Source organism: Amphibalanus amphitrite, unplaced genomic scaffold, assembly GCF_019059575.1.
Source record: "Amphibalanus amphitrite isolate SeventyFive unplaced genomic scaffold, NRLGWU_Aamphi_draft 000227F_arrow, whole genome shotgun sequence".
Taxonomy (NCBI): domain Eukaryota; kingdom Metazoa; phylum Arthropoda; class Thecostraca; order Balanomorpha; family Balanidae; genus Amphibalanus; species Amphibalanus amphitrite.
In genome coordinates this window covers 64,853-136,671 of record NW_024881722.1, presented here as the reverse complement: position 1 = coordinate 136,671, position 71,819 = coordinate 64,853, and the positions used below count along the sequence as shown (strand labels likewise).

Below are 71,819 nucleotides of genomic sequence, written 5' to 3'. Positions count from 1 at the left end.
ACAGCGATGTGACTTCGGGACCGGTTGATGAACGGGCCATCCTAGCCCCATACTACAGGAGCCCAGCTGGTCTTGGCGAGCGGCGGCGACTGGACGAGGCTGGACCCCTACTACAGGAGCCCAGCTGGTGCTGACGAGCGGCGGTTACTGGACGAACGGGTCAGCCTGGACCCCTATTGCAGGAGTCCGGCTGGTCTTGGCGAGCGGGGACGACTGGACGAGGCTGGACTCCTACTGCAGGAGTCGAGCTGGTCCTGTCGAGGAAATAGTTCACCTTTAACATGGGATTTTAAACTGAGATAGCAGTCTGATAGAGCAGATTTGCATATGCCTTATATTTGAACCGTTTGAGATATTCACCTTTTATCAGTGAATATTGGTGCTTAAATTCATGTTCTACCTAGTGCTCATTTACAGCTAGCAGAAACCTCTTCAACACACAGTGGCCAATCAGCGATGAGAGCACTTACAGGAGCAGAATCCCTTGCAGCTGATAGGTTGTTCATCTGTTCGTGTTCATAACTTTAATCATTAAAATAATGAAATCCTTTTAGAAGAAGTATGTAATTCCAAGTCAGAATGCATTTAAATTTTATTCATCACATTTTTAACACATCTTTTTAAATTTTATTCATCAATATGAAATATTTGTCAATATAAATATTATCAATATGAATATTTTGTAACAAAACAAAATATTCATCAAATTATTCACAGAAGGTGAACAATTTCTTTAAACACTTACCTTGCTTCAATGGTGACATGTAGTTCTTGCAGCAGAGAAGGCACAGCATTTGGCTGCAACTTCAAATATTTACTTGCTGCTATCAATTATTCAGTCTTGAAATGCATACAGGTACAGCGAATCTTGGGTTCTCCTGTAAGAATGCCGACGTCACCGCAGAAGTTCATCCAGAGCTTGCGCCTGAAAAAAGGGGCCAGGTTTAATATTTGAGTGAAATGAAGACTTTTGAATCATTTTATCATTATACCATCATCACATTTTTGCCTAATTTGTAAGAAATAGGTTTAGGTTAGCAGAAATAGGTAAGGTTTTGACTAGACCCCCTGGGTCACAACAGGAGATGACACCAGTGATTGGTGGGACCACCAGGCACCAGCACTGGCACAATCCGTTCTGACCACCGCACACCTATCAGCCCGAGAGCACACTAAATTGCATGTTAAAGCTCCATTAATACTTTTTTTTTCAATTTTGGCCATCAATTTTGTTGGGTCCATCATGTCCATCACCAAGCCACATTTGATATGCACTACACTACATACCCCACCACCTGACCACACCAGGCCAAATCCGCACCGCGCTACACAAAATCCGCACTGCACCAAGCTAAATCCATGCCACACCAAAGCCTCACCAGCCGGACAAGCCAGCACAGACGAGATCTTGTCGAAATTGCCATGCTTTGCAGAGTGCATACTGGCCTACCTGAACCTGACCTTACCCAACATATGAGCCTGACTGTCCTAAGCACTGGGAGCTCATTGAGACCAAGCCCCACAGGCCTAGTGGCCTCCTAAAACCTGATTTCCATATGGTAAGGTGAGCTATTTAAGAATGGTGATCGGATATCGAACGCGAGACAAGACAGCAATGGGCAGTGGGCGGTTCATGCAACAATAATCATGTTTCCTTACCACAAGTATCAAAGCCAAAGCAAAAATGGCTACCTATCGAATTCAAATTTCACTGGAACCTCACCTGCATGGATCTTAAGTGAAAGGTATCTACATCTTGATACATCTTGATCTGCACGAAAGATACATCTTGATCCACTCATCTCAATCTTGTTTTTCTGCATCCACACTGAAAGCAAATCTGACCGGCTTTTGTTAGTAACAGTAAAGTGGGCCTAGAATGACTACCCTTTTACCAACCATTTACCATCACGGTACTATGCTCTTACTATCCCAGTACCATGTTTACTATCCCAGTACCACGTTCATACTATCCCAATACTATCCCAGTGCAAGGTTTTTACTATCCTAGTACCACGTCTTTACTATCCCAGTGCCACGGTATCACGTCTTTACTATCCCAGTACTACGCTCATACCACCCCAGTACCAGGTTCGTACTATCCCAGTACCACGTCTTTACAATCCTAGTACTGCGCCAATACTACCCCAGTACCAGGTTCATACTATCCCAGTACCACTTTCGTACTATCCCAGTACCAAGTTTATACTATCCCAGTACCACGTTTATACTATCCCATTACCACGTTTATACTATCCCATTACCACGTTTATACTATCCCTATACCACGTTGGTTCTATCCCAGTACCTCGTCTTTACTATCCCAGTACCTTTTTTTTTTGAATTTTGCTCCCAACAGGCCGAGGCCCTGGTCGGGGTAGGGGGAAGTTACTAGCTGGCAATTAGCCAGATCTTCCGTTTTACTTTACTTTAATGCCGGCTATGTTATTCCGGCCCAAGGCAATATCAAGAGCAAAGTTTACGTTAGACCGGCTCATGTGACGTCCGGTGGGAGCAAGTGCAAGGGAAAGCCAGAAAGGGTGCCAGAGTGGCAGTGCCGAGAGGGATTTTGAGTCTTACATTTCTTGCTGCTGAATCTTGATGCTGAAATGTGGTAGTGTTGTAATGTGTGCTGTTGTTGTGTTGTGAGTTCCACCAGGAAAGTCCTAACTAGAAAAACCTGGTGCCTATCTTAGAGGGCAAAACCTGTGCGCTTTTGCCAAATTGCACAGGAAAAATCCCTTTGCTTTGATATTACGTTACGTTATATCGCTAATGTGTAAGTGTGTTTGTGGAGCTATCGCCTTCATCCACTCCCGGGGGCCATGGATGCAAGCCACCTAGGCCACGCCCGGGGTGTCCGGCCAGATAGCTTCGGTGTCTCGAGTGGGCCTCAACCTTTAAGAGGGATCCCTGTCGAGAACCGCGAGAGGGATGGGCAGGTGCCGATTGCCGCCGCCGCCGCCGGAGGGACGCAAACGCGCGCGCTCGCAAACATAGACGAAATCACGGCGCAACAAGAACAATGGAAACAAAAACAATTACGATGAAACCACGAGAAACCAAGAAAAACCAAGAGAAAATCATGTGTCCAAGGAGTTGGGGGAGGAGCCCACCGCCGCGTGCCAATGGTCCCCGCGGCGGCGGCTGGTGCCCGTAAGCTCGGGGCTCCTACAAAGCCCCCACCAAGTGCTGACGGGTATGATTAGAGAACTGACGTTTCAGTGCGGACTCCAGTGACGTAGCAATCCATTAAACGGGTCGTTGCGGACGGCATAGTGCCGACACCTCTTTCTCCAAGCAGATGGGGGGCAGAGGAGCCCGCCGCCGCGTGTCAATGGTCCCCGCGGCGGCGGCTGGTGCCCGTAAGCTCGGGGCTCCTTAATTGACATGGCCAGTATCCAGGAAATCAAAAAGATTGAGTCCCGCGCCCAGAACCGCTATCGACGGCTTGCCGACCACGGAACTGAGCGCGAGACTGTGCTATATGGATCGGTCTAGCCTGGAATTCTTCAGGAAAGAGAAAAGCAAGTCGAGTAGATCCGGGTGAGAATCGCCGAGGAGAGTAGGAATTGAAAGTGCAAGTTGGTTGTGGGTGGTATATTGGATTATAGGTTGCCTCTCTGCTTGATATTGGGGACAGTGGATCAAGAAGTGTTCAATTGTGTATCTTATGTTACAACGTTGGCAGATTGGAGGGGGGCCTTGATCAAAGATATATTCATGTGTCAATTTAGTATGTCCGATTCTAAGTCTGGCTATAATTACTTCTTTAAGCCGGGTATTTTGATAAGCAGTCGACCAGTGTCCGATAATTGGTTTGATTGGGTGAAAGTAGTAATGTGGATTTACGTCCCATTCAAACTGGACATACTTTTTGTAGGACGCGTAAATGACATTAAGATAATCTGATACCGGGCATGGGAGGGAGTTATTGGGGGGATCACGGAGGCTGGCTTTGGCCGCTTTGTCCGCGCGCTCATTCCCCACAATATTCGCGTGACCGGGTATCCAGATTATCTTAACTTCTCTGTTTTGGTCGGTGATTTGATTAATTTGTCTTTTAATGTCTCGCGTGATTGGGTGCGAATCATTATGGGCCGCTGCGATTGATTGCACTGCTGCCTTGGAATCAGTACAAATCATTAGTTGTCTATCAGGTTTGTTGATTACGTGTCGAAGCGCTGCACTGATCGCGTAGAGTTCGGCCGAAAAGATGGAGTGGTTATCGGAGAGGCGGGTGGATTGTGCGAATCCTTTTATATAGAAGGCGGCTCCGGTCTTGTTGTCCGCCCGAGAGCCGTCTGTGTATATAAAAGTATGGTCTTTATGGTCGTTTTGGAATTCGAGGAAAAGTTGTTTCATTTCATCAGTGTTCATGTCTTTTTTGTTGTCATCGAAGAGGATGAGGGTTTGGATGGGGTGCCTAGTCCAGTACGGGCTCAGTGGAGGGTTATCTAGAACCTTTGGAGTTTCTATTTTATAGTCCCTAAGTATGTTTTTAAGGTGTCTTCTTATTGTTTGGTACTTGTATTCTCTATGTGTTATTATGTTATTTTCTGGTAGGTTACTGAGTATAGCGTATGGTATTGTATCTTTTCTTGCCATTACTTTCGTGTAATACCTTATAAGCTGGTATTCTCTTCTTCTTTCCAAAGGAGGAATGTTTGAATCAACACGGAGATTCGATGAAGGCGAAGTGCGGAGTGCGCCAGAAATAATGCGAAGAGCGGAATTCTGGATACTCTCGACCTTGTTACTGAGAGTAGTGGATATATTTGTTAGTAAAAAGGCATTATAATCCAAGATGGATCGAATCAGAGATGTATATAGAAGTGTCAGTGTTTTTCTGTCGGCGCCCCAGTGTGTACCAGAGATACATTTCATGATGTTGAGGCGCCGGGTGCACCTTCCTGTGATGTCTGCTATGTGTTGTGTGAAAGTGAGTCCCCTGTCCAGTGTGATGCCTAGATATTTAAAGGTATTTGTTTGCGGAATCTCAACCCGGCCCAAACGGAGCGGGCGTGGAGGTGTGGGGTGTCTGCGTTGTTTGGAAAAGGTTAGTGTGGCTGACTTGTGGGGAGCAATTTGCATTCCCCACTTGTCACACCATTTGTTTACGTGGTTTAGTACCGTTTGAAGTTTTTGGTATGCCGCATTCACATTGTGGTGCGACGTCCAGACCGCCAAATCGTCCGCGTACATGGAATAGTGTACGTTATGTGTTACATTGTGTATGTTGTCAAAGATGTCATTTATATATATAAGGAAGAGCGTCGGGGAGAGAGGACTTCCCTGAGGGACTCCGTGATCGAGGTTATGTAGGGTTGAGTAGGTGTTGCATACTCTGACCTTGAAAGTGCGGTTATTAAGAAAATTACTTATGAAATTGGCCATTCGGCCGCGTATTCCCATGTTATGTGTTTTTATAAGTATAGCTTTGTGATGTACTTTGTCGAAGGCTGCTTTCAGATCGAGGAAGAGTGCAGCTGTAACTTTATTATGGAAAAACCCCTGTTGTATCGTGTCAATAATGTGTATCAAGTTGTCAGCTGTGGAGCGTGCTGGTCGAAATCCGTTTTGGTGTTGTGAAAGCTTGTGTTGTGATTCTAGGTACACTCTGATTCGATTGTTGACCATTCTCTCGACGATTTTAGAGGCACAGCTCGACCATGAAATTGGTCTGTAACTAGCTGGATCGGTGCTATGTTTGTCTTTTTTGAGAATGGGGATGATTATACTTTCTCTCCAGGAGTCCGGAAAGTGGCCTTCAACCCATAGCTGGTTAATGACCTTGAGAAAGTGTTCAAGGCCAAAGGGGGTTAGTTTTCTGAAGAACATGTAGGGCAGTTTGTCCGGGCCTACCGAAGTATTCCCACACTTTACGATTGCATGTTGTAGTTCATATAGGGTGAATAGGTGATTGTAATGTTCTGTGTTGTCGGATTGGAACGTGAGTGTTGATAGGGTGGTGCTGAGGTTGTTGTGTAGAGTGTCTGAGTAGTTGTTGTTTGAGGATATGTTTGCATAATGGGCTGCAAATTGTGTGGCAACTGCTTGTGGGTCTGTTGTGAGTGTGTTCTGTATAATCAGTGACGGAACTTTATATATCTTTGGTTTATTAATGCGGAAACATCTAAGATGTTCCCAAACTTTAGTAATGGGTGTGAAACGGTTGAATTTGTTCGAAAAGCTTTCCCAAGACTCTTTTTTGGCTGCGTTGATGACGTCTTTTGCGTTCCTGATTTCGTTCCTGAGCTGAATTTCATGAGCAACACAGGGGCAGGCCCTACATTTTCGTAGGGCTCTGCGGCGCCTCGCGACTGCTTTTTGACAGTTTTCCGTCCACCACGGGGCGTGTTTGTAACCCTGTCTTTGCTTTGTCAATGGGACAGAACGTTCAGCTGCTTCGCCTATTATCTGAAGGAAACTTTCTATGTTTACTGTATCGTTGTCATTTACGTTATTGTTTGTATTGTCGTTAAAGTTAAGAATGTCAAGTTGTTCATCTATGTCGTCCTGGAATGTCGTCCAGTCCGCTTTGTTAAAGTTCCATTTCGGGAGGTATGTATTTATGGTTGACCTTGAAGAGGATTCAACTGTTATATGCATAGGATAATGATCACTAAAGTATTGGTCGATTTGCACTTTTGGGGTAAAAAGCAAACTGATTCGTCCATACTATCCCAGTACCACGTTACACACGCGTTTCAGAAAGGTCGACTGATTTTTATTGGATGACGTTTCACGAAGAGCAATGGTTTTCCGCGGCGACTGCTGACTCGACGCTGCACAGTGCAGCGAGAACACCTACATACGCGCACGTACACACGCCGCACTAATCGATGTACATCCCACCGTCGCTTGGAAAAAAAACATCAGAAACATACGAACTACAATCGAGGAACGAGGCACTTCTGAACCCCTGACGCTTAAATCGCCTGCGTGCGCGCGCATGGCTCAGGGAGGGGAGAGAGGGAGGGAGGGGAGGGGAGGGAGGGGAGCGCGCAGGGAGGGGAGAGAGAGGGAGATGGGGGAGGGAGATAGGGGACAGAAAGAGAGAGAGGGAGAGAGAGAGGGAGAGAGGGAGAGAGGGAATGAGGGAGAGGGAGAGGGAGAGGGAGAAGGAGAGAGGGAGAGGGAGAGGGAGAGAGAGAGAGTCTCTCTCCACCCTCTCTTCCAACTTAGGGTAAGAGGTTTAGCAGCGAGCCAAAGTAGAAAGGTCGTTTTATTCAAAACGTGCCGTCATTGTTAAGGATATGTGGAAGCCGTCGTTGAAGCCACGAACATGTCTGGATGTCAGTTGGTAACACCTATCCATATGCATATCACCAGCAAAACAAAGATGGAACTTTGCAAGTTACAGGCGTCGACATGCTACGGAAGGTCATTCGCGAAAAAAAAAAACTTTTTTAGAATGACAAGTCATTCGTTCGCGAGTTATTAGCGCAAAACCGGGGGGGGGGTGCAACCCCCTACACTGGCGGGGGTTTAGTTAGCAAATGTACACATACCGCGTCTGCATTCCGTTTGGGCCATGATGCCCGCTAGTCACGTTTTCAGACCTTCGCTGAACTTCTCCCTCAGGCCAACTTGTCCTGACAGCAGCAGCTCCATCTCCTTCCAGAGCTGTGGAGAACACATTCGTCATGTTGAGAGGGATACATAAAGCATGATTAGACCAGTTAAAAATAACAGACTTTTAGCAGGTTTTCCCCCGGTACCTTCCCATTGGTTTGAAGAACACTGGCCGCAGTAGATAACTAGTAAATAACGCCGTACCGAGCCAAGCTGAACCGAGCCTCGAGCCAGCCTGAGTGAAGCCGAGCTTCGAGCCAATTAGTAACAGGATCTCTTCTATTCTATTATCTATTAACCAGGATATAGACAGATCTATTCAGGCTTTTGACGCTTCAGTAAAAGCTCGGCACTTTTTTGGTGCCTGACTCGGATTTTCTACACTGCACTGTAGGCCCAAACTTTCTCATCATGGAGCATGACTCTGCTCCTCGATAGTATGCAGTTACATTTACTACTACACAAGCAATTCAGTGTTGGTTAGCAGATGAATTTACATACCTCCTCTGCACCAAACATGAACGGGAACCTTTTCTTGAGGCTTGTGATATTCTGGGGATTCTTTCCGGGTCCTCCCAGAATTTCGGAACGCCTCGCCGGCAGCGTCTCCTTCACGAGGGCGGCGCGCTGATCCCTGTCGACGTCGCCATGTCGGGGCATGTTGAGTTTTCTCTCCGATAGTAACCAGATCATCGACGACCACTGGATAGTAGTTGGGCAGTCCTGGAAACGGTTTGAGATCTCTGAGACTACTTCGAGTAGATGGATGGAGAATACGCCTCCAAATGGATGTAGAATGTGCTTACGATGGCATTGATGTTTTAACTCGTTCCGTTAGGTCTTCAATAACATAGTTAAGTGTATTTATTTTATGTTAGAGCTCATTTTGACGTAATGGCTAAAGTCAATCTTCAAAATAATTTATTTTATTGGACCAAAACGCGTTTCGTTTATTGCTTCATCAGTTGGTCCAACAGGTCAAAATATTGTAATTTGTAATTTGTTTGCAATTTTGCAATTTTGTAATTTGTATTTTGACCTGTTGGACCAACTGATGAAGCAATAAACGAAACGCGTTTTGGTCCAATAAAATAAATTATTTTGAATGATTGACTTTACCCGTATTTATTTTAGTTAACTTAGTTTCAAACAATGGGCCAGAGAGACCTTGCGACTGATAGTCCTAATATCAAACACATTCAACCATAGATGGAGGATCATGTCCTGAAGTTGGTATGGCCATGCCTAATCTGTCTTGTTGTTGGTGTGACCATCAATGATGGTAGCACACAATATTGGTGTGGCAGTTGGCACTGACAAAGTTTGTGTGGCAACTGCCACACTGGCCATATGGCGTTCTCCACCCATGCATTCAACCCTTGGCGTAGGGAGTTAGGGACTGGGGTGGTCAGGATTAGAGTTGCAAAATTTCTCTACCGCACTACCGGCATGCCGGTAATTTTTCACTACCGCAGGTTTTTTCGTGGTATCTGGCATCTCTTGCCTGTAGCATGCCGGTATTTTTTATTTTGCACACAAAAAAATTATCAGCATATGATTCAAACTTTGGACACTAAGAGGCTATTGAATTGTAATAACAGCAATCTTAGCCACTGCAAAATACATTTTGTGGTAGAAGTTCCATTGCTAAGGGCAGGGGTAACACATGAACCTCAGCATTTCACAGGTTTGGCTCTAATTAGAATTGTCAAGAATCTACTGTGGTCTATCAAAGGGAGACAAAGAATACTCATTCATGTTGCAAAAGCACAACCAATTAGTAAGTCTACTGGTAGGTAATAGGCATAATACAATAACTAAAATAAATAAATGTTCATGGCAACATTCCCTAGGCAAAAGGCAGAATAAAAAAAACTCAAAACACATTGTTTGGAAACTGGCCTTGAGTCCTGAGATGTGGTCTGAGATACTCTACAAAGAATTTGACACTGAAAATCCAGCTGAAAAGGCAGGTGTTAGGTAGCCCTGAGCCTAATATTGGTCCCAAAATGAAATGAAAATGAATTAAACTGGCATTTCGTCTTATCTTTACAAGAAAACACAACATGCAGACGAAATCAATACAAAAGTGGCGCAATGTGGCGCTAAGGCAACCAAGGATTGACTTTTAAGATCCTCTGTCCCCTAAAGAAAGGATTTAAGCTGATGACGTAATATGTATTCATATGCCCTTTTGGTTGAATCACTAAGGAAAAATCAATTTTCTTGTAGTGAATAACACTCACAGTGCTGATTTCATTGGAATTCAATATCGTGTTGGATGATTTTTATCAATAAAATCATTCACGAGGCAGAAGTTTGCAGTCCTAAAACCTTTTTTTGCAGTGTTTTAATCAGCTGGTTAGAAACTGTGTTATGGCGCATCTGTTTCGAAATCTGATAACCTTGTGTTTGTTGCCGCGTTTGAGATGGGGGAGGATATTTTATCGCTTTTATACATATTATTTGGTGACTTCTCAGGACAAGTGAGTTATTGACGCATATTTTTACATGATTCGTATCTTACTCATGAGCCAGCAAGCCATGGCGGATAGGATGGCCTTGGCGGATAGGAAAAAGCTGATGTTGATCTCGCTTCCTCAGTTAGGAACATGGCCGAATCTGTAGTTTTTTTATATTGTGTTTTGTGACTATCTATAGTTCAATATTTGGTTGGTACCTGCAACATTTTAGGAGAATGTGGAAAATAACAACGCTTGTGGTAAATGTGATTGCTGCTCACTGTGCAATCTTCAGAAACACATTTCAGTAATTCAAGTTCTTTTTGTCCTTGCTTTTTTGATGAATGTGTTAATGCTTTTTGTAGGCAATATCTTTTTGATTACAGGTGATATTTTAACATCTGTAGACTGGAATTGAGATTCAAAATTGTGGTATTTGTGGGGCGAACTCAGCCAACATCAGGCTGCTGTTAGTTTTGGTTGGACAATGGGTGGCTGCTGGGTGGGGCGGCTACTGAAATTGCCAAAATGTGGCATCTCATGTAGGGGTAAGCCAGAATCAAGAATGCAGGTTTTTTGGTATGCCGGTAATTTGGCGGTTTTTTTGCTTGGGGCGTGGTAGCATTAGCGTCGCCACGGGGGGGCAAGCGGGGCAGCTTGCCCCCCCAACCTCGGACCGGGCACCCCCTGAGATCGATACAGATCCGATGAGATTTTGGAGTCGGCGAAAAATGGGGGTACCTTTCTGAGAATGTCTGTGAGGTCAGACTCTGTTGGAGCGTGCAGTTCAAACCAAAGTCAGAGTCGCAGTCGCCAAAATCTTCAAGACTCCGACTCCAGACTCGGAAATGTCAATGCCATGATTCATGTCATGTTCCTAGTTGGTTCTGTATTACATTTTGTAGCTGATTTTCATAAATTTTGGAGTGCTGACACATAATTTTCGTTCAAAGCGTGACACGAAATCTTCGGGGCCTTTCTCAACTCTCGTCAAATGTCTGCGACAGGCACAAGTACCGTTCAAGTGCCGCAGGGCTCATGAGCCTGCTTTTTCACACAGGCTCCTAAGGAGCTCCACTGAGCTCTAAGAAACTTTCGGAGGGCCCAAACCGGCCTCTGAGAGTCTCACTGGTGTCCATGTTCTCTAGAGGGCCCATACAGGGATCTTTGAGGACATTATACATACATACGTAGACCTCTGAAGGGCCACACGAATCTTTGAGGATGCCTTCGAAAATTTCTGAAAACCTCAACTGGCCTATGATAGTTCAGCCGAACTTTTGAGGCGACAGACTTTACTAACCCCAACCCGGCATCTGAGGGGTCACAACTCACGTGTCCCTCTGAGGGCTGCAACACATGTTTCTTATGTCCCTACCAACGTAGGGTCCTTAAAGATTCGACACAGACCCCGACGGTTCACACTGTTATTCGAGGGCTCCAGGCTCACCCTGGGCCTAGTCTCTAAGCGCCCGCCGCCCACACTGGCTTCTGAAAGCTCGTGTGCCCTAAAGGGCTTTCCGGGCTCACCTTAGGCTCGGAAAGCCCTAAAGCACCACATACACGTAAATATTTGGGGTGACCCACGCCGATCTCCGGGGTCCTAAGCAGGCTTCTGAGAGTCCACACTGACCCTGAGTGGCCTGAAATGGCCTAGAAGTCGCAATCCTATCTCTAAGGGATCCCTTGCCGCTATGCCGTGCGTAACTTTTGGTTCCGTTAAATATTTTTGGTCGCGTTTGCAGCGCTTCCCTTCACTCGAAAAACCAGAAACTTTTTGTTCACACTCGAGTGAACAAACCACTTCTTCTCACTGCATCAAGGATGAATGATGTACTTCCGATTCACACTTCCGACATTCTCTCTCAGTCTCCGCCGAATGCCCAATTCTTAGCTACAATCGGCGGCTGGGATAAGCCCTATGCATTTCACGTAAAACCTCGGCATGCATGCGTGAATGGAGGTTTTAGCGAGGTGATCCGATTCAAATGGAGCGTTTTTCACCTTCATCTGGGTAATGATCATGAGCGACGAGAGTCTGCACAGGGGCCCTCTGCAGTGCGTCGGCAATCGCAGCCACTGTAATTCTAACGGTCGTTTTTGCCCAGAAATTTAAAAATTTTGATTTTTTTTTGTAAAAAAATACATGCTATAGCTAGAAGGAAAACTTTGTCACCATCGGATTCCTCGCACCATTGCGCGTCGAATGATATGTAAAACGAGTGAGTAATGGCTGGGGAAAGGCAAGGTTTAACACAAAACTTGATTTTGCCCCCCCCCCCCAACCGAAAATGTCTGGCGACGCCTATGCGTGGTAGCATGCCGGTATCCCAGAAAATTTTTGTGGGGCGGGGCGGTGCCGGTAGCAGCCCATTGGGAAAACTTTGCAACTCTAGTCAGGATGCCATGGCCACCACACTTTTCTGCCAACTTTGAAGTTTTTTTTTTTTTTGTTTGCTTCAAAGGTAAAACTAAGATCACCAAATGGTTCAGCAATGTGAAGAAAGTAAAAAAAAAAAAACGTTTATTTTTTTTCTGAGGGTGATGGGTCCAACAGTCATGTTAGTTTCTCAGGCTCCCTCACATTACCTACATTTTGTGGTGTTCCTACGCTTATGCATCCAACATAATATTTTGCTGAAATAAAACCATGACAGCATGCTGTACCAAATTAGTTCTGAAAAAATTGCACCACTTTAATTTCTCACCAAATTGGAATCCGACAGATTTCATTTGGGCACACTGTGGTGATTCTGTTCATGTGATTTTTTGTAACGGTGTTCCATAAATAGAAATGCTGAGGCAATTGTTCCAAATAGGGATACACTGTATTTCTATATTTAGAAACAAAAGGTGCATGCTCAACTGTTTGATGAATTTTGCAAGCTCTGGCTAAATTTTGCACATATATCTAGTTTCCAGCAGTAAAAAGCCAACATTTGAGTCTATATTCCATGGTTGGGTTCATGACAGATGATTTGATCTTGGGTTCGTGCAAAATGTGGAAGAAACCACAGCACGTTACACCATTTCCATTTATAAACATGCGTTCCCAAATACCTATACAAAGGTGATGGCGTTGAATTTTAAATGGTATTTACAATACAAAAATTTACAAAGCAGGTGAAAATTTGAGTTGAGTCCCAACCATATGTTGATGCCAGTTGTGGGCCGCCATCCTGACAGTTGCATTGTGCATGTACAATTAAGCTTGAAAATAGATACCTACCTATCCTGAAAGGTCAGTGACTCTATTTATGGAACAAGCATTACCATTTATGGAACAAAACATTTCATGTTCAGAAATGTTTCCAAAGAAAGAAACGCTTCTATATGTGGAACAGAATTACCAGTCACAGTGCGTCCAACTGATTTGCAACTCCAGCTTACACAGTACACACGACATACCTAACCTGGTATTGGTAGTGCAACAGTCTGCAAAACGTGGCAGGTTTCAGTTTCGACGAGATCTCGTCGGGGCAGATATCATGGATCGGGGCAGAAATTGGGGCAGGTTTGAGGAATGTTGGGGCAGAAACTGGAAAACCTGGGGCAGAAGTTGAAAAATTGGGACAGAAATGCTCAGCTTCACACCACCTCCCACATCAATATAACGTTAGATCATTCTCTCATTATGAGGGGCAGCAGTTGAGCTGCCCCGGGTCTCAGCATTCTGATTTGATTTGGGGCAGGACTTTGTCTGCTCCGAAAATCTCGTCGAGCTCCCTGCCACATTTTGCAGACTGGGTAGTGCAGGCGTCACCAAATTTTAACAATTCAATAACTCTTTAATTAATAAAAATAAATCAAAATATCACTAAAATAAAATTTAGAGAATCACAAATCCTACTTATTAATGTGGAGAAATAAAAAAATGGTCCACAAACACAGCAGATATGCCTTTTGGACAAATTTCATCACGCATACAAATGTTTTCGGATAAAACATTTTCCTAATTTTTCAATGATTTTTAGCTCGGAAAAGTCCTATAATATGTAGGTAACTTGTGGCTCTGAATAACTTAGAGCAAAATTTTCACTGTGCCTAGGTTTGGTTAGGTCAGGTCAGGCTTTAATTTAGTTTGGTGACACCCGCCCCACCCATACTACTCACCAGAGCTGGAGCTGCGTGATGAACCTTCAGAACAAAGATGCTCATACACAGTGCACAGCAAATTTTAAGTCCAACAACTTCTAAAATATCATATACAGCTTTCAACTCACCGCAAATGACGACTCTTCCCTCTCCCACTGCAACACACAACAACCGACGCAGCCCCGTAGCCCGCCGCGGGCGCCGCGGCTCGCGCGCGCTCGCTCTGCAACGGTTCGCACAGGTGGTTGTGTGGTGGTAACAAGTTGGCAGCATTGTCACCGCATGGTAGGAACTACCACGCTTGTACGATATTTCTACCACAATTTGTAATAGTTTTTGACATGGTATTTGGATGGTACTTGAACTTTATCATACTGTTACTATTTTTTTCAACAACCAATCGTAAAGCACTCGTAGCAGAATGGTGCGCCCTACTAAAACAATGGTAAAAGCGCATTTAGTACTAGGCTTTTACCAATGTTTGAAGCAAATAACGCTGGTAAGCAATTGATATTTATTCAATAATGGTATCGATGTAGTACATTTTGTTTTCAGTGCAGGGCATGCAACACTTCTGGTATTTTTGGCACAACTTACTCGACTGCTGAGCTCAAATGCAAATTGCAATCACGGTCTTAAAATACCTACTGAATATTGAATCGCAATGTATATTCAGTCGATGTACCGGTTTATATAGCCTTGGATGTACCCCTCGTTCGATGTCTCTCGGACGACGAAGATTGTTCGTCGTCCGGCGAATCCCGTTCTAGGTCAACGGGCTCGGCTGCGATTATGGAATGTGATTGGCCAAACGGTGTAGAATCTTTGTCGTCCGAGAGACATCGAACAAAAGTAATGTCGCTACTGCGCCATTTGTTGCATCGAATTCGCCCCATAGAAGCACGTGTTAATTCTCTCCCATAGGGCCCTGGGTAAACTCATGTAAACAACCTCCATAGGGTCCTGGGTAAACTCTCCCCTTGTCTATTTTCTTTAAACGGGAATGGTTTGGACAGAAAAATATTTCCCACCTCATAAAAAATAAAACTTAATTTTTGATGTACCTCATTGATGCAAAACATCAGAAAAACATAAGAAACTAAGTCAAAGAAACCGATTGTTTATAAAATGACAGCTGACAGCATGCCTCCCGTGTCCCCTGGCTTGAAGCTTCGGCTCCGTGTTACCTTAGTATTCTATGACCGTGGCTTAGACCAAATGTTTCAATCTCCCCCGCGTGAGCTTCTAACTTTTCTTTGGCTGCTTGAATGGCCTCCTCTACAGGTATGCTCCCATACAGATTTACTACATCTATACTGAAGAAGATGGACCCTGTCGGAAGTGACTGACTTTGACAGTGATCATTCATTCTTTTCAAAAAATCATTAGTGTCACAGAGATGAGTTGAAAAGCTGCTTTAATATTCTCTCGAGAAGGCAAGCTGTCTTTTCGGTAGACCCACCCGAGCCTGAAACTACTGGGCGCAATGGAACTTCGGGCTTATGGTCTTTAGGAAGGCCGTAAAAAACTGGAGTTCTGCTATGCATGGTAGAGTGTATCGATAACCGAAATTGGCAAGGAAACTGGCATATTATTTGGCGCAAGGACATAAAAATAATATCTGGGCGCAACATTTTCCTCAAAACTTAAAATTGACTGACCCGGAACGGTTTTTGTAAACCCCATTCCAACTGCTGCGGACGTAGGATGAAGCTTTAGTTCTCCCCTTTTGACGCTAGATGGCAGTGATTCCAGACTGTCTCTAACTTAATTTCAGACATCTGTAAACGTAAAAAAGCCATTCGGATTAAATTATGCACATTTTTTACATCATTGGTGTTGGTATATTGCCGTTTTTTTTTCCATTGCAAGTGTTTTTCCATTGCAAACGCATAGCTTTCCACACATTATCACACATAACACAATACACATTACCTATGCATTAGCGCCCTGAGCTCTTAAACACGAACAAGTAAGTAGCAGATTAGGCAACTATTAGCAACTGAGCTCCTGCCGCATCGTACTTTAAGGACTACATATAGCCGGTACAATTGTGTTACCAGCGACCAAATGTCAAAGTGGACACTGGTCAGGTGCTCGGTAACTGGTGACAGGTGAGCCAGTTTGCTTTCTGTCCTATCTTACGACTAATTCACCATCATCCTTGCTTGCACTTCTCCGTGTTCCGGATTAACGGTCCGCCTAGCAGACAACCGATGGAAGTCAGCTTCGGAGTGACCATTTCAACAAATGTATGCTCTAGTCTGTCCCGTTGTGACTTGCCGTCAAAACAGTATGTCCCGGCGCTGAAATGCCGTCCCAGCGGTACAGCGGACTGGTCGTCAGTGGTTGATTGAACCGATTGAGCCTTGGTTGATTGAACCTTACATTGCCCTCTCCCTCTCGTGTTTTATCATCCCAGCATAGCCTGACTCAGAGCATTGCAGCCATTATGGTGTCTTTTGACTGAGACGCTGCGGCACACAGCCGGTGCCCGATGGTCGACTTTATTCTGATATTGCTCTCTCCCCGCTAATTCATTTATTCATCATACCACGGCCCTAAAATGTTCTCGAATAGACTAACCCATAAGCTCTAACCAAGCATAACGAACAACTACCCACTTAGCAGTCTCCGAACGTCTGCTGTTAAAATTAGTAGCCAGTAGGTGAAACCGAAACCGACTAGTGGCCACGTCAAGCGGTCCCTCAGTGCCCCAAAGGTGGTCACTTTCGGGGTAGAACTTGTCACAACTCAGCCTATCCTACCGGACTGCCGTGGGCTCCTCTCTTACCGCGCGGCGAAGACGGTGAATATCGTGCGCTGGTAGTATTACATACAGCTCGCATCCCAAATAAACAGTTACTGCCGGCGAAGGCCCAACCATTCACCGCACTATGGTGCAGGTCCGGTGACTTTCCTGCCGCCCGTGTCACCGCGACCAACGGCGGCGACAGTGCCGTCACCGTCCCTCGAGACCCGGCGCGCGGCCAGCGAGTGATGCCGTCTGTATTTGTTTGTTTGTTTGTTTTGTTGGGTTAGGCTCTTTCGGTCCGACAAGACCATTTCAGAGCCGGAAGGATGATAGGAATTAGGGGGTGACATTGGTCTGGGCAGGCACCCTAGTGAGTCACCGGGGCTGATCCCGTCCAGAGAACAGGCCACCCATCCCCAAAGTACTCACTGCACCCGGCTACGGTGTGAGCTCCCTCGGGAGCCGCGGTGCCGCTCCAAGGGAGCAGCCCGCATGAGATAAAGTTGCCTGTCCAGCCCGGAGGGGGTTTCGGCGTGGAGGAGAAGAATTTCAGTATCCTGAGGATGGAAGCACGGAACGGGTGCCGTCTGTACCGGAACAGCGCACTATCTGTACCCGAACAGGTGCGTCTATGTAGGTGGAATAGGCATACTACCAAACTGAACTGCCGCATGCGAGAGATGGCTAGTCAACCAGGACTCGTGAGTCTGCGGTGTTTTAATACAGGATCACATGCAAGAGCCCGGTCACCGGCACAGATTGACTGTCAACCAGTCCGTGATATGACCCCTGCTGTAGCTAGCTCACGTTCGGGCCCTGCTCGGCGCACTTGCCGAGGCCAATGACGAGACCGACTTTTACGTCGGTCCTTCTCCGCCGCGCCAACCGAGTTAATAAAATACCTTTCACCATTGTTTTCATACATAATCCTATTATTTGACTCATGTGCCGTACACACTTTGCCTCTGTTGCCGCTCAGCCGTTTCAAGCGTCACAGGCACTAAATGAAGAGCTCTTTGCTAATTGACGGTGAACTGGGCTGGTGCGCGATAGGCACTGGTGCACACAATGCACTTTAGTTTTTAGGGTATTTCTATTACTTTGCTCAAAAGCAATGGCCATTTGTGACCCAGACAAACATACAGTGATCATAGAACAGGAGACATGAGAACAGCACGAAAACATAGCGTAGGAGAAAAGTGCATAGATGCGGTTTGATACTGTTAATGATAATGATACAGATATGGGCATTCAAAGTCCATTCAAGCCTTCCAACGCATGTAACACTCTCCTATACACACCAAGGTATAAGATAGGTTTCGATCTGCCCCAGACAGAACAGGACCTAGGCCGAGAGCCGAGAGGAAAACTAGGGCAAAATAGGCACATGTGTAGCTAAAACTCCACACTCCCTGTATGTTTTGTTATTTTATACTATGAAGTATGTCAAAGGAACCTCTAACTGTCATTTGAAGTTGTTAAACTAGACGTCTGAAACAAATTATTATGGGCAATTAAGAAAAACAAACGCTATTGAGTGAGTAAGATCAGCATCAGACACCACAAACTGTGTTAAAACGCCATGCCGACGCTAGCGCCACCTACAGTTCTAGATGTCGCTAGTAGGTTATCCCATAGGAGCCCGTGTTACGGCGAAATGGTCTCAAAGAAGTGGGCGCGGACCAGAGAATACTGACCGCAGGACACCGATTTTGTGTTTTTCTTACTTACAAGAATATAGCGCCACTTTATCTGACAGTTTCCTCTCAATCTGGAATAAAAACCCTCAAATCGATACACTCGAGCGCCCATGCATTGCATGGGCGCTAGAATAAGTGACAAGTTATCCATTAATTGGCCCTGGATTTGGATAAATAACATGTTGATGATCATTGATCATATTAGCACACATTTACATTATTATCTATCTCAAGGTTGCCCTTCAGGCGGCTCTAAACTATGGCAATTTCCCTATCTTCAACATGTAAATGCCCTCGAGCGTCCTCGTGGTGACGTAGGCATGGGAGTGCCAGGTTGGTAGGAACTAGACTTCGACGCCCCCTGGTAAACCCTATGGGCTGGTAGGAAATGTAGGTACGCCGTGGAGCAGTAGTGCTACCTACTACCTTCGTCGGGGGCTGGTCCATACAGGGTATATTGAGTGAAGTCCATATACGAAGGCTGGAAGGCATGCATGCATCTTATCAGTCTTGCTGTGCACCTAATTATCTAACTGCTAACTGCTTCCTCAGGAAGGTATGGGTTCGGGCGGACCGTCCCATGTATCGAAGCGTCTGCACAACAACCTGCTAGACCACGGGATCTCCACAAGCTAGACGGGCGCGCTGACGCGCGAGTTGGTCGCGGTGGACGGGACGACCGTGTACCGTGTCTTCCATCACATCTGTCTGCAGACCCCTGTCGAGGTAAGTCCGCGCTAGACTTCACTTCCTGACCAGTACTAAAGGCGCAGTTACACTAACGTGAAACAGTCAGGTGCCTCAATCCTCACCGGTATAAATCAATTAGGAAAATATGGAAACTGTCACTTTGGAGCCGAAAGCATACTCACATTTAGGTCGAAAGGTGTCTAAATGTATCACATTTGATAAAGTTCCTTGAAACTTCTTGTTAGAAAATTGTTATGTAACAGTGAAGGCTAGTTTTTGGAGCTGAATTCGAATTTAGCAATCATTTGAACATTTACGAAGTAGTTTTGGTGCCTTCGTAACATGTTACGAAGCTGTCAGAGGCGGTTGACACGTATTACGAATACCCGTCACAACCCCTACCGGTTGACCTGACCTGACCTGACCCGACGTGGTCTAAATGCTTAAAGACATCATCTCTGATCAAAACTAACACGATATTCGTGATCAGCACCCCGGAAAACCACAGAGCAGCCACACTACGACCTTCTAACAGGTCCCGATTTTCCCGGTTTTTGGGTCATTGACCTGACCTGGAAGGTCACCCGATGATCTAGGACCTTAAAATTGGGTATCATCGGTAGGATTAACTTTGGTAGAAGTTTCTAGTATAACTGCTAGAAACCCTACTTTATGTAGTCGGGACTAGCAAAAACCCAGTTCAAACTAGAATATGTTAGCACTGATGGTAGACAGCAGGGCACTAAAGAGTCGGGTACTCCAAAGTTTTTCCTAGTATATACTAGAATTATACTATATCAATTAGAAAAGCAACTAGAATCGGGAGCTTACAACTATATACCGAAAATTATCCCAGGATATGGCTGCACTCAAGCGCGGCGCAGCTGGCGCTTGTGTTTCAATACATTGCGCTTCATATTTATACACAGGGCGGCCTGTAGTTTCACGCGGTTCCATGGTGTTCTCTCTTCAGAGTTCAGAGATTGTAAATTGTGCTGGCTAATTATTTAATAACTATATTATACACAAAAAAATCCGCTCTTTAATATGCAATGAATTTGCATTTCTGGGCAGTTGTGTGCAAATCTGCAAATTGCTGAACTTGAATTTGAGTGGGGGGCTGCAGCCTCGCTCTCTCATTCTTAAAAAGAAGTTTCAATGTTCTTAATCAAATGTGAGACATGAAGACACCTTTGGACTTAACCCGCGCCCCGTAGGGGGGGGCCGAAACGGCCCCTCCCTGTCCTTTTCGGTCGATATCTCCTAAACGGCTGGAGATATCGCCACCAAACTTTCAGGACCCCTCCGGGCATCAATTTTACACATTGTGACCAAAAAGTTTTCCAGAGGCTATGATAGGTTGGCCACAAATGACGTCAGAGTGATGTCATGTTCTGTCATTTTCGACCGAAAAAAGACCTTCGCGAGAAGACCTGTCAGGACTACAGCTTTGAAGATACAGAAAAATGATCAAGACAAAAAAGGTGTAGAATTGACAGGGCTACAAAACTGCTATCTCGAATTTTTGAAATTTTTGAGTTTTGACCCCCAAAAATCAAAAAAGCATTTTTTTGGATATATTCGCCAAAAAATCCAAAAAGTTTTTTGAGTTTCGAAAAAAACCGGAATATATGTGATAGTGCCTACCGTCTTCTATCTACATACCAAATTTCAGATCGATACCTCGTTTTTTTGCCAAGTTATAGCGAAAAACTGTTCAAAAATGATGACGTCAAATTTTCAAACTCAATTTTTGGCAATTCTAGAACTCGTAGAGCAAAACGAAGACCACCATTAGACTCCCCGTGACGAGCTGCATCGAATCGATACTCATTTTATGCAAAAATATCAACTTTGAAATTTGACCTAATTTGACCTGACCTTGACCTGACCTTCACAAAAACGTGACCTAGGCTGGCCCCAATGGCTGCCTAACCCACATAATCGCATTTGTCATGTAAAATGGACCATAAAACATGTATCACACGACACATTCATATTGTGACCCCCGGTGACCTGACCTCGCTGTGACCTGACCTGGTATCAGTGACCTCAGATAGCAAAGTATGTGTTTGACGAACAATGTACCATCGATGGTTTTCAATAAATTACCAATTTACTCGCTTTCACAGCACATTTCTTGAATTGCCTGTGAACGGTGAAAATCTGACCTTTGACCTGACCTGTGACGTCATCGATTTGACCTAGGTCAATGAAATTTGGTCACAAGGTAGTTCCCGGGTGGGGCTATCGAACGCCGTTTGATTTTTGAAAATCGGCCGGTAACTTTCCGAGATCTTAGGGGGGGGGCCGAAACGGCCCCCCCCCCCTACGGGTGGTAGGGTCCGCCGGTAGCCCTACGGGGCGCGGGTTAACTGTGAGCATGTTTTGCATATAAGTTGTGTTGCAAAGATTGCTTGCACCAGCTTTATCTGTTTGCAAGGGTAGCTCTCGTACGACATTTGTGTATTGTCTATTCTAAGTTGGTCGTTTGTATATATTTTTATAGCTCTGACAGGCTGACGAAGGAAGACTGAAGTCTTCTGAAAGCTATCATTACTAAGAAATAAAGCTGGTGTTTTGAACAGTGTCCCAAAATTTTATTTGGGCTTGGGTGTTGGAGGGAGATACTCCGCACCACAAAGAGGGCTGAGAGTGGATAATCGCCAGTAAGAAAGACACAAAAAATTTGAAACAGGGATCATCAGTTTTTTTGTGAATGTTGGAGAATGTGGGAGCCGCATTATAAAATGATTCAATGTAATATGGATAATGGAGGTACCTAGGTTAAAGCCAGCCAGCGAATGTACGTGCAAGTGCTCTTTATTGGTAAAATTAGGGGTGCAAAATTGTTCTGGAAAATTGGATATAAAAGGGGAAAATTGATTTCATTTGGATGTCACTTCCCACCCAAAACTGGCAAGTTTTGGGTCACTGGTTTTGGACAAATTTAACAATAGAATATCACTGTCCCAGCTGAATAACATCAACAAATAATTCATCATACTCTGTGTAAGCATCTCGTACAACTGTGTTGGTGTGATAATGAAATCAAAACACATGCATCCTGTATCCATGAGAGTGGATAGTAAGTAAAAAGTGGCATTTGTTGTGATAATTATGCATCATCCTGGTAATTTTCATTTAAATGAAATAATGTGAGATTAGTTGATTGAAACTAAACATGGAAAATAATTTCTAGGTCAATTTTTACTTTTCCTTTGTTCTTGTTGTTGCTGTTCTTGATATTCCACTTCACTCACACATCAAATTGACTTCCTTAGCCATATATCTGATCCTTTTTAAGGACAAGACGTGCACTACTACATGTATGTTGTGCAGCTGGCTCAAGATTCCTATATATGGCCAGGCTGCCCTACCGACACTGGCAAAATGAATGCTTTCTCGAACAAAGCTAACCAAAGGTGCCATCAACTGTCTAAATCTCAACAGGAAGGAAGCCTAGCTTTCAGCATAGGCACCAGCTTGTGTGAAGCTGTGACTTTCAGGGTGTGCACCACCCAGTGTTCATTTCTGTTAACATCAAAAATGTGTGACCATGAAGGGAAACCCTTGTGAAGGTAATATCTCTCGACCATATAGATTATAAATCCCCTTTACAACCAACTACCCTAAGATTAACAGGGCACTTAAATAACCATGCATCATCCCTCTGATAATGCTTTTTATGTTTTCAGATAGGTACATGTTCTTTCATCCTGATTTTTCAAAGATACTTATCACTTGAGTTTGTTTTTATTGCAAGTGTGATGCATGTAATTTCATCTTGATGTGTTCTTAGATCGAAGATCCTGCTCGCAGCTATGCCTCATTGCCTACCATGGCCAAAGCTTCTTTGAGAGGGTTACTGTAGTGTTCTCCGTCTCATATGTGTTGAGGATGAGCTGAATGTCACTGATATTGATACGTGATATCTTGTGGTCAATGATAAGTGTAGCACCGTGTCCGTGACATCTTTCAATGCCAAAGTTTATTTGCAACAAGCCAAAGCATTGCAACGAGCAGTAATGCGATGTGTGGAACATGTAATATGCACGATTGGGAACCACTTACTCTGAAACCCAAAGTGGCATGTTTGCATATATGAGAATGTTCAATATTCATCGTCTATAGATAATAAAAGCATTAGCATACGAGTATGTGGATTGGTCGGTGGATGCCCAAAATAGTATTAGAGCTGCGATTTTGACACCATCGTGTTCGTCATGCTCAGCCACGTCGAATGATATGCTTTTTGTATGGGTGAGGTCAATTTAGGATGTTGACCTCCGTTCAAGGTCAGGTCAGGTCATGACCTCATGATGAGGTCAAGTTGCACATTATTCAATTGGGAAGATCTTTGAGTCCATTGTGTCTTTTCCATCTAAGATCACTGTCAGCGCGAAAATAACTGTCTCTATATTCCCCCATTGGCTTATAATGGCCAGATCACCTGACCGACCTGACGCTAGGTGACCCTTAGGAGAAATCCGACTTTTGAGAATTAGGGAGTTTGATAAGTTCTGTAAGTTTCATCTGCCTGTGATAGCTCTCCTTGCATTGATGGAGCTGCGATGTTACGACGTTTTCGTGACCGTGCAGAGGTTCACTTATGACGTCATAGGTCAGTGACCTGACCTGACCTGAAAATGAGGTTGGTGCCACAAAATCCGGCTTGAATCAAAGGTCAGGTATGCCAAGTTACAACTCTCCATCACCAGCGCGCTCACCCCTACTTTACTTTGCAGCCATGGTTTGCCGCACATTAACGATAAAAGTTTTGGTCCGGCCGAGATTCGAACACAGGACCTTCCGATGTATGAAAAACATGGGGTCATTTATGGACGAATATCTCGAAAACGGTTGGATGGGCTTGAACTTTTCATTCCAAAAATGGAAATAAAAATGTTGTAGCTATCTTATAACATACTTTGTATGTGGATGCCCACACTATAAGACCTTGAAAACCGAGTGCGAAAAGTCGCATTTTAACATGCAACCCTATGGGCTAGTAGGAAAAGTCACGCCCATGCTGCCATATGACTTTGGAGGGGGCTGGTAGACAGTTGTGCGGGCAAAAATTCCCGCAAAAACAAAAATCTTCAGCTCACAACCGACGAATCCGTAGTGCGAGACGCTACATGTGACCGGGCACCGTCGTCTCCGGAGAGGAGCGACGCGGGCGCGGCCGTGCGGATAAAGCTTACCATGTCTGCCGTAGATCGGCTGGGTTTCGTGAAAAATGGTGGAGGAGTTGTCGGAGGAACATTCGTCGATCTACCATATGAGACTCAGGGGGGCGACACGGCTATTCGCGCAATGTATTCATTTATGGGCCGCGCGAGGCCTCGCGATGACGCGGCTGGAGGCAACTGCTCAGCGCGCTAGGATACTTCTGGCGGGGCCGGGCGCTGAACGGTGTGCAATGAATGGGTTATGGTCGGGCAGACAGAGATGAGGCATTGAATTTGAATTGACATCAGCAATCGGGTGGGGAAGGAGAACGTTTCTAATCGAGCTTGGGATGGGGAAAGCCGAAAATATCACGATCGGCTCATAGCTCCGACAGGGCCGGGTGCTGTACCATGTGTAGTATATTTAGGCGGGCAGACAGAGATGAGTTATTGGATTTCAATTCACCTTACCATCGGTTTCTGGTGAGGTTTGAAGACGTCTTTAGTCAAGCTCGGAGTGGGGCAACGGCCACTGGCGGATCCAGGGGAAGGCATTTGGGGCAAATGTCTTCCCCAACAACCAGGGCAGCGCCCGAAATCGATTTTCGAGAATAAATGAAAACTTCACAACTTTTCTGAGGAAATGTTGGTTAATCACACCACACAGCAGTGCGCAAGGAATCGAAATCCGAGTTTTTTTAAATTAATTCCGAGAAACCTTTTTAGGGTAAGCCCCCGCAGTGTCCAATACCGCTTCCTGGATCCGCCAGTTTTGAATAAGTCACGGTCGATATCGAGCTTCGGCGGGACCAGGCGCTGTACACGTTGTTCTTTGAATGAAGAGGTGGACAGACACCTAGCCCCACATCCTACTGCTATGCCCGTGCTTCTGTGGGTGAAGCACTAAAGTATCACGGAATCCCAGAGGACCTGCTAGTCGACGAGGTGGCCGCTTTGGCCGCCGGGTACTGCAGCTCCCGAGAGTTGCCTGGGACCGATGGCAAAACAACAGCTCCGGCGGTGCCCCTATGGGCCGTAGTAATTAGTGAATTCCCGTAATGAAGAGATCATATCCTTAATGATCTCCATTACCATTTTATATTCTTAAACAATATGACAGACCAATTATGCTTGCCTACGTTCAGGCATTACCTCTGATGGTCATACGCCCAGTACAACATGTGTTGTCTGTCAAACAACAATCGACGACGGGATCCCTTCTCATCATCTCTTAAGCCATCGGTTGTCAATTCACCCACCCCGTTTCCCTAAAAATAGACGGTCAGATTCGGCCTGGGTCCTTACGACCCCTCTAAATTCGCCAGAGACGGGATCGGATCGCCGTTATTGCACCCGTCTTAGTGTCTTTAATACTATGACAGCTTCGACCACGGACGTCGGACGGGGTGATCGTTCCACGAATGTACGCACCATCCAGGCCTAGGATGCATCGAGGTTTAAAAGGATGCAGTCTGTAGATCAATCAACAAACAATGGTGGTATGCAACCACTTTAGAATATCTCCCTGGCTCCCGCAACGTTCCAACGCCCCTCCGTTATGCATTCGCCCTGTGTGTCCGCCGAGCCGGCTTGCCTCCAATGACGTCATCGGCCGGCCGGCGGCGTTCAAGGTCAAACGGCTGGTGTCCTTACCTGGAGTTCTATAGCCTTGATGAGACTAAGAGCCGTGAAAGTTTTCAAATGTTGGCTAGGAATTAGGATATGGCTTGCCGAAAGCAGACCACATGTAAACCCCAAGGCCCTAAAACATTAGGTTGGACGAAGTTTTCTACCAAAAATGTACTAGAACAGCGCACGATTCAAAGCTATTTCCGTTGTTTCATTACAAATATGTCGCAAACAAGCTTTTTCTGTAATAAATCATTATTTTGAAGTTAAGCAGCCAGTTGCTATAAATTCAATAAATAAATACTTATTTTTTATACAAAAGCCTAGCTTATATAGTCCAACTCAAGTTAAATAATCAAGTAGCTACTAAATTTTCCAAATGTGACACATATTGCGCACTTCAGACAAATGCTTTGCTAGGGCGTTGCTAAGGGCTCTTTCGCATGTTTTGCTGCCTGGTTTTTGTTATGAAGTGAGGAAAGTGAGATATGGACAAGCTTTTTGATTTTTTCTGGTTTTCTAGGACCGTCTCAATTATTTAACTTGACATACTTTTCTTCCTTTTTTATCCGAGGCTTTTTCAATAATTGGTAGATTCTAGCGTGGAAATAAAAGGGCGAGCAGGCCACAGGGGTAAATGCAAGTCGACTGATAGCGAAATAGAAGGTAGAAGTGTCTGTTCCATTAGAAATTTAATGTGATGTGAATGTGATGGAACATGAAACAACAGGATCAGACGCAAAAACCATCAATTAAGAACCCAGAACCAGCAAGCGCCATGCAATCAAGAGCAGCCATGGTAACGTTTGATTAGCTTTCAGAAAACCTTGGAAGACGCCAGACGGTGAGCAAGCAAGAGATCTTACAAGACCATTAGTTACTTGAAAACGAGAGCCGCCAGGAAAATCAGTAGATTCTTCAATGGCAACACATTTCAACATCTATCTAGCAATGATTTGCACCAGCGAGGTGCTATCATTGTGTTTTGTGTCTGTATCCCTATAAACCGCAAAAAAATATTTGTCAATATAAATAAACAAACAAACAATAAACAAACAAATAATGCGTCTTTTTCTACTGAAAGTAAGTCCTCCAAGTGGCAGGGGATGAATAATAGGAGGTACCAACCTAATTAAAGGGACCCTCCCACCTTCAAAAAAGTTTATGAATTGGCATGAAAGTGATGTTCGGTTCAGAAAGAGCGAAAACGAATATCTACCAAATTTCACCGAAAAATATTCACCGGTTTTCAAGATATTAGACTTTTACTTTTGTTTACTTTTTGGAATCTCCGCTGTTCCTAGCGACTTGATTTGGAAGCAATAGTTTGGCAGCTGAAAGTGCGGCACTTATAGCGCGCAAAGCAGCATATACCACCGCGTGCTAAAAAAGTTTTAGTCAACCATTTAAAAATCGTTAGATATCTGCGTTGACGTCACACATTCAGAGGGGTATTCCTATGCATTAGCCCCTCTGAATCAAAATGCTGCAATTTTGAAATTCAATATTTCCGATTTAAGGCATTTCTCGATGTTGTGAATGCCGAAACCGGTAATTGTGAGCCAGGGACCCCATTTTGGCTATCTCAACTCAAACCTAATGTAAAGGCGGGAGGGTCCCTTTAATTGTCATCTATTCATTCAATTCATAGGCAATTCAGGGCATCGATCGGCAGTGCCCTTACTGCATGGTATTGCGGATCGTCAATGGGTTTCTTGATGACTCCGACTCTGACTCACGCTTTCAAAAATCAACTCTGACTTAGATTTCAAATGTCGGCTCTGACCGACACAGACTCCACAGCCCTAGCAGGTCTGCGGAGGCAATGGATTTTTGGTGACTCCGACTCCGACACTGGCTTTCAAAACCGACTCTGACTCTGACTCTGGTCAGAACTGTCGACTCCGACCGACTACAACTCCGACTACGGAACCCTAAAAGGTCTGCGGAGAGGATCGAATTTCGGTGACTGACTCAGACCCTGGTAAACCCTATGGGCTGGTAGGAAATGTAGGTACGCCGTGGAGCAGCAGTGCTACCTACTAGCTTCGTCGGGGGCTGGTCCATACAGGGTATATTGAGTGAAGTCCATATACGAAGGCTGGAAGGCATGCATGCATCTTATCAGTCTTGCTGTGCACCTAATTATATAACTGCTTCCTCAGGAAGGTATGGGTTCGGGCGGACCGTCCCATGTATCGAAGCGTCTGCACAACAACCTGCTAGACCACGGGATCTCCACAAGCTAGACCAGGCCCATGTCGTCCCCTATCTCCCTGTGTGTCCAAGTGCACAGATGACGTCACACGAAGGGGCGGAGTCGGGGGCGGAGCCTGGCGCAACGGCCGCCATATTTGAATTTGTCTTATTAGAATGTATTCTATATTTTGGGCTTCAGTCAATTGTTATCGATAGTTTTATGAACGGTTAGCTGTAACATAAGTGATTTATCAAGAAAAAAAAACACATATTCTGCTTGCAATTTCGATTTAAGTACGACCCGCGCCTAGATTCGAACGCACGATCTTTGGATTACGGCGCGAGCATCCTAACCACTACACTACCGCGGCGGCGTGGCGGCCGGCGGAAGGGAGGCTGCGGAGGCATGGGGGCTTTCTTACGCATTTTTGGAAAAACTAATGGGTTTAGTGAAAAACGCTTCTTAGATAATTCGAGGAAAAATGTCTCGGCTTTCCGATGATGCACTTAGTTTTGTGCTAGCTTTAGCAGATTTTGTTCTACAGCGCTTCAAAAATCGCCCATTTGCACAGGACTTAAACGGGACTTCAAGACTTGCCCCCAGATGACGTCACGAGCTGACGTCACGATCAGGTAGAATCGCCGGACGATCCTACCTGGTATATAGGGCCTTGAGCTAGACGGGCGCGCTGACGCGCGAGTTGGTCGCGGTGGACGGGACGACCGTGTACCGTGTCTTCCATCACATCTGTCTGCAGACCCCTGTCGAGGTAAGTCCGCGCTAAACTTCACTTCCTGACCAGTACTAAAGGCGCAGTTACACTAACGTGAAACAGTCAGGTGCCTCAATCCTCACCGGTATACATAAATCAATTAGGGAAATATGGAAACTGTCACTTTGGAGCCGAAAGCATACTCACATTTAGGTCGAAATGTGTCTAAATGTATCACATTTGATGAAGTTCATTGAAACTTCTTTTTAGAAAATTGTTATGTAACAGTGAAAGAATGAGAAAGCACGAGGCTGGCTCACCACCCAAATTCAAGTGAAGCAGTTTGCACATTTGCACACAACTGCCCAGAAAGGCCTTTGTTCACATGATTCAATGCATGATGAAGAGCGGATTTTTCTCTGCGTACGATAGTTATTAAATACTTATTCAAGCACAATTTGCAGTCATTACATGAAGGGAGAACGCCATATAACCGCGTGAAACCACAGGCCGCCTTGAGTATAAATATGAAGCGCAATGTATTGAAATACGAGCGCCAGCTGCGCCGCGCTTGAGCGCAGCCATATCCTGGGATAATTTTCGGTATATAGTTGAAAGCTCTCAATTCTAGTTGTTTTTCTAGTTGATATAGTATAATTCTAGTGTATACCAGGAAAAAACTGGAGTAGCCGACTCTGTAGTGCCCCGGTACGTACACTGTTTCTCTTGTGCTTTTCAGTTTTGGAATGATCTAGATCATTTTCCTGGAGACAATCACCACATTACAATAGCGGCACTTGGCTGACCTAGCCCGAAATTCCGTGTCGGCTACCGGCTGAAGCCAGCCTCCAGGGGCGCGGGAACTACTTTCCGACGGGGGGGGGGGGGCACACCATAATAGAGATTAACCTAGGGTACCCCCAAATCTAGTTTTCTCACCGGTTTTAGGCCACTTATTTTTCATCCCTCGGCTTTTTCAACAAAAAAAGAAAACATTTGCAAAAAAAGTGGTATTCCGTCTCAAAGCTGTGGGGGCACCGCCCCCACGGCCCCAGAGTTGGGGGCAAGCTGCCCCCACTGCCCCCCCCCCCCCGGCTCCCGCGCCTATGCGAGCCTCTAAAGTTCAGAGAAAGGCAAATTTCGGCAAAAAATGAGAGTTGCCCCCGATGCAGAAATTATTGGAGAACATTTTGATATGTGTTTCCACGCGTACCACCGCGTATCAAACGTTGTAGGGTAACAGTTAGTGATTCAACTCCCGGAATCAAAAGCATTTTAACATTTTTAGCATTTCCTTCGAAAATGATACCTTTGGTTGTTTTTTGGAAATTTTCGTGTATACCATCATCTTCCTCATTAAGCACAGACAATAAAAACATATCGCAACTTTAAGCTGCTGTTCAGGGAAACGAGTGAGCGGGCGTTTCATTGTCATGTGCTTTTTCGCTATATCCGTGAAGCAGGATGCTGGTTAGCGCAATGCTACACTTTGAGAGGTGTTTTGAGGTGTAAGCAATCGTTTTGGAAAGGATTTAAGGTCGGGTATGGATGCACTGGGCAATTCTACGTGAAATGGATTACAAAAAAGTGGATATCGAAATACTGGTATTTGCCACTTATGTCGTGCTAGGATGGCATAAGTCCCCACGGTGCACCGGCCCACCGGAAGCCAGCTCCTAAAACGCTAGAGCTAAAACGCTTAAGCCACCCATCGTTAACCCTTGCCCGCACATGGGGGGGGGGGTTGCAACCCCCCTCCCCCAGGTAGGTTTTCTGCTCTGCATTCAACATTTTTAGAGCTAGAAGGCTGATTTTTCGTATAGTTGTTCCTCTATCCTTTCTTGATGTCCACTAACTATTGCAAGTTTCTGTGGTTTTTGGTTTCGGAGATATGACATTGTTCTTCAGGTCATGTCATGACCCAAATGACAAATATCCAACATCTTGCGTTGGCTACGGCTATGACACCTTGATTTCGGCCTTTTTTTGCCAGTCTTACCTCCCACCTATCATGGAACATGTTGTTTGACGATGTACAGATGTCAAGGTCAGGGTCGAGGTGAACCTAGGTCATCTAAAAACATTGCGCTTTAGGCTAGCTGAATTTACTTTTTGTGAAATATCTTCGACTGTATTTTTGGTAAAAGCTTCTCATTTCATGATCTAATGTAATATGGACACATAAACAATCGGTGTACACATCAGTATACACACAGACACGCACAGACATACAATACAAACACATATCATTGACCTTGACCTAACTTGACCTGAAATGACCTCAGCAGCAAAAACCTGGTCGGATAGTGTGACAAAGAGGTTCTAGCTTGCTTGGCACCACAAAATGGCATCGTCATCGGTATATGGTGAGCAGCGCACTTGATATCCAACGGTGACCCAAAACAGCAACATTTTTTAGTTTGACCTGACCTGGAGGGTCAATGACTGACCTGAGAAGGTAAAACTGGGTATCATTGGATTTGTCTCTTCCCAAAGAATCTTTTTGGTCTTTACCGCGAAGCTCTATTTCCAACAGGAACGAAATGGGAAGTATGCGCATCCGGCTGACCTTATCCTCACTTCTGTATGGAAATATGAAATTGCAAAAATAAATTACTGTATTAAAAATCGAGATATTTCGAGCACAGCTCTTCGTCGGTCGATTGTAATTATTTACACACATAACAGGCACACAATGTCGAATTCGTCTCAAGTTCTTCAGTAATGTCGCAGTAAGAAATTTAAATACACAGATCCCGTGCAAATTGATCACCCTAGTTCCTACCTTAAAAATATATCTAAACATAATTCCCCAGTTAAACTAGCAGTACATATATAGGTATCTTTCAAGAACCAATTCACACACATTTATATACATTATTTTGGAAGAAGCTGCCATGATGTAGTGTTAATGTTGATGATTGTTGATGTTGTTGTTCGATTCAATGAAAACTTCTACAAACAATCTGATGGGATAGCCATGGGATCCAGGATTGCGCCATCTCTGGCCATAGTGTTCATGGGGAAGCTGGAAGCAGAGGCACTGCAGGTGGACAGACCTCAGCCAGACATGTATGTTAGGTACATCGATGACATATGGTGTCTCTGGACGCACGGCAGCGAGGCGCTAACTGAATATCTGGCCTTCCTCAACTCGAGACATCCGGCCATTCAATTCACGATTGAGCGATCAGACCAGGACGGGACGCTGCCATACCTGGACACACTGATAAGCGTGCGACAGGACGGCTCGTACAGCACGGAGCTGTATTTCAAGCCCATGGCGGCACCGATCATTCTGCCGTATGACTCGGCACATGCCAGGTCTACAAAGAAGGCTGTGCTCACATCACAGATCACTAGGGCGATCCGTCTTGGCTCAGACACAGCGGCAAGAAAAAGAGGGCTCGAGAAGATACGTCATCTGTTTGTCAGTAATGGATATCCGATGAAGATGATCAAGGAGTACAGTTGGAGGGAAATGAAGAAACATGAAGAGAGAAGCAGAGACAGAGGAAGAGAACGACGGGAACGGCCAGATCAGCGACAACAGAACAAGAAGAAGCAAGGCACATATATCCGACTGCCCTTCGTTAATGACAAGGTGGCTGCTCAGGTGAAGAAGGTTGCAATCAACTCTGGATTACCAGTGGAGATAGCATGGACCACCAACAACACCCTGAAGAAACGACTGGTCAAGACACGACTGAACCCAGCCCCCTGCCCCTCGGGACGAAGGTGCTGTCATTCATGCCAGGCGGGGCTACAGTCCAAGTGCACGACCAAAAACGTGGTATATGAACTTACCTGCAGTCACTGCGGCGACACCTACATCGGAGAAACGAGCAGGCCAGTTAGACTCCGCTACAACGAGCATCGGAGGAACGGCATTAACAGAGAAGAGGACACTCCCCTAGGAGAGCATGCGCTGCATAAGCACCCTGAGATGGATCGACGCGACATCTCGGCGACGGCCAAAATCCTGCGTGTATGCAAAGACGAAGCGGATAGAAGAATCGCTGAATCCATCTTCATCCGAGACGCCAGGCCCAAAATTAACGATAACACTACATCATGGCAGCTTCTTCCAAAATAATGTATATAAATGTGTGTGAATTGGTTCTTGAAAGATACCTATATATGTACTGCTAGTTTAACTGGGGAATTATGTTTAGATATATTTTTAAGGTAGGAACTAGGGTGATCAATTTGCACGGGATCTGTGTATTTAAATTTCTTACTGCGACATTACTGAAGAACTTGAGACGAATTCGACATTGTGTGCCTGTTATGTGTGTAAATAATTACAATCGACCGACGAAGAGCTGTGCTCGAAATATCTCGATTTTTAATACAGTAATTTATTTTTGCAATTTCATATTTCCATACAGAAGTGAGGATAAGGTCAGCCGGATGCGCATACTTCTCATGATGATTTTCCTCAGAACGCTTAACCACTTACAAGGAACGAAATGGCGCGGGGGGTGGGGGTGGCAACCACTCCCCCCCCCCCCCATGTGCGTTCTAAGATGTAAGAATGGCATGTGCGGGCGAGGCATAAAGCTGTGGAGGGCTAAAACGATGAGTGGCCACTTTGCCCCGAGAAGCCGCTTTGCCCCACTCTCCCCTACAAACTTCATGATATCAAAAATCATATTATGATTATGAAAACCGACTTACAAAACAAGAGAATTGCGGAGATCATGCCTACCTAACTTGGTCTTACCCCTTAATTCAATATACCCTGAATCAGACATGTGCATGGATCCGAGAAAATGGATCTGGGATCTGATCCCACGGAACCTTATCTCGGATTCGACGGGATCATAGATATAGCTCTGTGATTTATCGAGAGATCCGTAGGAATCACAGATCCGAGTCTCATTTTTTGCTTGAGATCCAGTGGGCAGTGAGATCATAGATTCTCAATTATTTTTTGACAACACATATCCCAAAAAAAGCACTTCTTTCAACTCACAAGCGTTCTGTTTTAGTGATTTTATGTAATCGCACGTCATAATCCATTGTTTTGTGTTTTATTGGCATAGAAACCCTTTACAAGATGGTTTCAAATGTGGTGCATGATGGGTACCACTCAGATCATAGATCCATGTTCTAAATTTATCGTGAGACCATATGAGATCATAGATCCAAGATGTATTTTTCACGCCGGATTCGGTGGGATCATAGATCCCAACCTGTACTTTGCTTCGAGATCCACTGAGATCATAGATCCATCACTCGGATCCATCGACATGTCTGCCCTGAATCTACCTACCTGATTGGACTACCTGATACAAGTCTCTTTTTTTATTGTTTTTTTTTTGTATTTCAAACATGTATTCATGCAACTCAATACAAAATCACTGGTCACATTTAAATACAAAACAGTCGTTTATACAAAACATCACGAGCAAAATGTACAGCGCACACCTCAACTCCAACACTGTCCACATCTAACAACTAACACATGACGCCACAGGTCAATATCGCACTGAGGTCTGGTCCATGTGTCCGGGTACGCGTGAACCGAGTCCACGGCTATGGGACCGGGTCACGCCAATGCCCCCGAACGCAGTGCGCTCGTGCGGGCGCGCTCACGAACGCCCGGCGAGGGGCTTCCAACACGAGCTACACACATCAGACAGACGACAAACAGGCCAATTCCAGGAATCGCCGTGACGATGGACACTGTCTGCGGGATCACGGACACGAAATGAGCAAAGCTTTTTTTGTGATTTTGGTGTCTATTTATCCAGTGATTCAGCATAGCACAGAGTGAATAAAACTCAAAGCCACTTAGCAGTGAGAAACAAAATACACACTGCAGTACCAGATCACCAGCAGGCGCACCAGAATCACTCACATCGCACTAAAGTCACGACCAGCACACCAAAACCAGCATTACAGGCCCCGAAACGCTGTCACAGCTCTAATTTTCAGCAAAGGTCTCATCATACAACAATGCTCACAATGCCACTTTCAAAGTCACTCAAGGTCCGCTCACAACGGGCCGCGGGCCCCCGCCCGCACCCCCGGAAAATCATCTTTCCCGGGGGTGCCCCCTAACCACCGCCCGGGCGAGGGGAGCGCCGACCCGACCCGACGGGCCGGCGCCCCGCCCGCCCGGGCGGCCGACCGGTCCCTTTCAATTGGGGCCGGTACATACCCAGGTTGGCCCGGATGGGTCATAGGGGCGGGGGCCCAATGCTCGGCAAACTCAGGGCTCCGCCACAGGCCGGCGTTCAGTGATGTTAATCATATGATGTAATTTTTTTTTACAAACACTCGATACAGTAGCTGCAAGGCGGCGGCGACAGCACAGGCAGCAGCGGCGGCAGCGGCGGCGCGGGCAGAGGCCGCCGGGTTATACTGCACGTGTACATTAGGCAACAGCCTAATGTACAGGGCAGACGACGGCGCGTGGTTGGGGGGGGGGAGGGGGTATAATAACTTTGACGTCCCCAAGCTACATTATGGTGAATTATGTTTTACTTTGTATATTAGTATGTACGTAGGAATATTTTATGTGGGCATGTATAGTGTATACGTATGTCCTTATGAAGCAATGTAAATGTACGCATATGACGTATATATGTTACAGGCAATGTGTGGAATCAGGCATTCTATAGAATGCCTAGGCATTCTATAGAATGCCTAGGCATTCTATAGAATGCCTGACCGACCAGGCATTCTATAGAATCCCTAGGTATTCTATAGAATCCCTGACTGCTTAGGCATTCTATAGAATGCCTGGCTTAAGCTCCCAGGCATTCTATAGAATGCCTAAATATTTTGATTGTCCGAAACACACTTCGAAAATTAGGGGTCAGTGGCAGTAATGCTATTTGTTTACCTAATTTTCATTGTTGTCCTAGGCCGGTCGTCACCTCACACCATTTCAGGGCAATGAGCTGAGAGGAAGCGAGGGAGGTATTGGGCTATGCCGACCACCAAATGGTGCGCCGCAAGCAGCAGCTGATCCAATTCCGTTGGCACGGGAGAGCCACGGCGCAAGGCACGCAAGAGAGTCACAGGCCAACCAGTCGCTTAAACGGTTACCCTCGGAGGATTATGCTGCTACAGATACGAAGCTGCATTAGAAGAGTGTTGGCTGGGAGGGTGGACCGTAGGCTTGAATCGAAAGTGATTGCGAATGACGATGGCTTTGTTCTGATGTTGGAAATGAAGGTGAAAAATACACCAAAGGTCACATTTTATGTCGTTATAAGCACTTCGTGTAACGACTCTCAATATACATACATGGACAGCTCAACCTACACCGTAATGTCAGAGAATAACCTGAATAAATGGTTCATTATTCCACGTCTGGGCGGTGGCCCAGCCGTAACAAGAGCCGGATTAGGTGTTGTTCGATCTCCCCTTCCAGCTTGACTTCTGGGCCATGCGGTATTCGAAAGGTCGTCAAAGACTCAAAATTATGAAATTTTACTTCAGTTCTTCTTTGGCAATGTTCGAAAGGGTGCCATTTCTAAAACAAATAGCTAAGCCATTTTTTAGGTCAGCCCAATTTTTGTCCATTTTTGGCTCGTAGCCGTTTTCTCCAGTTTGACCTTAAATCAATTCCTTAGAAGGCAAACACCTCCAAAAATGGACGATTTGCCAATTTTTTCTGTGTAATTTTTTACCAAAGGCGTTTCCGATATTGACATTACCACCATCGTCTTTCTAGCGTTAAGATAAATACTCTGTACTCTCAGAATGAAATCCTGATACAATTTGACCTAATAAGGTCAGATTGAATACCTCACCGGAAAATTTGACTGAATGAACATTTGACTGAATGAACATAAATAGCTGACCGCAAGGTAGCCTGGCAGAAAATAATAATGTTACATGTCGTTCTGTGCTCGTAATCTTATACAACATACACTAATATGTTGGAAAGATTCGTGTATTTCCTAGGCATTCTATAGAATGCCTGAAAATCAGGCATTCTTTAGAATGCCTAGGGATTCTATAGAATCCCTGGTGGGTCAGGCATTCTATAGAATACCTAGGGATTCTATAGAATGCCTGGTCGGTCAGGCATTCTATAGAATGCCTAGGCATTCCATAGAATGCCTAGGCATTCTATAGAATGCCTGGCCGACCAGGCATTCTATAGAATCCCTAGGTATTCTATAGAATCCCTGACTGCTTAGGCATTCTATAGAATGCCTGGCATAAGCTCCCAGGCATTCTATAGAATGCCTAAGTATTTTGATTGTCCGAAACACACTTCGAAAATTAGGGGTCAGTGGCAGTAATGCTATTTGTTAACCTAATTTTCTTTGTTGGCCTAGGCCGGTCGTCACCTCACACCATTTCAGGGCAATGAGTTGAGAGGAAGCGAGGGAGAAATTGGGCTATGCCGACCACCAAATGGTGCGCCGCAAGCTGCAACTGATCCAATCCCGTTGGCACGGGAGAGCCACGGCGCAAGGCACGCAGGAGAGCCACAGGCCAACCAGTCGCAAACGGTTACCCTCGGAGGATTACGCCGCTACAGATACGAAACTGCATTAGAAGAGTGTTGGCTGGGAGGGTGGACCGTAGGCTTGAATCAAAAGTGATTGCGAATGACGGTGGCTTTGTTCTGATGTTAGAAATGAAGGTGAAGAATATACAAAAGGTCACATTTTATGTCGTCATAAGCACTTTGTGTAACGACTCTCAATATACATGGACAGCTCAACCTACACTGTAATGTCAGTGAATAAACTGAACAAATGGTTCATTATTCCACGTCCGGGCGGTGGCCCGGCCGTAACAAGAGCCGGATTAGGTGTTGTTCGATCTCCCCCTCCAGCTTGACTTCTGGGCCATGCGGTATTCAAAAGGTCGTCAAAATAATGAAATTTTACTCCAGTTCTTCTTTGCCAATGTTCGAAAGGATGCAATATCTAAAACAAGTAGCTAAGCCATTTTTAGGTCAGGCAAATTTTTGTCCATTTTTGGCTCGTAGCCGTTTTCTCCAGTTTGACCTTAAATCAATTCCTTAGAAGGCAAACACCTCCAGAAATGGACGATTTGTCAAACTTTTTTTTCTGTGTAATTTTTACCAAAGGCGTTTCCGATATTGACATTACCACCATCGTCTTTCTAGCGTTAAGATAAATACTCTGTACTTTCAGAATGAAATCCTGATACAATTTGACCTAATTAGGCTAGATTGAATACCTGACCGGAAAATTTGACTGAATGAACATGAATGACTGAATGAACATTTGACTGAATGAACATACTCGTAAATAGCTGACCGCAAGGTAGCCTGGCAGAAAATAATAATGTTACATATCGGTCTGTGCTCATAATCTTATACATACAACATACACTAATATGTTGGAAAGATTCGTGTATTTCCTAGGCATTCTATAGAATGCCTGAAAATCAGGCATTCTATAAAATGCCTAGGGATTCTATAGAATCCCTGGTGGGTCAGGCATTCTATAGAATACCTAGGGATTCTATAGAATGCCTGGTCGGTCAGGCACTCTATAGAATGCCTAGGCATTCTATAGAATGCCTGATTCCACACATTGCCTGTAACATATACATGTATATTCACGCGTGCATATACATGTACATAAAACATATATACATATATCATATATATATATATATAATATATATATATATATATATATATATATATATATATATATATATATATATATATATATATATATATATATATATATATATATATGCTGCATACGAGTTGCATATGCTCGTACATGTTTGTGTAAATTATTTTACTTACTATTGTGATATTTTACTTTTTTGTTCAATGTGCAATCCCCTCGTTCGCAGAACAAAAGGGTATACAATATTAATCTATGCTGTAATTCTTCTTTCGTTATCTGTGCGTAAGCATGTGTCCAGGGATTTCCATTTTTCCCTGAACTTCTCAGTTTGTCCATTTTTACGTGTTATATATTCTTCGGAAATAAAATCTCTTGAAAGGCATGTCTTGAAATGAATGAAATAAGGCAACTTCTGTGCACGTCTTGCCTCGTATATCACATATTTCGCCACCGTCACGCAGTGTGTTATCATTGGTATTTCATTATGCCCAAATAGTTTAGTTTTATTTGAAAGGTGACCTAACCTGTTGCTCGACATAAAATTGGAAACCTCATCCCAAAACCTGTCCAGTACTGGACACATTACGAATAAATGTTTCAATGTCTCTGGTTCTGACTCACAAAAGGTGCATTTGTTATTTTCCTGAACATTAATCATACTTAAGAAAACATTAGTTTTCAGGATACGCATAATCAGCTTAAAATGGAATGATATACCTATATTTGCTCGCGTTTACACCTTTTTCGATATTATAAACTGATAGCTTTTCAAAATTGCCAACATCAGAAATCCATTTCCTTTCTATTCTAGCGATGTCTTCGTGTGCTCTGGTGTCACTTCCAGCAATTTTTGTGAAATATCTCGTAAATGTTTTATTATTTAATAGGCACTGAACACGTGCTGGAAGCGCTGGTTGCATGTACCATCCTGGTGACTGTTGTTTTTTTTAAGAGGGCAGGCAAACTTTGCAAGAGTCCTTGGTACTCTAATGGGACACAGTTTATATTAAACTTTTCTTTAAATTGGTGCCATGTCATCAGCCTATTATTTTCGTACAAATCCCCAATAAATTTAACGCCCTTTCTTTCCCATCCTGCATACCTCTTCTTTTTAAATTTTGTTAGGTCTGACTTGAAAATATTGTAGCAAAGAAGACTGTCTTCTGAGCAGAACCTCATAGAAAAAAATATCCATGCGTTTATAACATCCTTCCAGAAAGGATTTAAGATATATTCAAGTTTTTTTCAGTTCCACGACACCGTAATTCCAAATAAAATCGTCATTTATTTTATTTGGTACAAGCGCATGCCACGTAGCTTTGTTTCCAGCAATGTGCCTTTTTGTCCACTTGATTTTCAGTGAATTCACAAACGATTCAATGTCTATCATTCCAAGACCGTTTTCGTTTACTGTTTGACAAAGGCGTGCTCTTTTTATCGGATTTCTTTGCGAGCCCCACACAAAGTTAAATAAGATGTTATTTATTTCCTTCATTGTTTTTTGACAAGGATTTGGTAGGGAGGCAAGAATATGAGTTATTTGTGATAGCAAAAGAGATTTAACTATGACAATTTTTCCAACCAGTGTTAGGTTGCGGCTTTGCCATGTTCTGATTATTCTTAACATCGCGTCTTTTTTTAGCTGTATATTTTCTTCCGTGATATTTGAGCACAGCGGGTTAAAAACAATACCGAGTAACTTCAGTTTTGTTACCCATCGTAATTCAATATCAGGGCAAATAATGTTTTCTTCAAGTGCCTTTTTTCAAATCCACATTGCGTGACATTTTGTTACATTTGGCTTTAAACCTGAGAATTTGGCGAACCAGCCCAGCTCGTTGAAAACGTTCCTCAAACTTTCTTCAGATCCATCAAGGAAAAATGTTGTGTCGTCTGCATATTGAATTATTTTTACTGTTGTATTACGTATTTTCATTCCTCTGATCATATTGCTATGTCTTATTATATTTGCAAGTATCTCAGCGCCTATGATAAAAAAGTAGCATGACACTGGGTCACCCTGTCGACAACCTCTTTCAAGATTTATCTGCCGCGTTGAAGCGTGTCCATTGTAAGTTATGCGCGATATGTTATCTTTGTGCAGACATTGGAAAATTTTGATAAAAGTAAAACTTAAGTTAAACTTTAACAAACATAATTCCAAGAACTTCCAGCTCATTACGTCAAAAGCGGACTTGAAGTCTACAGACAAAAGCATGCCATCCTGATTGTTTTTCTGGCTTTCCCATAATACATCATATACAACTCGGGTGTTCTCACCAATAAATCGTTTCTTTAAGAACGCCACTTGATCCTCATGAATAATAGAATTTAGAACTTGTTTGAGGCGGTTTGCTATGGTTGCGGAGAGAATCTTGTACGTTGAGTTTAGGAGCGTAATCGGACGCCAACTACTAATTAAATTTCGTGGTTTTGATGGTTTTGGAACTAAAGTAATTAGGCCTTCCCGTTGACTGACTGAAAGAGATCCTTTAGATAATCCATATCTTAGCGATTTGTAAACAAAGTACTTTATTTCTCCCCAAAATAATTTGTAAAATTCATACGGAAATCCATCAGAGCCAGGACTTCTATTATTTTGAAGTTTTTTCAGCGTTTCCCATAATTCTTCGACCGTTATATCTTTATCTAGTAATTCAGCCTCATTTTTTGTCAGTTTTGGACATTCAATTTTGTGGAGGTAATGTACCACCTCTGATATTACCTCTGATGATACAAGTCTCAGTGACGCTACTACAGCACGCGCTACCGTGTGGACGACCTCAGCAAGGCGCCCGTCCGTTCAGCCCCTCTGTGTTGCCCCGTCCAACCGCGTGCTACCGCTCCAACCGTGCTGCCTTCCGTCACAGTGGTGGAGTGCTGGTGTGGCGCCGGGTAGAGTCGGAGAGGTGCCTTCAGCCGCTGCCCTGCCAGAGGGTGATCCCGCCACCACAAGGCCAAGCTAGCAAAGGTAAGGAGTTGGGGATAGAAGCGGAGGTTTGATTATCGCTGTGGAAGTCACAAGTGCCATTTTCTTCCGTAATGTTGTATCGAGACCTATGCTCTGATCTGGAGTCATTCGTCATGCTCGGCCGTATATGTTCACCTGGGTGTACCGTTTTACAGACATTGATCAGTCGCATTCCTGATGTTCCCTCTACTCTGTCCTGCCTGTCGGATCGCTATATCAGCGCTGTAACCCGACCGAGGCGCCCTCTGGTCACAGCTGACCTGTTCATTCCGCCGCTAGATGGCAGCACCATCGAGCACATGGTAGGCACCGGCTCACAGCTCGGTCCAGCGACGCTGCAGGCGTCCTCCAGTGTAGGCCGGAGTCACGGCCCTCCGCCCAGCGCCGCCGAGTCGGTGGATTCTCCGTGACTCCGACTCCGACTCTGGACAGCCTCCTTCGCCCTCGCCGTCCAAGGTACGGGGTTCGTGCGACCTCTTGAAACCGTTTTCCGATTGCTCGGAATCCGTTTGAGCTGGATAGCTGAAATTTGGCCTACCTAACCTTTGGTTCCAGTCAGATGTTTGGTCATTTGTCAGGCTGTCTGACGTCATTGACGTCTGGCTCTCCATCAGAAAACCACTAAAAGAAAGTAGGGAGCTCACGATTATTCACTATTTGCGTTATATTTGTCGTTCATATGAATCACTTTATGTGTGGTTGGCCGCCTGCCCTCATTTGAATTCAACCTGGAAGCATGTTAAAGCATGCTTCCAGGCACCTTTATCTCATGCGGGCTGCTTGCTCCCTTGGAGCGGCACTGCTGCCCCCGAGGGAGCGCACCTGTGGCCGGGTGTAGCGGGTACTTAGGGGGGGGGGGGGGTGGGGGGGGGGGCTGGTCGGCCCGACCTTGGGGATAGGCTCAGTCCCGGTGACTCTGGGTGCCTGCTCAGACCAATGTCTCCCCCTTGTTCCTATCGTCCTTCCGGCTCTGAAATGGCCTTGTCAGACCGGAAGGGGCTAACCCAACGAAACAAAAACAAATGTTGTGGCCACTTAACTGTGATTTGCCCGTAATTGAATCAGCAAAATTCATGCTTAAAATCTTCCTTTGTATTCAGCTGACTCATCGTTCAGTGGCTCATCGACCAGTTCTCTTGACATATCGTCAGCCAATCGGTTACTGTGAAAGTAACATGCAATTACCAAATCTGATATATGCACGGACATGTTTGGGTGGGGCAAGCATCCATCAGATCCAATGCCTGACCTTCACAAAACACATAGAAAGTAAGTTTCTACATGACTGATAGTCTGATAGTGACTATTCATGACATACGAGGGTAACTAAACATGACATCAGTGCAATACAGTCACTCACCAAATCTTGCCCGTCAATTTGGCCACAAAAATGTCGACAAAAAAGGAACCAGCTCGGTCTCAAAACTGCGCCACGCCGCGTGTGCCGATCAGCTGTCGCCCTGCTGATCCAGCTGACCTAGTGGTGGCGGCCTTTTTGTGACACATCAGCACGCAACAACAATTACAAACAAGCAAACTTAAATCGCATTTGCATCCAATTCGAAAAACCCGTAGAGCAATTGGCTAGAGCAAATAGTTGGTCGAAGGTGATACAAAAACGGTAAGGAAATTGCAGTCCTTTCCGCATGCGATAGGATGACCGATAAACGATGAACGATAATTATGGCTGTTAAGTAAACCAGTTATCGTTATCGTATATCGCTAAATTTTCAAAATTATCGCTCATCCACTTACGCAAGTTACAAAAATTATGAACGATCAACGACAAAATGTAAAACGGGACGGTGAAAAAATGGAAGACGATCGACCGCGCGACAGTATGTGTGCGCAACCTGTTGCCATCTGCAAACTGTATAGATCTGCAAATAAATTGTAAGTACAATTATTTAAGCTGTATTTCTTATCGCTTTTGTTATCACTGTTAAAGACAATCATCGTTATCGTTGTATCATTTATCGTTTCGTTATCGCTGTTAAAAAAAAACAATTATCGTTATCGTTTCATCGTTTATCGTTTCGTTAACGCTAACCCGGTTTACATAGCATATTTGACGAGGCTCTAGCTCGTTAATTTGGCGATAATTTCGATGCAGTGGTCTACAGATATTTAAAGGGGATCATTTTATAAATTGTTAAGCACCATTGGCATCTTTTGCAACATCACGGACGGAGATATAAGCTTGCAACAAAGTCAATGTAAACCGGGTTGCTGTTAAAAAAACACACAATCATCGTTATCGTTTTATCGCTATTAATTTTAATTTTTTGAAAAAGAAAAAAATTATCGTTTATCGTTTATCGTTATCGCAAACCTTTCTTATCGTTTTATCGCAGATCCGAAAATTGTTTGTTTGTTTTTGTTGGGTTAGGCCCTTTCGGTCGACAAGACCATTGCAGAGCCGGAAGGATGATAGGAATTAGGGGGAGACATTGGTCTGGGCATGCACCCTAGTGAGTCGCCGGTGCTGAGCCCGTCCAGAGGACAGGCCACCCAGCCCCAAGGCACTCACTGCACCCGGCTACGGGGTGCGCTCCCTCAGGAGCAGCGGTGCCGCTCCAAGGGAGCAGCCCGCATGAGATAAAGTTGCCTGTCCAGCCCGGAGAGGGGTTGCGGCTTGGAGGAGAAGGATTTCAGTATCCTGAGGATAGAAGCACGGATAGGTGTCCGAAAATTAGCTGTCCTGGAAAGCACTGGGAAATTGGGATAAGACCAAAAAGAGATTCAGCTCTAACGCATAAATGAGGTAAGGCGTACTTCTGTTTCGTAGACTTCTCCATAGATGGCGCAGGTGACGAGCGCCTGAAGTTAGGCTGTCCCGCAATAACCGAACTTGTATCGCCGTCAATAGATGGCGGTAGTTGTCCACACCCGACGCAATACTGTGTGCAGGGTTTCAGTAACAACAAATATGCATGTTAACTACAGGCGACGGAACGGGAGGGGCACCATGCCCACCCCTCCCCCTTGATTTGGGAATTTTAACATTAGCCCATTATGGCCCACAACATAAACATTATGGGCGTTGCATGGAAAGAATGGGACCAAAAGTCGGCAGTGCCCCCCCCCCCCCTCAATGAAGGTGTTCCGCCGCTATTGATGTTAACGGCACGTTTACCGTAGTTTTTTCAATGCTCTAGTTAGTAGTTACCGTCCTTTACTATTAGAAATGGCTAAATTATCGCCAGTTTAGGTGTTTTACCGGCCGTTAACGTAAAGAGGAAGAGTCAATGAACACTCCTCCCCCCCCCCCCCACCGTTCAGATGTCCACCAATGAATTTGGTCCCATGCATTAGGCTGGGTGTCAAGGTCACCTGAAGGTCAGGTCATTGACCTTTGATGACCTCGGTTCACTTTTTCGAGTTTTACATGTTTCTAGGCCAGTTTTTTAAGCTGAATTCGAATTTAACAACCATATGAACGTTAACGAAGTAGTTTTGGTGACTTCGTAACATGTTACGAAGCTGTCAGAGGCGGTTGACACCTACTACGAATACCCGGTAGGACCCCTACTGGTTGACCCGACCTGACCTGACCCGACCTGGCCTAAATGCATGAAGACATCATCTGTGATAAAAACTAACATGAGATTCGTGATCAGCACCCCGAAAAACCCCATAGCAGCCACACTTTACGACATTCTAACAGGTCCCGATTTTCCAGACTTTTGGGTCATTGACCTGACCTGGAAGGTCAACTAATGGCCTAGGACCTTAAAATTGGATATCTTTGGCTTCCTCTCGTCACGGGCAACAAGCTCGTTTTTTCCGCGAAGCTCTAGCTCGATCAGGGGCGAAACGGCAGGGGGGGTCCAACGGACCCCCCCCCCCCCCTTTATACGTTCGCGGCTGGAAAAACACTAATACTAGGGGTTAACCCGCGCCCCGTAGGGCTACCGGCGGACCCTACCACCCGTAGGGGGGGGGGTGTTTCGGCCCCCCTGAGACCTCGGAAATTTACCGGCCGATTTTCAAAATTCAAGCGGCGTTTGATAGCCCCACCGGAGAACTACCTTGTGACCAAATTTCATTGACCTAGGTCAAACCGATGACGTCACAGGTCAGGTCAAATGTCAGATTTTCACCGTTCACAGGCATTTCAAGAAATGTGTTGTGAAATCGAGTAAATTGGTAAGTTATTGAAAACCATCGATGGTACTTTGTTCGTCAAACACATAATTCGCTATCTGAGGTCACTGATACCAGGTCAGGTCACAGAGGTCAGGTCACTAGGGGGTCACAATATGAAAGTGTCGTGTGATACATGTTTTATGGTCCATTTTACATGACAAATGCGATTATGTGGATCAGGCAGCCTTTGGGGTCAGTTTAGATTATGTTCCGGTGAAGGTCAGATCAAGGTCAGGTCAAATTAGGTCAAATTTCAAAGTTGATATTTTTGCATAAGGGTATCCATTCGATGCAGCTCGTCACGGGGAGTCCAATGGTGGTCTTTGTTTTGCCCTACGTGGTCTAGATTTGCCAAAAATTGAGTTTGAAAATTTGACGTCTTTTTTGAAGTTTTTTTTTTCGCTATAACTTGGCCAAAAAAGGAGATATCGATCTGAAATTTGGTATGTAGATAGAAGACGGTAGGTACTATCACATATATTCCGCTTTTTGGAACTCAAATTTTCTTTGGATTTTTTGGCTAATATGTCAAAAAATTGCATTTTTGATTTTTGGGGGTCAAAACTCAAAAATTTCAAAAATCCGAGATAATAGTTTTGTAGCCCTGTCAATTCTACAATTTTTATGTCTCGATCATTTTTCTGTGCCTTCAAAGCTGTAGGCCTGACAGCTCTTCTCGCGAAGGTCTTTTGGGTCGAAAATGGCAGAACATGACGTCATTCTGACGTCATTTGTGGCCAACCTATCATAGCCTCTGAAAATTTTTGGTCACAATGTGTAAAATAGATGCCCGGAGGGGTCCTGAAAGTTTGGTGGTGATATCTCCAGCCGTTTAGAAGATATCGACGGAAAAGGACAGGGGGGGGCCGAAACGCCCCCCCCCCCTACGGGGCGCGGGTTAAGAGACAAGTATTGAGACGGACACAACATATTCGGGTGGACACGTTTCGTTGAGAGAATTCTTCAACCCCCCTTTAGAAATGGAAGCAATACAAGCACACACAAGAATAAAATATAATTTATTCTTGTGCGTGTTTGTATTTTTTTCATTTCTGAAGGGGTGTTGAAGAACAGCACCATCGAGCACATCGTAGGCACCGGGTCACAGCTCGGTCCAGCGACGCTGCAGGCGTCCTCCAGTGTAGACCGGAGTCACGGCCCCCCGCCCAGCGCCGCGGAGTCGGTGGATTCTCCGTGACTCCGACTCCGACTCTGGACAGCCTCCTTAGCCCTCGCCGTCCAAGGTACGGGCTTCGTGCCACCTCTTGAAACCGTTTTCCGATTGCTCGGAATCCGTTTGAGCTGGATAGCTGAAATTTGACCTACCCGACCTTTGATTCCAGTCAGATGTTTGGTCATGTGTCAGGTTGTCTGACGTCATTGACATCTGACTCTCCACCAGAAAACCACTAAAAGAAAGTAGGGAGCTCACGATTATTCACTATTTGAGTTATATTTATCGTTCATATGAATCACTATATGTCTGGTTGGCCGCCTGCCCTCATTCAACCTGGAAGCATGTTAAAGCATGCTTCCAGGCACCTTTATCTCATGCGGGCTGCTTGCTCCCTTGGAGCGGCACCGCTGCCCCCGAGGGAGCGCACCTGTGGCCGGGTGCAAGGCGCCGGGTGTAGTGAGTACTTGGGGGGGGAAGGGGGGCTGGTCGGCCTGACCTTGGGGATAGGCTCAGTCCCGGTGACTCTCTAGGGTGCCTGCCCAGACCAATGTCTCCCCCTTGTTCCTATCATCCTTCCGGCTCTAGAATGGTCTTGTCAGAACGGAAGGGGCTAACCCAACGAAACGAAAACAAATATGCATGTTAACTATAGGCGGCGGAACGGGGAGGGCACCGTGCCCACCCCCTCCCCCTTGATTTGGGAATTTTAACATTAGCCCTATGGGCGTTGCATGGAAAGAATGGGACCAAAAGTCGGAAGTGCCCTCCCCCCCCCCTCCTTAATTGAAGGTGTTCGGCCGTTATTGATGTTAACGGCATATTTACCGTAGTTTTTTTTTTTTCAATGCTGTAGTTACCGTCCTGTACTTTTAGAAATGGCTAAATTATCGCCAGTTAAGGTGTTTTACCGGCCGTTAACGTAAAGAGGAAGAGTCAATGAAATTGAACACTCCCCCCCCCCCCACCGTTCAGATTTTGATAGAGCTAGAGGTTCCTGGAAATTACTAGCGTCCCCTCTCTGACTAAATAGTACCCGATTGTACGAGTATGGTGACGTTTGGAAGGTCCTAGTTCATTGGTTGGGCATTCCGGGGCTAGGCTGGCGACCCAAATGTCGGGAACATTGTAACTGCTAAAACTTTCTAGGGATGTTGTGCTGCCTTTTGTTTTTGAAGTCCTCATTTCGATATTGGCATTTGCTATAATCACAGATGAGCTATTCATGCACATAGCTTAGGTCGCGACTTTGGCGGATCCTAGGGGAGGGGGGGGGGCAATTGGACCATGACCCATATCACTCACGATATCACTTTTTGAGTGTGCCTATTGAATTATATGAATAAAATGACCCATAAAACATGTGGCGCACATGCGCTTTTCTATATTTAGTTCTTAGTAACCTGACCTGATCTTGACCTTGACCTTTGCATGATATTGTTTGCAACGAATATTATCTTGGTAGCTTAAGAACACGTTTTGGGCAATCAGTCTCAGTTCATTCTTCGGCAACTACGGTGCAAGGCCGATACTGTAGAAACTTGCATTTTGTACCCTTGACCTGACCTCTGAAATACTTAAGCAAAAAAAGTTGGCTCTTAAGATCCATCTTGTTGAGAGCTTTCGATTGCCGTTTTCCCCGTCTTTCTACGACCATCGGATCACAAGTCAGATAGGGGGCAGAACCTGCCCCCCCCCCCCCCCCCCAAGCAGGGCGCGTATGGCTGAATAGCCCAGCGGGGCGCGGGTTAAAACAGCTAATGACAAAATCCCTAGCGTCAAAATATCTAGTGAAGCTAAATATTTAGTAGATGAAAGTAGCTAGTACCTACAAAGTGCGAGCAGTTACAGTGGCGTATCCAGGGGGGAGGCCAAGAGGCCATGGCCTCCCCCTTTGGGATCACGCATGCAAGTGAACCCTTTGGATCACTTGAGTGCAGTGACGTACCCAAGGGGGGGGGGGGCCTGAGGTCCAAGGATGACTCAGGGGGACCAGCGTGACGAAGGCGTTCTGGGTCTCCTTGCCTTAATTCCAGTACTAGACAGAACGTCTTTTACTCGGAAGAAAAACTGATATCAAAGAGCAGTGGCGTATCCAGGATCTTGAAAAGGGGGAGGCCAAACCTGCTCAAGGGGCCCCACCCTTACCTTAGGGGCCCCAGTGGTAGCATACTTAAACCACGCACAGGTGCGGTTTTTTGCCACTTTTGCTATGTGAGGGAGCCCTTTTAGGCACACTTGGCAATCTAAAAACTCTGAAGGCTCATTTTGGCCTCTGAAAGCCTCTCTTCGGCGACAGAGTGAACGACTCTGGCCTCAGCCGGCCCTATAATGGCCTCAGGAGACCCATGCTGACCTCGCAGGGCCCCACGCTGGCTCTTTGGAGCCTTTGAGTCAGTCTGATGGCCCTATGCCGCTCTCGAACCCACGCCGGTCTCTAGAAGCCCATGCTGCCCTCTGAGGGTTCCGCGCCGGCTTCTAAGGGCCACTCATACCTCAAGGGGCTCAAACATGCATAAGATATGAAGTATGGCTGCCGAGGCCCTCAAAGTGGCCTCTAATGGCCCGACGCCAGCCTATGAAGACCCCGTGCTGGCTTCTGAGGGCCCAGCACCAGCGCACACTGGGCCGATCGCCAGGTCTAGCACGACATGGGTAAAAAATCGAACTTTGTGGATGTGCCAGCCCATACCAATTTGCTCAAAAATGACCATACTACATTGCTGTGGTCTTTGTTTTCCAACACAATTGCTATTTCATGGCGAAAACTCAGCTTAAACACGAACTTCGGAATCGTTTGGACCGAACTCGTCCCCGCACTCTTCGACAACGTATCTTTGATCCACGAAAACAATCACAATTTGAGGAGGAATTCCACATTTATATATATCAAACGATAGCTCCGGGTGTGCAGAACACACATAACCACATGAAAATGGCGAACTCTTACTTAATAATGATGTATTGGCACCGCAAAGATTTAAAGACGAAAATATAATTTCACGTAATTGATGTCACACACAAATAGACTTTTAAAAAAAGTACCGCAGAGTACCGCTTCGAAAATTTCGCTACATGTCAATGATTCATTGCACTACAAGATCCAACAGTCATTTTTTGCGACTTTTTGCGACTTTGGATGTAGCAGCCAAACATCAACCCGCGCCGGACCGGTGCTCGGCATCAAACGCGCCGGGCCGGGAGGTGTTGATTGAACACTCCCATTCTAACTCGGCTCTTGGGCCACATAGCGACACGTATTAAGTGGCATTCGTAAGAGCGCCAGAAATTCCAGAAGGAGTAATTAGTCATTTCTAGGTCAGGTCAAAGGTCACGTCACCAGAGGTCATCAAAGGTAAAATGTTGCATATATCAACATTTCTCTAAAACCGGCCCTTACCTCGGGGACCAATAGAGCTACATCGTCGCGGAAAAGTGCATTCAATTGCTCTTTTAGCGGTCTTTCTGAAATAAGCCCTCAGATTTGGCTTAACCCTCGCCCCTAGTGGTGTTTTTCCAGCCGCGAACGTATGGAAGGGGTCCGTTGGACCCCCCGCCGTTTCGCCCCTGATTGAGCTAGAGCTTCGCGGAAAAGACGAGCGTGTTGCCCGTGACAAGAGGAAGCTGATGATACCCAATTGTAAGGTCCTAGGTCATCGGTTGACCTTCCAGGTCAGGTCAATGACTCAAAAGTCGGGAAAATCGGGACCTGTTAGAACGTCGTAAAGGGTGGCTGCTATAGGCTTTTTGGGTGCTGATCACGAATATAATGTTATTTACGATCATAGATGATGTCTTCATACATTTAGGCCAGGTCGGGTCAGGTCAGGTCAGGTCAACCAGTAAGGGTTTTGCCGGGTATTTGCAGTAGGTGGCAACCGCCTCTGACAGCTTTGTAACATGTTACGAAGGCACCAAAGAGTAAATGTTCAAATGGTTGCTAGATTCGAATTCAGCTCCAAAAACTAGCCTAGAAACATGTAAAACTCGAAAAAGTGAACCAAGGTCATCAAGGGTCAATGACCTTACCTGACCTTCTGGTGACCTTGACATCCACCCTAATGCATGGGAGCAACATAATATCCCATGTTTGAACGCCTTAAACCAAGAAAAGACTGCAAACCCGCGGCTAATGCGAGCCGATATACGCTGAATCGCGACTCCGGCCAAACATGGTCTCGAAAGCAGGTCACAGGTCAAAGATCATTAAGGTCAGGGTCATGAAATTTTCAGGTTAGCTGTAAAAGTAGTTATCGCGAAGGTACTGAAAGTTTCGTTGCGATCGGCCGCTTTTTACGCGAATTACTCGCGAAAAACCAAGGGTTCCGTTCGAGGATTCAGGCCCTGTCGCGCTAGAATGGCATATCGGCCCACTGTGCAGCGTCTGAAGTCAGATGACAGCTGGCCCCACGCTTGCCTCACAGGGTTCACGCTGGTCACAGAGGGCCTCACACTGGCCTCAGAGGGCTCCACATTGTCTTCAGAGGGCCCCAAGCTGGTCTCAGTGGCCAGTGGGTCCCAAACTGACTACAGAAGGCCCCACGCCGCTGGGTTTAGAGGACCCCAAGCTGGACATAGACACTAGACAGCCCCATACTGAACATGAGGGTCCCACACTGGCCTTAGAAGGCCCCACACTGTCCTTAGAAAGCCCCTTAATGGACTTAGAGGGCCCCACGCTGGCCTTATAGGGCTCCACGGCTGGCCTTAGAGGGCTACACGCTGGCTCCTTAGGGGTCCAACTTCCACGCCAGCGTCAAAGGGTCCCACGCCCAAGTCTAAGCTTCTGTAGGACCGCCGAAGCGGCCTCTGAGGGCCCCCACGCTAGCCTCTGGGGCTCGGTCTCAGCCTCTGAGGGCCCTGAGACGGCCTATGAGGGCCCTACGCCGGCCTCTGACTTCTGAGGGCCATCAAACGGCAAATTTAAGGTAGTTTGAAGTAGTTGACTTTATTTAATGACTTAATGATGTAATGACTTTATTTAAGTCTGGACCAGTACTTCGGATAAGGCCCTGAAGGTCGTTTCTCTTGGGACACCCAAGCATGCACGTACCCAGGATTTCGTCCAGGAGGGGACAACCTGCTCTCGAAGGGGCCCCGGGTTACCTGGGGGGCCACTGTCAACCCAGGCAGGGACGTATCCAGAACATTTCGATGGGGGGGATTGGGCACGGTGGGTCCGGTCCCCCTTGCGGACGGGCCCCTCTGTCTGTCTGTCTGTCTCACTGTCTGCCTGCCTGTCTGTCTGTCTAAGCCCTGAAAAAAATGCGGAAAATTGGCAGATAAAAGTATCATTTTGCCTGAGAAATGTGCATAAAATGCACGGTTTTTTTATGAAGAAGCGAAGCGAGCGAGCCCCTCAGAGTCGCCGATGTTGGTCCCTCAGACGTGTCTGTGAAAGGCCGTCAAATGCGCTGGTGTGGAGTCCACACAGGCGCCGTTGTGGGGGTCTTAGGCTTAGAGATGCTGGTAGGGGCCGTCATAGGCATGTATGGGGCCCTGAAAGTTACTAGTGGCCCTTCATAGGCCGGCAAGGGAACCTCAGATGCCGGTAAGAGGCCCTCAGAGTCACCGGTAAATGGCCGTTAGATGCGCTGGTATAGGGCCCCCGGAGGCGCCGATGAGCGGGCCTTCAGAGCCGCCGATGTAGGCCGTTAAGGTTGTAATTGCACGACCACGTCATATTTATTCCATAGTTTTGTGTCACTTATTGGCATAGGAACCCTTTACAACATGGTTTCAAATGTGGTGCATGATGGGATCCACTCATATCATAGATCCATGTTCTTAATTTATCGTCAGATCATATGAAATCATAGATCCAAGATGTATTTTTCACACCGGATTCGGTGGGATCATATGTAGATCCCAACCTGTACTTTGCTTCGAGATCCACTGAGATCATAGATCCATCACTCGGATCCATGGACATGTCTGCCCTGAATCTACCTACCTGATTGGACTACCTGATACTAGTCTCAGTGACGCTACTACAGCACCCGCTACCGTGTGGACGACCTCAGCAAGGCGCCCGTCCGTTCAGCCCCTCTGTGTTGCCCCGTCCAACCGCGTGCTACCGCTCCAACCGTGCTGCCTTCCGTCACAGTGGTGGAGTGCTGGTGTGGCGCCGGGTAGAGTCGGAGAGGGGCCTTCAGCCGCTGCCCTGCCAGAGGGTGATCCCGCCACAAGGCCAAGCTAGCAAAGGTAAGAAGTTGGGGATAGAAGCGGAGGTTTGATTATCGCTGTGGAAGTCACAAGTGCCATTTTCTTCCGTAATGTTGTATCGAGACCTATTCTCTGATCTGGAGTCATTTGTCATGCTCGGCCGTATATATTCACCTGGGTGTACCGTTTTACAGTCATTGATCAATCGCATTCCTGATGTTCCCTCTACTCTGTCCTGCCTGTCGGATCGCTATATCAGCGCTGTAACCCGACCGAGGCGCCCTCTGGTCACAGCTTACCTGTTCATTCCGCCGCTAGATGGCAGCACCATCGAGCACATCGTAGGCACCGGCTCACAGTTCGGTCCAGCGACGCTGCAGGCGTCCTCCAGTGTAGACCGGAGTCACGGCCCTCCGCCCAGCGCCGCCGAGTCGGTGGATTCTCCGTGACTCCGACTCCGACTCTGGACAGCCTCCTTAGCCCTCGCCGTCCAAGGTACGGGGTTCGTGCCACCTCTTGAAACCGTTTTCCGATTGCTCGGAATACGTTTGTGCTGGATAGCTGAAAGTTAGCCTACCTGACCTGTGATTCCAGTCAGATGTTTGGTCATTTGTCAGGCTGTCTGACGTCATTGACGTCTGACTCTCCATCAGAAAACCACTAAAAGAAAGTAGGGAGCTCACGATTATACACTATTTGCGTTATATTTATCGTTCATATGAATCACTTTATGTGTGGTTGGCCGCCTGCCCTCATTTGAATTCAACCTGGAAGCATGTTAAAGCATGCTTCCAGGCACCTTTATCTCATGCGGGCTGCTTGCTCCCTTGGAGCGGCACCGCTGCCCCCGAGGGAGCGCACCTGTGGCCGGGTGTAGCGAGTACTTGGGGGGGGGGGGGGAGGGGGGCTTGAACTTCGGGATAGGCTCAGTCCCTGCGACTCTCTAGGGTGTCTGCCCAGACCAATGTCTCCCCCTTATTCCTATCATCCTTCCGGCTCTGAAATGGCCTTGTCAGACCGGAAGGGGCTAACCCATCGAAACAAAAACAAATGTTGTGGCCATTTAACTGTGATATGCCCGTAATTAATTCAGCAAAATTCATGCTTAAAATCTTCCTTTGTATTCAGCTGAGTCATCGTTCAGTGGCTCATCGACCAGCAGGGCCTCGGCTAACATGTTAACTGGTGGGCCAAATGGCCCACCAGTGACCCGAAATGGCCCACCAGCCTCAAAGATTTGGCCCACCAGTAATTTTCCGAAAAATCTAAGTTTTCACATTTCAAATTGAACTAGCAGATCTTATCGTACATTTTCAGGCTGTAAAGTACCCATCGGTGAAACATATTGTGAAAAAACTTCAACCTATTGTTTGCAATATCCTCTTGGGGTAAAAAGTGGAAGAGCAGACCAGTTCAGACGGTCGGGGATAAGCCATCTGTATCTGTAAGAATCTTGGATAAGCCTGCGAGCGATCTCACACGGCTCGCCGATAGACACGATATAAGCCAGAGTCAAACTAGAGGTAGTATCGGAGACTTCCAGCCGATTGAAGTCTGCAAGTATGCGTCTTCACGACCGGTATGATGCTTGCAGTCACACATCTGACCAGTCGGACGAATTTCGAACCGTTCACAGTCAGCGTTCCAAAAATTTCTCATTTGGGCTGAAGATGACACTCAAGAATAAGAATGGATAATTTTCCACTCTCACATTTCGGGTGGCTAGAATTTTCCACTCAGACACCCAAGACAAATCTGAAGTTTGGGACACTGTTTAGTGTTGTGTTCACCAGAAGTGTACATAACTGTTCTTTTTTAGAAAATATTAGGGTTGCGCAGTGCGCTTGGGCTTTTGAGTCAATTCTTTTCCATGCGACACCAATAGGCTTAATGATCATTTTCAGAGATGTTGGGGGTTGCTGCTACAACTCTCTTTTGGGGTTCCTGCTACAACCCACTTTATATAGGTACAGGTCTCGCGGGTTTTAGCGGTAGGTTTTGCACCTAGAGAATTTAGTGTACTTCAGGCTATATCTTCGTCGTCTTAAGCTTTTAAGTGTTGAAGATGCAATCGACTTGTTGGGTAACAAGCCGGCCATGATCGTGTAAAATGGCTTCATCGTAGATCGATTAGTTTCTGAGATATAACCGGAAATGTAAAAGTGCAAAACCTACCGCTTAATCTCGCGAGACCTGTACATACATGTTACAACATACCCCACCCGGCTCTGATACAACATGTACAGTCACCAGCACTTGCTACTAATCACCTCGTTTTTGTTCAGTAGTTTGAAGACCGATCAATTCTCAGACGCGCAAGATACGTCAAACGATCCGTTTGGTCCTCCGATTTTCGAATATCTAACTTGTTTTTGTATATTCGAAGCATTTTGGGATGGAGAGCCAAAAAACTTCTTTTCTGCCCTTAAGTGTGCCCCAAGAACTCGTAGAACCTAGCCCCGCCTCTGATCCACAGACCACTAGTGCCATCTCTTGTCAGCCGAACAAGCCGCAGAAGTAAATAATGTCACGTGACCTTTGCACACGCTACAATTACTACGCAGCTCTAGTGGGAGAAGCGGGGCGGAGGCGTGGAGGGGGACGCGATCGGTCGGCTGGGGTCAGGTCGCCGAGGTCAGGGCGGTGTTTCACGGGACGCTGCTACCACGCTACTATCAAATTGCGCGAGCTGACGTCACACTTGTGGTAGTGTTGGAGCAATGGGCCTGTTGATGTTTCCATGGAAACCAAATTTGACACGTGTAAAAGCAGCGTGCTGCTATCACCGGTGAAACAGGGCCCTGAGGTCATCCGCCGGAGGGTGTTTGAGCGGTTGGGCCGTGTGGGCTGGGGCCTGCGCAGTGGAGAGCGCCTGGACCTGTCTGGAAACAAGCCCTACAGCGCTGTGACAGTCGAGAATATTGTGAGGAAAGAGAGAGAGAGGGAGAGGGAGAGGGAGAGGGAGAGGGAGAGAGAGAGAAAGAGAGGAGAGAGAGGGAGAGAGAGGGAGAGAGAGAGAAAGAGAGAGAGATAGAGGGAGAGAGGGAGAGCGAGAGACAGAGAGCAAGAGAGAGAGAGCGAGCGAGAGAGAGAGAGCGAGAGTGAGAGCAAGAGAGAGATGGCGAGAGAGAGCGAGAGAGAGAGAGAGAGAGAGAGAGAGAGAGAGAGAGAGAAAGAGAGAGAGAGAGAGAGAGAGAGAGAGAGAGAGAGAGAGAGAGAGAGAGAGAGAGAGAGAGAGAGAGAGAGCTAAGAGAGACAGAAAAGGAAAACCAGAGAGGGTAAAATGAGATAGAGGGCAATGGGTAAATCAGTGAGAGGGAGCGAGAGAGGAAATATTTAGTTTTGTCAGCTTGTTTCACATGTAAAACGTAAATTTGCTTTTCATCATTACAGCTTCGGATTGGAAATTAAATCTTAGCATCCTTATGATAAACCCACGTTGACGGGATGCAGTAGCGGCGGAACACCTTCAAGTGGGGGGGGGGGGCACTGCCGACTTTGGGTCCTATTATTTTCATGCAACGCTCATAGGGCTATAGTTGAAATGCAAAAATCAAAGGGGGCACGGGGTGCCCTTCCCGTTCCGCCGCCTATGACGGGATGGGGACGCTTTTATGGTCGTCGTTGGGAGCTCGGCACTAATGGGGTCTGGGGATGATGTTGAAGGTTTCGCAAATGTTTCATAAAAGAGATGCTATTTTTTGCACAACCTATTAAACATTTTTTACGTTTGCTATGAAAATGTTAGGGCCAGTTCATTCAAGTTCGGGTCCACGACTCCACAGCTTACAACAGGAGCTAGATAGCATAACAATTAACCCGCGCCGTGTTGGTGGCATGAACTTTCCGTCGAGTGCTGGGGGGCGTTTCACGCCCCTCCGTCTAACTCGGCTCCTGGGCTACGTAGCGACACGCGGTAAGCGGCAATCGAAAGAACGTCAAAAATAAGGAGGAAAACACTCGGTCATTTTAAGGTCAGGGCAAAGGTCAGGTCACCAGGATTCATCAAAGGTCAAAGTTTGTTGATTTCAACGATATTGAACACCCGACGGCTAACTTGGGAACCAATAGAGCTACAGCGCCGCGGAAAAGCGCATTCGATAGCTCTCTTAACGCTGTTTCGCCGACATGTCCTCAAATTTGACCTCAGATCAACGGTATAGCCCCCAGAGGGCACCGCTCTGATTGATCTCAAATTTGACCTCGGATCAACGGTGTTTTCACCGCTCTAGCACGTCTCTGTCAAAAGTAAAAAAATGCTTAAGACCTTTTATGTCCTAAAATGACCTCAGGGGCACACACAGGGGGCACAGGTGCGATTTTCCGATTCAGTGTGTCATGTTTACCTATGGACCGATGTTAGATTGGGTGTAGAACGAAATTCGTCCAAAAGAGGCGCATTTCAATTTTCTCCCATTGACTTATACCTAATGGAGCAGTCGCAAAATTGACGTGACCTTAGGTCACAGACATACAAAATCTGAGGTATCCATTTTATACACACTATTACCCTAAGCAATTACTGAGAGTTTTAAAGTCCGCTCAGTCGGTGTAGCTACAGCGAGCTTTCGATTTTTTTTCTGAGGTAAGGTCACTTGACGTTACGGTGACCTGAGGCCATTCTTATAAAGAAAAAGGACGGAGGGACGGAAGGAAAAAAAGAACTCAATGAATTAAACGATTCCGTCCTTTTTGGTTATCATAAAGGTTCCGTCCCTCTACCCCTCCCCCTTCGTTGTTTTGCTAGGATGCGTTTTTCGTCTAAATGATCAAGAGCTTTAGTAAATGAAACAGGAATTATTTCCTGCAATATTTTCTTATAAATTTCGTCACAAAGAATGCAATAAGACTAAGAAAATACTGTGTGATCGCTATATGGGTATAATAAAATGAGAACCTGCAATTATTTGGGATCACATTTGAATTTTTATGGGACCGGGGACTGTTGTCTGCTACGATACATAGCCTTGGCCAGAGGCCTTGGCTACGATCAAGGATAATATAGATAGGCGAAGTATGTAATATGTTGTAGTCTTTCCTGCTAGGCTGAAACCCACCAAAGATTGTTTTTGCGTATAAATGTGGTAATGCTCAGTGACTCAGTCTTACTCAGTGATAGGATGTCTAATAAGCGGTAAGGGAACAACGCAGACACCCTGAGTTAGCGTGGCGGCTCGGGACAAGCGGTAGAGATAAAAGAGGAGGGGATACTGATAAGGCATCTTTCGCTCAAGGGGACGACGCGGCGCGCGGCGAACGCTCGCGGCGGCTCGGGATGAAAGGGAGGGAGAGAGGGAAGGAGTAGGTAGAGAGAGAGAGACGGGGGGCGCAGGTGTTGTTTTGACGAACTGACGCTAAAGAGGGGGGAGGGGGAGCGGGGGAAGAAATGGCCTGTGGATCTTCTCTGTGTGGGGACAGCGAGGACAGTCCAGCGAGAGCGCTTGAGCGTGGTGGAGTGTATACGAATTTCTCTGCGTGCAAACAAGAACTTTAAGTGCTAACGAGAAGTTGTAGTGCCACGTGACTCAGACCTCCAACCGTGATACCAGTCGAGGCGCCAGAGGACACAGGACACAGGCCAGGTGAGGGTGGAGCTACTGGGAGGCAGTTGCAAACAGTAAACACCTACCACTTACTGGATATTGCATCTCAAGGTGTCCAATCCTACCTGTTAATGTGTATGCCCGATAAACAACGATAGCTGCAGAACGATAAGGTGGCGGTCTATAGGTACTTGGTCTGCATGTGAAATTGACTAATTTTCGTGTGAAATAACTCCCGACCAATGTCATACAGTTCACATATCGATTAGCACGCAGCCTGAAACACATTTCGCACAAGTTGCTCTCGCAACTAGCTAAATATCGTATCAATGCCGTAAAAAAGCGCTGCTGAAGAGCAGCGCTATTTCTGATGCGTTATTTTTCACGAACAACGCAAAGTCTTACGTCACCAGAGGCGTCTTTGTCTCTTTATGATACGGAAACGCGTCCTTTTGGGTGGGGGTAGCGTCAATCTGGCTTCGTTCTTTTAACGGGTTCCGTCTTTCGTCTTCGTCCTTTTATGATAACCAAATTCCGTCTAATCTCAGAAATGACGGAGCGTCCCTCCGTTCTTTTCTTTATAAGAATGGCCACTGACCGTCGCCGTTTTTTTTTTTAAGATATTCGCGATAAACCTGAGGGGGAAGGGTGTAAAACGCCCCCCCCCCCCCCCAGCACGGCGTGGGTGGTCGACATAGCGACTCGGACTGAACAAATGCCTTTAACGTTTCAACGGTTGAATAAGGTGAGAGGATTGAGGTAGGCTTGTGTCGGATTTTCTTCTGCTTGTCGGTAGTTTAGGTTGAAGTTAATTTCGCGAGCTGTCCATAATCATTTAACAGGGAAAATTCAGCTGCACATCGTTCGGGTCAAAGTAATACCAAACATTCTCAAATTTTGTAGTAAAGAGTCAGTAGTCTACGAATATATATATATATATATATATATATATATATATATATATATATATATATATATATATATATATATATATATATATATATATATATATATATATATATATATATATAAAACAATTAGAAAAAGAATAAGCGGACCGGTTTCGTCTATCAAAGACTTCTACAGCGCTTTTTCAAAAACGTATCAGAAAAAAAAACTAGCACAGTGACAATCGTTTGAAATAAAATTGGATTCAGTAAGAACTAAGAACTTTATTGTCCGAAAACCGCTGACAGTTGATAGCTCAATGACACTTAATGCCGTGCATAAGGAGGCGTGAAAACACTCTCCTCATCTCGTTCTATTACGAGAGGACCATGTCATAGCGTGAGAAAGGTGTTCTCAAAATAAATGACACTGTATCAGTGAATAAATGATCCGCGCCCCTTGGGCTATTGGCGGACCCTACCACCTGTATGTATGTATGTATGTATTACATTTGCAGGGCAGTCCACAATCAGTCGTGGCTATTATTGCCCCAAGTCATAAGATAATCGGTAAAATCATACAGGTTGCAGTCATCTCATTCATCGACACCATACAATAAAGCAGTAAAAACAATCGCACAGCTCACAGCCCGTACCACATCCCACGACCCATACGCACGGACGGTCTCACAAGGTCAAAACATGGGCTCTCACTGCTCGGACGAAACGCTGGTGATCACCTGATCGGGTGGTGCAGCCGTTTCGCCTTCCACCTGAGATCTCGGAAAGTTACCGACCGATTTTGAACATTCAAAGAGCGTTCGATAGCCCCACCAGGGAACTACCTTGCTACCAGGTTTTGTTGATCTAGTTGCAACCCATGACGTCACAAATCAGGTCAAAGGTCGCATTTTTCACCGATTTAGTCTAAGGAATGCGTTACAGTCAGTTAACACATCAAATAAAAGGCATGTAATCGAAAAACATCGATGGAGCGCTGGTTGTCTAATACATATGTTGCCTAAAGAGGTCATTGATGCCAGGTCAGTTCACAGAGGTCAGTTCACTAAGGGTTACAATATGAACCCAACTATGCTAGGGTCGTGTGATGCATGTTTTATGGCCAATTTTACATTTATAATTCAATGGTGTGGACTAGACGACCATTGGGGCCAGTTTAGATTACATTCTGGTGGAGGTCAGGTCAAGGTCAGGTCAAAGAAGGTCAAATTTGAAAGTTGATATTTTGCATAAAAGGGGTGCATTCGATGCAGCTCATCACAGGAAATCCAATGGTGGTCTTTGGCTTGCTCTGTGTGTTCTGTGACGACTAAAAATTGAATTTGAAAAAAAAATACGTAATAAATTTTGAGTAGTTTTTTTTTGGCCATAACTTTGCTAAAAATGGAGCTAACGAGTTTAAGTTTGGCATATCTAGAGCAGATAGTTCTATAACATATATTTCAGTTTTAATTTTGAAAATTGTTGGTATTTTCGGGGTATTTACTTCTATAGTTTTGATGGTCAAAATCAATTTTTGTTTGGAAATAAGAGTTAGCAGTTTGGTAGCGCTGTTTATTTACATCTTTTTGATTTCGAATATTTTTCGCTATCTTCAAAACTGTAAGCGTGACAGCTCTTCCCGCTAAACCTTTTATTGGGTCAAAAATGACAGAACATGACTGACATCCCTCTGACGTCATTTGTGACTAACCTTTCATAAGAGTTCTGGAAAAATTTGGTCACAAGGTGTAGAAATGATGCCCGGAGGGGTCTTGAAAGTTTGGTGGCGACATTTGCTATACTTTAGAAGATATCGACTGAAAAGGAGAGAGGGGGCCATTTCGCGCCGCCCTCCCCCCCCCCCCCCTCAACGGGGTCACAGAACTATTGGTTATATTACAACGTAGTGGAATTGCAAGTGGCAACATAAGCTTCCTGCCAGCGCCGGACCAGAGTTTAAACATGCAGGCTGAATTTTAACATTTAACTTTTGAATTTTTAAACCGTTGAGCTTTTTAGAAGTTGTATGAGCTGTTCAGCTCCTTTTGTGGTCCATCACAGCGGGCTTGTATGTCATTTGTCAACTAAAATCGAATTAAAAACTTTTTATTTGGTCTGGCTACCTCGCCAACTTCTTAACTGGATCGTTTAGTAGCTTTTGATTGGGCACTGCCCACGTTGTCTGTCTAGCTTTTCGTGTCATAGACACTGTCTATGACACGAGAAGAGGCTGCTGACATCGTTTGTCGCGGTTGGATAATACCAATCCACGTCCCAGTGGCTGCTCGATCGCACTTTCCCTGGCCCACCTCTCCCACCAGGCTAGACTTTGCCCGGCACAGCCGTCGCCTCAGTGCCTCGGGCGGTGACCCGTTCAAAGGGGCTCACAATTCGTATGGTGCCGTGACTCTCAAACCAATACAGAACAGTGAAACGCAAAGGCTCACTTTCCATATAAGGCGAACGGCTGATTCTGGCGCCGGGGCTTCATTCATGCTAAGGCGCCCAATCACAGCGCCGCATTTCAGTTAGTGTCGGGTGCAAAAGCTACTATGCTCCGCCCCTCCATCACGTGACCCTGCCCTCACGTGGCCTCAGTCACGTGGTGTTTCCACTTCTTGGCGCATGGCGGCGCTAGTCTCGCAGGGGCGGTGGTAGCTTGCTCCCCCGCCGTCCGGGGGTGATGGGTAGCAACTGCTGGTGACTGTACCTCGCCGCCATCTTGGAAAAAAATATCCTTGTGCTAAAAAACAGCGGACAGCTGGAGAAATCCATTTTCACTCACGCAACCTTAGAACCCACCCTCACCACCGCTACGGAGATCTTTCAAATTCGTGCACATCTAAATGCCCAAAACACACATTTTCTTGCAACTTATTTTTTTAGAATGACATTTAAAAAACATAAAATCGGCTCTCACCTCGAGACGCGTCCATCCAGCCACACGACAGAACAGGGAAAGATGGCGCCCGGAAAACCTCGTCGGCTGGTCGTGTCACGAGCGCCATCTGTTGGATAAGTTTGGCACAATTCGCCCTGATACAACTTGGACATGATACAACTCTCCCCGCTCTCCCCTACCAGTACAACGCCTTTTGGGGCGACTAACGGAGCGAGCGAGAGTGTGAGCCTTGCACGTGCGAAATTTCGACGGGATACCTCCAGCTGACTTGTGGACGGCATCTTACTAACCGGTCTCTAGCGATGTGCCAAATTTGAGCACAATTGGCTTAGCCGTTCTCGAGATCTGGAAGCGGCACCCTGCACGTGCGCACGTGCAAAATGGGTCCGAACTGACTTTTGCACGGCACCCTACTAACCGGTCCCTAACCATGTGCCAAATTTGAGCGCCATCGGTCCAGCCGTTCTCGAGATCTGGAATCGACCCCTGCACGTGCGCACGTGCAGCAGCACTCCAACTCTGGCACATGGATATGCATTGCCTAGTGGGTGCCTACCTACATGCCAACTTTCAGCGCAATCGACCAAGTAGTTACCGAGATATTGCAACAATTACAAAAGTGACTCCTCTTCGTTTTGCACGTAGCACGTGCATAAGGGGTCACCCACATGCATCGGGAATAGTCCAATACTTGGTAGAAGGAATGAAGCTACCCTACAAAAATTACCGCGTGTAAATCGATCAAGTGGTTGCTGAGATATAAGCGTCGCAGAATCGTGACCACGGCCGGCCGGCCGGCCGGCCGGCCGCTCATACTCAGAAATTTCCGTTAATCTAAGGAAAGATTACGCTCGCTTCGCTCGCTCCGTAATAAAGTTGCACTAGTGCTGTTCACAATTCCTCCCGATCCACCCGACAACGCCCGATCCCGTCCGACCGCTTCCGAATCTCCGACTAGTCGGCGAACGATCCACTCAGGGCTCGTTGATTTTTAACATCCGACCGGCCGTAAGTTATCGTCCAAAGTTTGATAATCTGCGTCAATATTTTGTGCATATTTGTGCGATTTTATGTGCACTGCCGGAGTATCACCACTGAGAGGGTTGTGGGTCCCTACTCTCTCCTCTCTCTCTCCTCTCTCTGAAGAGTCGGGGGGGGGGGTCGAGCCCCGTTTTTTTTTTTTTACTTTTTAATGCCATCCTGACGTTTTTTTTTGCAGAATAAAGTGGCCGAAATCTGGGGAGAAATCAAAAATTGGGGGGGGGGGGGGCTATGGCTACGAAAGTCAGTCCATGTCTCTGCCCAAGTGGCCCACCAGTCAAAAGTCCTTAGCCGAGGCCCTGTCGACCAGTTATCTTGACATCCTCAGCCAATCGGTTACTGTGAAAGTAACATGCAATTACCAAATCTGATATATGCACGGACATGTTTGAGTGGGGCAAGCATCCATCAGATCCAATGCCTGACCTTCACAAAACACGTAGAAAGTAAGTTTCTACATGACTGATAGTCTGATAGTGACATTTCATGACATATCAGGGTAACTAAACATGGCATCAGTGCAATACAGTCACTCACCAAATCTTGCCCGTCAATTTGGCCACAAAAATGTCGACAAAAAAGGACCCAGCTCGGTCTCTCAAAACTGCGCCACGCCGCGTGTGCCGATCAGCTGTCGCCCAGCTGATCCAGCTGACCTAGTGGTGGCGGCCTTAGTTCGTGACACATCAGCACGCAACAACAAATACAAACAAGCAAATTCAAATCGCATTTGCATCCATTTGAAAAATTCGTAGAGCAATTGGCTAGAGCAAATAGTTGGTTGAAGGTGATACAAAAACGGTAAGGAAATTGCAGTCCTTTCTGCATGCGATAGGATGACCGATAAACGATGAACGATAATGATGGCTGTTAAGTAAACCAGTTATCGTTATCGTATATCGCTAAATTTTCAAAATTATCGCTCATCCACTTACGCAAGTTACAAAAATTATGAACGATCAACGACCAAATGTAAAACGGGACGATGGAAAAATGGAAGACGATCGACCGCGCGACAGTATGTGTGCGCAACCTGTTGCCATCTGCAAAGTGTATAGATCTGCAAATAAATTTTAAGTACAATTATTTAAGCTGTATTTCTTATCACTTTTGTTATCGCTGTTAAAAACAATCATCGTTATCGTCGTATCGTTTATCGTTTCGTTATCGCTGTTAAAAAACAATTATCGTTATCATTTTATCGTTTGTCGTTTCGTTATCGCTGTTAAAAAAAAAACAATTATCGTTATCGTTTTATCGCTATCGCTGTTAGTGTTTTGAAAATTTTTGTCGTTTATCGTTTATCGTTATCGCAAACCTTTTTTATCGTTTTATCGTTATCGCAGTTCCGAAAATTAGCTATCGCGGAAAGCACTGGGAAATTGGGATAAGACCAAAGAGAGATTCAGCTCTAACGCACCAGTAAAACGTCTCTCGGGCGAAGAACGAGAGAGCGAGATCGTGAGCACTGCACGTGCGGAAGGGCGAGAGGGTATTTCCAACGGGCTTGCGCAAAGCACCCTTCTAACCGGTCGCTAGCGGTGTACCAAATTGGAACGCAATCGGCCCAGCCGTTCCTGAGATCTGGAAGCGGCATTCTGCACGTGCGCACGTGCGAACGGGGTCCAAACTGACTTTTGCACGGCACCCTACTAGCTGGTCCCCAACCGTGTACCAAATTTGAGCGCAATCGGCCCAGCCGTTCTCGAGATCTGGAAGCGCCCCCTGCACGTGCGCACGTGCAATAGCACCTTAACCGCAACACATGGGAATGCATTGCCTGGTGGGTGCCTACTGCCTACCTGTATGCCAAGTTTCAGCGAAATCGCCCCAGTAATTACTGAGTTATTAAAATGGGAACAAATTTGACACCTCTAATTGTTGTATGTTGCACGTGCACTGGGGGTGACCCACATGCATCGAGACTATCCTATTTTGGGTAGAAGGGATTCTGCTACCCTACAAAAATTACCGCAAGTCAATCGCCCAAGCGGCTGCTGAGATATGAGCCTCTCAAAATCACTACTTTTGCAAAACAGCTTGAACACCCTTGACTTTTCACGTGGCACGTGCCAGTTGCCACGACGGTCACTGAGATGCATCAAAAATAGTCAATTACGGGGTAGAAGGGATGGCGCTACCCAGCAAAAAAGACCGCAGGCCAATCGGTCCACCATTTGCTGAGATATAAGCCTCTCAAAAGCGTACAGGCCGGGAGGGGCCGGGCTGCTCATACTGAGATTTTTCCGGTATATTGAAAAGACTCGCTTCGCTCGCTGCGCTCGCTCGCTCGTAATAACTGAGGTAAGGCGTACTTCTGTTTCGTAGACGTCTCCATAGATGGCGCAGGTGACGAGCGCCTGAAGTTAGGCTGTCCCGCAGTAACCGAACTTGTATCGCCGTCAACAGATGGCGGTAGTTGTCCACACCCGACGCAATGCTGTGTGCAGGGGTTCAGCTCCAACAACAAATATGCATGTTAACTATAGGCGACGGAACGGGAGGGGCACCATGCCCACCCCTCCCCCTTGATTTGGGAATTTTAACATAAGCCCTATGGGCGTTGCATGGAAAGAATGGGACCAAAAATTGGCAGTGCCGCCCCCCCCCCCCTCCTTAATTGAAGGTGTTCCGCCGCTATTGATGTTAACGGCATATTAACCGTAGTTTTTTTCAATGCTCTAGTGGCCGTCCTTTACTGTTAGAGATGGCTAAATTATCGCCAGTTAAGGTGTTTTACCGGCCGTTAACGTAAAGAGGAAGAGTCAATGAACACTCCCCCCTACCCCCCCCCCCCCCACCCCCCACCGTTCAGATCTTGGTAGAGCTAGAGGCTCCTGGAAGTTACTAGCGTCCCCTCTCTGAGTAAATAGTACCCGATTGTATGGTGACGTTTGGAAGGTCCTAGCTCATTGGTTGGGCATTCCGGGGCTAGGCTGGCGACCCAAATGTCGGGAACATTGTAACTGCTAAAACTTTCTAGGGATGTTGTGCTGCCTTTTGTTTTTGAAGTCGTCATTTCGATACTGGCATTTGCTATAATCACAGATGAGCTATTCATTCACATAGCTTAGGTCGCGACACTGGCGGATCATAGGGGAGGGGGGGGGGGCTATTGGACCATGACCCATATCACTCACTATAGGGGCATTTCACGATAGATCGACCAAAGCCGTACACCCTCATATTTTATTTTTTGCTTAAAATTGGTCTAATGGGTTGTTAATTGTTATGGACGGGGAAGCCAGCTGTGCCAAGGATTTTTTTCTTCGAACACCGGTTTCCGAGATATAGCCTCAGGCAGTACCTGACCTGTGACGTCATCGGGTTGACCTAGGTCAATAAAATTTGGTTATAAGGTAGTTCCTTGGTGGGGCTATCGAACGCCGTTTGAATTTTGAAAATCGGCCGGTAAACTTCCCATGTGATGTTCTTGTCCGCTTCTGTCCGCGTATCTGCGGAGACTCAAACACGACGGTCCACACGCGACGTCTGTATTTTCACTACTGGTCAGCAAAACGTTTTGTTACGACAGCACAAAAGGGCGGGAACGCCATAGACAGTGCTGGGAGATCTTAGGGTAGGGTCCGCCGGCAGCCCTATGGGGCGCGGGTTAAGAGACGCGTAAACCCCTTGGATGTTTTACGTGATGTAATTATAAACGAATTTTATACATTGTCCTGAGCAATAAAAAGATCGTGTTTAACTAAAAGTGAAATAATTGATATGCTGTTTCTGACAAAAATTGCAACACATTAAATGTGAATAGTTGAGAAAACAATTAAAATGAAACATACGTTTCCGGAGCGGAGTGCACGAAGAGGCGGAATTCTCCGTGGCGGTGCAGGTCGCGGGCGGTGGCAAGTCCGCTCCTTGTGCGGGTTCCTGCTCCGGCTCCGACTCGGCAACGGGTTGTGACTGCGCCCGCGGTTGCAGCCGCCGTCGGGGAAGCCGTTGCTGCTGCAGCTGCGGCTGGCGCTCCGGCTCCGGCTCTGAATCTAGTTCCGGCTCCGGCTCCGGCTCCGGCTCCGGCTCCGGCTCTGGCTCCGGTTCTGGCTCCGGCTCCGGCTCTGAATCTAGTTCCGGCTCCTGCTCCTGCTCCGTCTCCGTCTCCGGCTCCGACTCTTGTCCCAGCTCCGGCTCCGGCTTCCGCCCCAGCTCCGGCCCCGGATCTGTCTCCGGCTCCGGCTCCTGCTCTGGCTCTAGTTCTGGCTTCCGTCCCTGCTCCAGCTCCGGCTCCGGTTCCTGCTCCAGCTCCGGCTCTGGCTCCGGCTCCGGCTGCAGCTCCGGCTCCGGCTCCGGCTGCAGCTTCGGCTCGTGCTCCGGCTGCAGCTTCGGCTCCGGCTGTGACTGCAGCGTCGGCTCCGGCTGCAGCTCCGGCTGTGGCTGCGGCTTCCGGTCCGGCTCCTGCTGCCGCTGCTGCCGCCGCCCCTCCCGGTCCCCGGCGGCTGGCAGAGGCGACGGCGGCATGGGCCGCTTGACGGCTTTTTTGGGGGGACTTAGGGCGGGTCCAGCCACCCTGGGGTCGGCGAGGCCCTGCTCAGCTCGCTTAGCTGAGCGGTATTTCCTCAGCCAGGCCTCGCCGGCCCGCGGATGGGACTGTCCGCCCCTGCCCTCCATCCCTGTCAATTAAAACGCTTCATTAGACATATGATGGTACCTAGGCATTTAAAGCGACATTGCGGGTAGGGGATTCGTACCTATGCTATCAAAAATAGATGTACGTACCGGGAGTTCCCCCCAAAATGCACGGATTTATAACTTCAATAAAAAGTCTTAAAATTATTATATCAAGGAAGTAACTCCAACAGATGAAAGCCAGTTTGGTGTTGTTTTTTTTGCGGCTAGTTTTCTTCGCTTTCAAAAGTGTAGCCATACGAAAAAAGACCTGCGAGCAATAAACTACATTTACAATTCAATTCGAAATATGTTGTGGAGGCCGGCAGGAAATTTAGAGAGCTTTAAAATCGTATGAAGCTCCATCAATAACTGTAATTATAGGATGTTGTGGACAATTTCAACACAGGGAAGCGTTGCACACCTGTCCAAGGCAAGATCTGATCAGTAATGAGTCCGGAGGACACTTGGAATGACGCGATATTTGATCAATTTTGGTTTGAAATTAAGGCGGGCGGGAGTGAGACAATGAACGCCCAGCGGTACCTATAATTACAGCAGTGCTATTTAGGCTCTGGACGGCGCTAAAGACGGAACTGGAAGGTGATGTCCGGCTGATGGATAGCCAGTACATGCAACAGGACGGAGGAACCGCTAAAACGGCCGCCGCAGCCCGTGACTGGCTGCGACACGCTTCGGGGAGCGGCTGCCGTCAGTAGACAGTTGTGAGCAGGAATAAAGTACGGAACAGAAAATAGTAGTTAGCACAGCTTTCAGTGGTATTCAGACAGGATTACGCATAGTTTTTATGTTCACGGTCCAGTCTGCCCCATGTCATAAGGAATTGAGTGCCTTTAAATGCGGTAAATGCCTTTAACCGGTAATAAAACGTACAACTTGAACACTTACAAATATCCTTTACATTCTAGCATATACGGTCACTGAATGTGCACGTCAAACATATCCAAATTGAATAACTTATTTAGCGAGCTTCAACAGATAGAAGCAGTCTATAAATCTGATCACGTAGCCCAGGCTACACAAATCGTTATCATTGGACACACATACCCAACAACCCGCACCGACAAACAGAACACCTTACCTTTCTGCCGCGGAAGTTCTTCGGGCACTGTGAAGCCCTTTACAGCGTCTAACATTATAAAGTAATGATGGTAAATGGGTATTAGCCAATCAGTTAGCCAGGGCGAGGCAGATGCTCCGCCCCTCCCCTTTACTACAGGTGAGTCCCGACAGGTGTCTGTCCCCAGGCGGCCAACTAGGGTCCAGATGCGGCACAGGCTCCACCCCCGCACGACATCCATCGGTCTATAACGGTGCTAATACGTGACACAACGGTACCCACGACCCGGCCAACATCTGATCCAGTGACGTACCCAAGGGGGGGGCCACGGGGGCCATGGCCCCCTCCTGAGCGCCGAAGGCGCTCAGGGGGCCCCTCAGGCCCCGGTATATTTTTTTCAAACACTGGATAAAACGTCTTTTACTAGGCAGAAAAAAATGATATCAAAGTTTCATTTATGTGCCCCTGGTTACCCGAGGGGCCCCTGATGACTCGATGGGCCCCTGCAGTCATCCGAGGGCCCCCGGTTTCCTGGGCCCCTGGTCGCCTAGGGGGCCCCTGGTAGCCGGGGCATGGTCGCATGGGGGCCCCTGATTGCCTGGGGTCCCTAGTCGCCTAGGGGGCCCTGGTAGCCGGGGGGCCTGGTCGCATGGGGCCCCTGATCGCCTGGGGCCCCTAGTCGCCAGGGGCCCCTGGTAGCTGGGGCCTGGTCGCATGGGGGCCCCTGGTTGCCTGGGACCCCTGGGGGCCCCTGGTCGCCTGGGCGGCCTGGGGCCCCCGGGTGACCTAAGGGCCCCTTCGGAAGCAGGTGGCCCCCTCCTGGGCGAAATCCTGGGTACGTGCCTGATCTGATCCGCGCCATGTGTCGCTGATTTGAAAGGTGCATGTGCCTGTTGTTTAAGTCTATAGGTGAAGTAACCGACATGACCAGGGCAACCGATTTCATAAAGCATGACACCGGTTGCGAAATAACTATACTGTATGGAAAATAACGGCCTTGCGTAACATTAGAAACTTTTTGCCTTGTCACTCAGCCAAGGTTCCTTGGCTTTCAACAATTTGTTACATGATGACGGATTATCATTGTTGACAATCCACTTACCTAATCATTGATAGCCGTTTTCATGACGGGTTCCTAGGATGTACCAACATTTTACAAATCAAGTTATGTGAGGGATGAAAATGCCCTTGTAGCAGCCGCGTGTGCGGTTGTAGCGTATTGCAGAATCACGGTACACATTCACGGCTATTTTGAAAAGGCTATGAATTGTTTTTACAGTGGAGGTAGACAGATGCTGCGCAGAATGCCACATTGTGATTCAAAACGCTGTCACTAAGTTGCTTTTACTGTTTTAGCATCTTGCATCTATAACGATCTTTTTAATATATTTGAAATAGAAATATGGCATAGAACTTGTCAGTTATCTTGCACGCAGTACTCAGCTGTTTCCGACAGTTTAACCCTCGCCCGCACATGCCATTTTCCCATCCTAAAACGCACATGGGGGGGTGCCACCCCCCCCCCCCCCCCCCCTGCGCCATTTCGTTCCTGTTGGAGATAGAGCTTCGCGGTAAAGACCAAAAAGATTCTTTGGGAAGAGACAAATCCAATTATACCCAGTTTTACCTTCTCAGGTCAGTCATTGACTTTCCAGGTCAGGTCAAACTAAAAAAATGTTGCTGTTTTGGCCGTTGGATATCAAGTGCGCTGCTTATCATATACCGATTACGATGCCGTTTTCTGGTGCCAAGGCAGCTAGAACCTCTTCGTCACACTACCCGACCAGGTTTTTGCTGCTGAGGTCATTTCAGGTCAAGTTAGGTCAAGGTCAATTATATGTGTTTGTATGTCTGTGTGTGTCTGTGAGTATACTGATGTGTGCACCGATTGTTTATGTGTCCATATTACATGAAATCATGATCTGAGAAGCTTTTACCAAAAATGCAGTTAAAAAACTTCACGAAAAGTAAATTCCGCTTGCCTAAAACGCAATTATTTTAGATGATCTAGGTTGACCTTGACCCTGACCTTGACATCTGCACATCGTCGAACAACATGTTCCATGATAGGTGGGAGGTAAGACTGGCAAAAAAGGCCGAAATCAAGGTGTCAAAAGCTCACAAGGCCCATAGCCAACGCAAGATGTTGAGAATTGGCCATTTGGGTCATGTCAGGACCTGAAAAACAAGGTGATATCGCCGAAACTAAAAACCACAGAAACTTGAAATTTTCAGCGGACATCAAGAAAGGATAGAGGAGCAGCTATACGAAAAATAAGCCCTCTAACTCTAAAAATGTTGAGTGCAGAGCAGAAAGACTACCTGGGGGTGGTGGCAACCCCCCCCCCATATGCGGGCGGGGGTTAATGTCTTTTACTTTACCGGCTGTATAAGTAAAGTCATAGATGCTACCCATACAGATAACGAAGTGGAAAGCAAGTCCCTCTGACATGGCGGACCAGACGGTAATCCTGGGAGCCGCCGCGCTGTCTGAATTCCAATTACGCCGACCGGCGGCTGGTGTGACCGGTCTGGCACAGCGGGGTGCCGACCCATCGGCCGGGCGTGGACCGACGCCGTCAACGCCTGGATGACGGAGCGCCGTCATGGTCAGCCCCAACCGGGGGGACGGCCGCAGAACTGATATCACCCCCGGTAGCGTGTCATTGTGTACGCCCGGCTCGCCGCCAGGTAACCCCGT

General features: G+C 46.3%; 3 protein-coding genes and 1 long non-coding RNA gene across 6 annotated transcripts; 2 read left to right on the top strand and 2 right to left on the bottom strand.

The window, feature by feature from the left end:
• Positions 1-194: 194 nt before the first annotated feature.
• On the bottom strand, positions 195-1,793 carry LOC122385677. The gene is made up of 3 exons (XR_006257245.1): positions 1,724-1,793; positions 746-925; positions 195-254 (listed from the first exon to the last, which is right to left on the bottom strand). It is a non-coding gene; the product is annotated as an uncharacterized LOC122385677 (long non-coding RNA).
• A 5,090-nt stretch (positions 1,794-6,883) lies between these two features.
• On the bottom strand, positions 6,884-14,536 carry LOC122385676. Of its 3 annotated transcripts, none has more exons than XR_006257244.1 (3): positions 14,264-14,536; positions 8,080-8,301; positions 6,884-7,629 (listed from the first exon to the last, which is right to left on the bottom strand). XR_006257244.1 is itself a non-coding variant. In XM_043374122.1 (3 exons), the coding sequence occupies exons 1-3, from the start codon at positions 14,406-14,408 to the stop codon at positions 7,552-7,554; spliced, it is 555 nt and encodes a 184-aa protein (XP_043230057.1). In that variant the 5' UTR covers positions 14,409-14,536; the 3' UTR covers positions 6,884-7,551. The 3 variants fall into 3 exon arrangements, 2 of the variants coding, with proteins under 2 accessions (XP_043230057.1, XP_043230059.1); XM_043374122.1 differs by having other exon boundaries at positions 14,154-14,536; XM_043374124.1 differs by lacking the exon at positions 14,264-14,536 and having other exon boundaries at positions 8,080-8,552.
• Positions 14,537-31,975: 17,439 nt separating this feature from the next.
• On the top strand, positions 31,976-33,091 carry LOC122385689. Its single transcript, XM_043374137.1, has one exon. The coding sequence runs from the start codon at positions 31,976-31,978 to the stop codon at positions 33,089-33,091; it is 1,116 nt and encodes a 371-aa protein (XP_043230072.1).
• Positions 33,092-44,315: 11,224 nt separating this feature from the next.
• On the top strand, positions 44,316-53,539 carry LOC122385688. Its single transcript, XM_043374135.1, has 4 exons — positions 44,316-44,320; positions 46,764-46,949; positions 52,986-53,083; positions 53,363-53,539. The coding sequence occupies exons 1-4, from the start codon at positions 44,316-44,318 to the stop codon at positions 53,491-53,493; spliced, it is 420 nt and encodes a 139-aa protein (XP_043230070.1). The 3' UTR covers positions 53,494-53,539.
• Positions 53,540-71,819: the final 18,280 nt, after the last annotated feature.

Bases quoted from the DNA above. Each gene is read 5' to 3' on its own strand.
- LOC122385688 (XM_043374135.1), top strand. The intron at 46,950-52,985 runs GTACGGGCTTCG...CTTCCGTCACAG, and splicing joins CTTAGCCCTCGCCGTCCAAG to TGGTGGAGTGCTGGTGTGGC. The intron at 53,084-53,362 runs GTAAGAAGTTGG...TTCCGCCGCTAG, and splicing joins ACAAGGCCAAGCTAGCAAAG to ATGGCAGCACCATCGAGCAC.
- LOC122385676 (XM_043374122.1), bottom strand. From the start codon at position 14,408: ATGCTGCCAACTTGTTACCACCACACAACCACCTGTGCGAACCGTTGC. The intron at 8,302-14,153 runs GTGAGTAGTATG...AACCGTTTCCAG, and splicing joins ATCACGCAGCTCCAGCTCTG to GACTGCCCAACTACTATCCA. The intron at 7,630-8,079 runs GTATGTAAATTC...TGTTCTCCACAG, and splicing joins TCATGTTTGGTGCAGAGGAG to CTCTGGAAGGAGATGGAGCT.
- LOC122385689 (XM_043374137.1), top strand. From the start codon at position 31,976: ATGGGATCCAGGATTGCGCCATCTCTGGCCATAGTGTTCATGGGGAAG.